The sequence below is a fragment of the Triticum aestivum genome, chromosome 4A (genome assembly GCF_018294505.1).
Source record: "Triticum aestivum cultivar Chinese Spring chromosome 4A, IWGSC CS RefSeq v2.1, whole genome shotgun sequence".
NCBI classification, from domain to species: domain Eukaryota; kingdom Viridiplantae; phylum Streptophyta; class Magnoliopsida; order Poales; family Poaceae; genus Triticum; species Triticum aestivum.
The window spans coordinates 442378584-442450672 of NC_057803.1; the positions used below are offsets into that span (position 1 = coordinate 442378584).

Here is a 72089-nt window from a genome sequence, read left to right on the forward strand (position 1 = left end):
CTTACCGCAACGCCGTCCTAAAAATGTCAGCTCGATTTGAAGGGCTGGAGTTTCACCATATAGCCCGAGAAAACAATCAAGCAGCGGGCGTCCTGGCACGCATCGGAGCAAGACGCGATGCAGTCCCCCCCAACATCTTTTTGGAAAGATTGTTCAAGCCATCCATAGCATGAGAGGGGGAACCCGCAAATAACAGCCCGGACCTAGCTGCACCACTCGACGCCGAATAATCTGACATAATTGGAGCCTCTGCCAATGAAATTACACCTTCAGCCCACGTAATAATGGCGGTCATCGCCCCGTGGACAGAACCATTCCTAGCCTACCTTACTAGGCAGGAACTCCCGGAGGACCAAAACGAGGCCCGCTGCATAGTGCGGCGATCTAAAGCCTATAGAGTCCATGAGGGAGAGCTTTATAAGAAAAGCACTACCAGAGTTCTTCAAAGGTGCATCTCCGAAGAGGAAGGGCGGAACCTTCTGGCTGAAATTCATGCCGGACTCGGTGGTCACCATGCCGCTGCTCGGTCCCTTGTTAGCAAGGCTTTCCGTACATGCTTTTATTGGCCGACGGCCCGGACAGACGCTCAATGATGCGCTGGTTGCCAACTTTTTGCCAACCAAAGCCATATGCCACCCACCGCACTCCAAACTATACCCATCACCTGGCCTTTTGCGGTCTGGGGGCTTGACATGGTCGGACCCCTTAAAGGTGGGACCGATAGGAAAAAATACTTACTGGTCATGATGGATAAATTCACCAAATGGATAGAAGCCAAGCCTGTTAAAACGGCCGAATCCGGACCTGTGATAGACTTTATATCCGGGGTTGTACACTGTTATGGCGTCCCCCATAGCATCATAACCGATAACGGTACAAACTTTACCGCCGACGAGGTAAAACTCTGGTGCAAAAACATGGGCATCAAGCTCGATTATGCTTCCGTCTATCACCCACAAACCAACGGCCAGGTCAAACGTGCAAATGGTCTTATCATGAGCGACATTAAACCCAGACTAGTGCGGTCCCTCAAGGAATCTAACACGCACTGGGTAGAGGAGCTCGACTCCGTGCTATGGGGGCTGCGGACCATGCCAAATCTCACCATCGGATACACACCATTTTTTATGGTGTACGGCACAGAGGAAGTTCTGCCCTGCGACATAATTCATGACTCACCTAGAGTGCGCATGTACGAAGAAAGAGAAGCCGAGCTCGATCGACAGGACAACTTGGACGCCCTGGAGGAGGAGCGTGACGTGGCAAAAGCCCGTTCCACATTTTATGAACAATAGGCCCGAAGATATCAAAGCAGAGAAGTACGGGCCAAAAATTACAATGTTGGCGAACTAGTTCTACGCCTGCCGGATAAGAAAAAGGACAAACTCAAGCCCAAGTGGGAAGGTCCATTCATAATCGACCAAGTCCTGACTGGCGGGGCATATCGCCTGCGAGATGCGTCGGATAACCGACTCGAGCCGAACCCGTGGAACACCACCCGTCTCCGAAGATTCTATGCCTAGCGCCGGACTCTGTGTTCGTCTCCTTCCTTTGTCCATTTTTTGCATTTTTCTGTCTTGCATTTCTCTCCTTCCCCTCTTTTCTTTCATAGCCCTTAAAGGCTCATCTAGTGATGCGCCACTCGTGCTCATTAAACCTGGGGGCTTCTTTAACAGAAGCTTATTTATACGGGCTTCACGCCCAACACATGCGTCAAACTTCCGCATGTACCTTTCTTTTCACCATTATATGCATCGATATGACTTAAGTTTTGGCCAAGCTGGATTGCCTGGCTCCTGTGCTTATCCCTACGTTCCCGATTGTTCGGCTAGGCGGTAAAGGGAGCACCTCTGTGATTGTTACTGCCGGGTCAGCCGGATGTGTACCTCAGACTGGGTGAAGCCGAAAGCTAGCGTTCTTAAGAGAATATTCGGTCGGTGAGATAAAAGATGATCTTTTTACTCATTCTATGCGCCCCCGGATGCTTTTTTCTGCGTCTTTTTACGCAGTCCGGACATGCACTTTAGGGCATGCCTCCCAGCGAAAGGAACCCCTAACGGAACTATTCTCTCTGGAAGATGTTTCTTACTAACCATGTAATATAACATAACTAGTTGGGCGCTTGTCTGATAAAGCACTAATGACCCCTACACCTGGTCTCCACGCATACCATGGTTCTTATATAACCGCTATGGTATTCGGACACACTCCGGACCGTCAGGTCCCGAGGTTGAAGCGAAAAGGTCGGCAACGACAAACGATCTACAATCCGGCTAGAAGGCATTACACATGTCAATTCAAAATTACATAGTCATTCTGACTGATTGTATTCCTCTTCTATACCATCTAACAGTCTGTCTAATTTACAGTCCTGCTGGAAATACTTCGCGGCCAACTCTACTTGGCCGTATACTAAGCTCACAGGGATCTCCTTCCCGTCAGGCCCCACTGGTCCGACCTCGTCCATGTGGTTTGGGTCAGACTTCGTAAAACGGGTCTTCACCATGGCCCAGGCTTCCCTAGCGCCTTGTCGGCAGGCCGATATCTTCCATAACCGGAAGCGCCCTGAGCTCCCTTCAGCTTCTCCGCAAGCTCTCCAAGGCCCTCGGGCATGGAGTGGGCAGGCCATAAGGCTTGGGCAACACCTCGCATCGCTTGCCGAATTCGCTTGTGCAGTTGCATGAGTTCGGGAAGAAGGTCACCCCTAGAACCGGGCATCTCCTCTACAGGACGACCTATGAGCATACCTACAGACATTACTCTGTTAGTCGACTTCCTCGTCAAACTCTTTTTTCAAAGTTCATTCAAGCACTTACTAAATATGCCGCGTCGAAGCCGCTGATTCTCCTTCGTGGAGTCCGACAGCTGGCCACGAACATCTTTAAGTTCGACGTCCAGCCTGGTGTTGGCATCCTGAAGATCATTCTTCTCTCGCCTCACCTTTGTCAACATACTCTCACCGGCCTTTAGCCGGTGTAAGAGTTGTTGCTTTTCCGTATCGAGTCCGGCGCCATCTGCAACATGATTTGTCATATTTGCACCCACACCGCACAATACTAATCTTTCGAAGTGTATCTTACCTGAGGGGGTCCCTTTGGGCTCCCCTGCTGCGGCTAGTGCGGCCTCTAGTTGGGCCTTGCACTTTTCCAGCTCCTGGGATAGTACAGTATTCTTCTCTGTAAGAACCTGCATATTAAATGATCCTTAAATCAGTTGCTCTAACTGTTTCAAGTCTCGGGGGCTACTGGTATATATATATATATATATATTTGACCAAATTTTTCTTACCCGTATGTCTTTTACATACTGCTCCGTGGCTCTGACTAAACCATTTTGAGCGGCATGGAGGTACACATCTCCCGAATTAAAGGCATCTAAAGCCTCTTGGGAGAAACAAGCGTCGCGTAGAACTGTCCGGCGACGCTTGTGGTTCATGGCACTCTTCACTTCAGAATTTATGGCAGACAGCCTGTCCGCATCCTCTGTCGGAGGAGCGTCCGGTGCGCGCCTTGTGCTCGCCTCCGCTTCCTGGCCAGATGTTGGAGCCTGGCTGGTGGAGGCGCGATTGGCAACCTCTCCGGATGTAGTCTGGCGAGGTCTCTTCGTTCTGAAGATAGCACGCACATTAATATGCCCTGACAGAATAACACCAGGGAAACAGAGGGTGCGCTATACCTTTGCGCCGGCATCTCAGTCCGGACTACATTCCTTTTTGCCCCACGGGGCCCTGCGGCCCCTCGTTGGCTAGCCGCCGTAGGTTCGGCCTCCTGCCTCGGAAATCTCCCCTGCAAAACACGGTTGTCGTCAGAAACACCGAAATACGTGAGAGTGGAATCTCTCTCAAGGGAATGAGACTCCGGTTTCTGTCACCTGGGAGGTCGGGATTAACCCTGGGTAATCAGCCGTGATGGCTACCAAGGTATCGTCCTTGCTTAGCTAATGGAACACCCCGTCGATAAGCTCCACCGATATGTCCGGATCCTCTTCGGAGTCCGGATCGAGGGACCGTTCTGGGTCCTCGGGTTGTGGAGGGCGGCTGTTTATATCCTTTACTACCTGTCGCAGTTCCTGCATTGAAGTCGTTAAACTACATATCTAACCGTGGGAGTATAAAACAAACGGACAAGCGCAGTTGTTCACTTACCCAACTTGGAGGATCGTACATAGTAAATCCAGCCTGCGGGTTGACGCGGAGGAATTCCTCCTTTTCTCCCTTGTACAAAGAGGATAAGATCTTTACTAGGGCGGCAGCTGAAGCAGGCCCCTTACGACCGTAACAGGTGGCATCATCCTCCCCGTTGAAATCCCACATGGGGTGGCCTCTATATTGAAGTGGCTGCACCCCCCGCATAATGCATGCGGCCATGACTCCAATCATGGTTAGTCCGGAATGAGCCAACAGTCTTATCCGGCCCATCAGGTAAAGGACGTCTCTGTCGCTTTCTCTCTGAGAGCTCCGCGGACGCCAGCTCAAGCGTTTCTTCAATGGAGCACTGTTGAACTCAGGGAGACCGACCCGGATAGGGTCCGGTAGCGGGACGTCATCTATATAAAACCATTTCGAAGGCCAGTCCTCGGACGCCTTCTTCGGGGTTCCAGATAGGTATCCGGTCCCGGCGATGCGCCATACTTCGGCTCCGCCCACTTGGTATATAGACCCCTCTTTAGAACGGGGCACCAGGCAGAATAACCTCTTCCACAACGCGAAATGAGCCTCAACGCCTAAAAATAGCTCGCAAAGGGCGACGAAACCCGCAATACGCAATACGGAGGCGGGCGTGAGGTTGTGCAGCTGGAGGCCGTAGAACTCCAGAAGCCCGCGGAGAAATGGGTGAATTGGAAATCCCAGTCCCCTTATTATATAGGGGACGAGGCACACCCGCTCTCCTTTAGAAGGATTGGGGGTGCTCTCCGCTTGTTTTCCGCCATTATAGGTGGCGAGACCGCCTCGGACCGGGACCATGTATGCCTGAGGGAGAAATCCCTTGGCCTGAAGTGATGCTAACTCGCTATCCGGGATGGTGCAACTCTCCCAGTCCCCGGGTTTGGGACCGGAGGGGCGAGGGGAGGAGCTGCGACGGCTGGTCATGTTGGAATGGACCTTTGCCGGAAGCGCTCTGATGATAACTCACGGAAAGGAGAAGATGTGGTTTGGACCTAAATCCCCATCCCGTTAAATAGGCGGCTCGTTTATACGGCTAGGGGTGTAAAAACACCCCGGCTTTTTGCATTCGTTTGACACATGGAAGACGGCCATTATTGGGCGTGGAAGCCAAGGAGCACTACATTACAAAAATCGGACATTATTCCTACAGGTACACAAGATTTGGAGAAGAACCCGCCTTGCAATGCCGAACAATCTGCGCGCCGGACTCGTCGTCATTGAAGCCTGGTTCGGGGGCTATTGAGGGAGTCCTGGATTAGGGGGTGTTCGAGTAGCCGGACTATACCTTCAGCCGGACTCCTGGACTATGAAGATACAAGATTGAAGACTTCGTCCCGTATCCGGATGGGACTTTCCTTGGCATGGAAGGCAAGCTTGGCGATGCGGATATTCAAGATCTCCTACCATCGTAACCGACTTTATGTAACCCTAACCCTATCCGGTGTCTATATAAACCGGAGGGTTGTAGTCCATAGGCAATCAACTCCATATACAACAATCATACCATAGGCTAGCTTCTAGGGTTTAGCCTCCTTGATCTCGTGGTAGATCTACTCTTGTACTACCCATATCATCAATATTAATCAAGCAGGAGTAGGGTATTACCTCCATCGAGAGGGCCCGAACCTGGGTAAAAAACATCGTGTCCCTTATCTCCTGTTACCATCCGGCCTTGACGCACAGTTCGGGACCCCCTACCCGAGATCCGCCGGTTTTGACACCGACACCCACCCCATCAGTTTAGTTTCGCGTCACCCTCTCACACAACGAAAAAAATCTGAACGGATCAAAACTTTCCATGTTTCACATCACCGCTTTAGTAATGCCTTTATGTGAAAGAATCAACCACGATCAATCTTTAAAGATCAAATATAAATTAATTAGACTTACCTTAAATCGCTCAATCACATTAACCTTCTCCATCTCCACTGCCTAAAAGAAACGCAACGTTCGGTTTCCCCTCTTACGTTTCGTCCACTCCCCTCGCTCCACTCGACGTACGCAGTACGCTCCCCATCTAGTTTCTCCATCACTAAGAGCCTGTTTGGGACTACTCTGCTTCTTAAAATTCAGCTCCGCTCCAGAAAACACAAGCCAAACGGGGTAGCTCCACGATATGCCGCTCCGCAAAAAAACTAGAATCGGGGTACAACTCACAGTTTTTTATGAAGCTCTTCAGGGGGAAGCTGGAGTTAGGTGGAAATTACCCAACACTGCCACCAGTAAGTGGATACCCCTTCGTCCCCCCCCCCCCAACCAATCAAATAGATCCTTTCCACCAAACTTCTCATTCTTGAAGCTGGAGCTAGATGGCAGCTAAACATTTTCTTTGGTAGTACTACAACTTCTAGATGAAATTGCTCTAGAGTGAATTTAGTGAAGCGAAACCGATTTTTATGAAGTGGAGTAATCCCAAACAGGCCCTAAAAAACACTTTGTCCATCGCCCAGCACATGGGCCAAGCCGAGCAATGTCCCGTGAGCCAGCCCACATCTCTCTCTCACCTCACGCACCACGTGCAATTCGCCCAGTTATCCCATCCCGACCTCGCGCTAGGGTTAGCGCGGGCGCTAGCCCCAGCCCGCCCCTTGGCTCCTCGGCCGCCGCTCGCCTTCCTCCGGCAGCACCTCGCCGCCGTGTTTGCCTCCTCTCGCAGCTGCTCCGCCTCCGCCATTTCAATTCCTCCCAGCACCACGCCAGCGCGTCCCGTCCGCCCTCGATGTGATCGACGCTGACGAGGTTCCGTCATCGTCTCATCGACATATATCCTGACAAGGTACGAGGTAGCCCATTGTGATCTTGGCATTTTCGCTCGATGTCGTTTGTTTCTCCTCGTCCGCTGAGACAGGCAGTTTCATTGCGACATCTAGGTGAGAGGAACGATCCCATCAGGTCGAACAGCAAGAGGAACGATTCCATCAGGCTGAACGGCGAGCAGCATCCATGCCTGACGCACACGGCATCGTGCCTGCTGAGCTATACTGTTGCTTCAACTCGGATGCAGCAGTACTACGTACTCTCCTCTTTCTGATCAGGTACGTGAGCACTCAGATCCCTGCTCATGGATGCATCAGTGGCTGCTTCAATCAATGGTATAAAGGACCTTGGATGATCACATTGTATGCATGCATTAGTATAGGTGACTTGTCATCTGGTGATCGATTCTATGAACTCCATACGCTTCTGTGTAATCGGCAATTTATTTTCTGTGTAATCATGCCACTGATGATTTTTATATAGATTTAAGTTCAAAGTAGGAAACAGTACTATGATTATTAAGATTTAACATAAAGGAAGGTTTGGTGATGCTGACTCCACGCGACAGGACGCTCCCATCCGATGGCCGTTGGGGCCGCCCCATTGAACGTCGCTGTTGTAGGACAAAATCCCCTGGATCATTCCTGGCGTGTAGAAATTGCCTACTCGCGACTGGATATTACCACGGCGCCCGGAGAACGCTCGCTTGTCAGTTTGTGACTGGACATGACATGCACCTGGACGATGATGTTGCCTCACACCTGAGCAGCTTAACTAAACGAACAAATCACATAGGACCGAGGCAAAACATTTGGTTCTTCAGGTACATCTTCAATTTTGTTGTCAGTCATGTGATCATGGGGAATCTCATCTCAATTTCCTTTTGGTTGTTCATCTCGTTCAGTACGACACGCATGAGCAAAGCTTTACTTAAGTGGCAGTGCAATATATTATGGTATGAATGATTGGCGAATGCATGCTGCATCTGTTCTTGTGCTGATTCAGGAATCCAATCAAGGCAGGTGCTCTAATAAAGTGAAATGTATATGATGGACTGCCCAATTGAACACTCCAAAAAATTAATCTTGCAGTTTTTCATTCAAGGATCAATCTCATTTGTTTCTTGTCACATATAAACTGACATGCTAGAAAATTGCCTTGTTGTTAAACTTTCGAACATGCTTTCTTTCTTCGCTAAATATACAATTCATATTGAACTAATATCATATTTAGATCATATGCAATTAATTAAGCTACAGATTCATGGTGACTAATGAAGAAGTTTTTTCAGGCCTATGACTACTAAGTACTAATAAGGAACACTTACTACAGAAATTAATCGGATGCTCTAATCAGAAGGTAAGCTTCAATGCATTCTTTGCCTTTTCAGTTCGAGGGCTTCCTCACATTTTTCTAGCAACACACTCATTTTAAGTGAGGAGGGTTAACTGAACTGAATCGTCATGCAATCCAGTTTCTCGACCGACCAATCGTGATTCATGGGAATTGACATTTACTTCGTAGTGAAGTACACAAATTGTATTTGATACAATTGAGCTCGTGGTACTAAAATTTTACGCCCCGTTGTATACGCCAAGGTACCCCGCAAGGGCACATGATTTGATGCACCACATCTGTTGAGCAATCCGGTGTGTTACAAACAGTGTTATAACTTTGCCTTTGATGATTTATTGCTATGCTTTCCTTTGTCGCAGAATTACCAGAAATATGAAAGGGAGGAGTCAAAGCTTGTGAAGAAATGGAGCACTTCCAAGTTTTTGGCCGATGATGATGATGAGACTGACAACCACAAGGTAAGCTCGCCGAGTGCATCCTCTTAAGGGTAGGAAGCGTTTTCGGAGGAAGACTGACGACCAAGAGGATGGGAATGATGATGGTGTGAGACAATGTAGCAGGTACCCATTATTAGTTTGTGCTGCTTTCATGTTGTGATTAAAATTGGTAATTTTGTGTTGCAGAAAACAATAGCACATATTTCCGAGAGGAGTACAAAGGAGAACAAAAAAAAATGGATGATGAAGACGTGTCGACACTCTTGATGTATGATATTCTTCCTAGGATCTAATTTTTTTTTTACATAAAAACGCATAGGTATGAAATGGTCAATCAAAATGTACAACATCGCTTGTCCAAAAAACGTTTTGATGTGTCTTATTTTAGGTCAACATCAAGTGCGGTTTTGTTAATTTAGATATTGATGCTTGGATTGGGGAGACGGAATAGTGAGTGCAGGAAGAAGACTGATGTAATGAAAAAGCTGACACTTGTTTGATGTGCATGTAGATATGATCAATGTTAAACCACTAGAATTAGGCGACCCCGGTGCAATGCACGGGCAATTACCTATTAGTAAACAAATGATTGATTTTAAGAAAATTAATGTGTCGCTGCTCTCTTGATCAAGCTCCTTCGCCTCGCTCCGTCCCACGTATCTTTATTCACGCAGGAAAACAGGAAACTTTTTATCACCTTCCTTTCCTATTTGTTCTCTACCAAATCAACGATAGAGCCTTCCCTAGAGAAAACAAACGCCCCACCCTTTTTATAACTCCCGAGCGAGGGTATCCAGCTCGCGCGCACGCCACTGCCGCCATCCTTCCGCCAGCCGAGACCTCCCTCCCCTATGGAGACCAACGTGCAGTTGTGCGTTGGGACCGGCACTATTGTCGCCAAGCAGGAGATCAAGAAGCTCCAGTCCAGCATCCAGGCGCGGGCGGGCCCCAAGATTGCAGGGTGCCGCGTGATCAAGGTGGAGGCGCACCAGATCCCGGAGCACCCACGCTCGTTGCCGCGTGGCCCTGGTCAGCGACGCGGCGGGGTACGTGACCCGGTGCTCTGGCAAGGGCATCTACTTCACGGCCAAGTCCGGGCAGCTTTGCGTGTAGGCGATGGGCGATGACCAAGGAACGGCGGCTGAAGAGCACGGTGACGGAGGCCGGGATCAGGCGCGGGTACCTGCGGCGATGGGACGATGAGTTCGTGCTGACGTTCAGAATCTTGGACGCGAGGCGTTAGTGGTCGGCTGGGGTGGACGTTCGAGTGCCACCTGCACAAGCGGATGGCGCCCGGCGAGCCGTGGGTCGACCTCCAGCTGGTGTGGCGCACCACATGCAGCATGGTTCGATACAACATCCTCGGCAAGGAGGTCCAGCGGCTCCAGCAGCTCAAGTTGCTGCGCGCTTAGAAAAATCCCTTCCATTCTCTTTCTGCAGGCAATGGGTACCATCGATACAGTACTGAATAATGAGGTGAACCACCAGTCCACAATTGAGCACCATTTGATCTGTGTAAGATAATAAATTTTGGGGAACCAGCACAACCCTCTAGGGGTGGCTTATCTCATTATATATAATGGTTGTGTTACAATATGTACCATATACGTACATAGGTACAGAAGCTATACATAGTCTAACACCCTCCCTCAATCTTAGCCACTTTCTAAAGAACTGAGAAGGGTAAGATTGCGCCTACAAGCCTCAAACTGTGGCAGCGGTAAAGGCTTAGTGAAGATGTCTGCAAGTTGATCCTTAGATGAGATAAACTTGATCTGGAGTTGCTTCTGTGATACACGTTCCGGTACAAAGTGATAGTCAACTTCAATGTGTTTCATTCGGGCATGAAATACTGGATTTGCAGAAAGGTATGTAGCACCGATGTTATCACACCAAAGAATAGGAGGCTGTGGTTGAGACAAACCCAACTCCTGAAGCAAAGACTGCACCCAAATAATCTCTGCAGTAGCATTAGCCACAGCCTTGTACTCAGCTTCAGTACTGCTACGTGACACAGTAGCCTGTTTCCGAGCACTCCAGGCGATCAAATTAGAGCCAAAGAATACTGCATAACCCCCCGTGGATCGCCTGTCATCTGGGCTACCAGCCCAATCTGCATCAGAGAAGGCCGAAAGGACCCGAGAGGAAGTCGGCCGAATATGCATACCAAATGTCAGGGTGAACTGAACATAACGAAGAATGCGTTTAACAGCAGCCCAATGAGTATCTCTGGGAGCCTGAAGATACTGACAAACCCTGTTAACAGCATAAGAGATATCTGGTCTCGTGATCGTCAAGTACTGAAGTCCACCAACAATGCTCCTGTACTCTGTGGCATCCGCAGGAGACAAAAGCTCACCATCAACAGCTGTTATCTTGTCGGTAGACGACATGGGTGTGGTGGTCGGTTTGCACTTCAGCATGCCAGCTCTCTGTAACAACTCCAAGGAGTACTTCTTCTGCGTAAGGACAAGACCAGTAGCACGAGAAGTGACCTCAACTCCAAGAAAGTAGTGAAGCTTCCCAAGATCTTTGACCGCAAAATCAGCACCAAGAGAGCAGACAAGAGCATCAGCAGCATACTGAGAAGAGCTGACAAGGATAATATCATCGACATATACCAAAAGATACATAGTGACTTCTGGCTTCTGTAGAAGAAATAACGAAGTGTCAGCAGTAGACGGCACAAACCCATGAGCACGAAGGGCAGAGGCAAGGCGGGCATGCCAGGCACGAGGAGCTTGCTTCAAACCATATAGTGCTTTGGAAAGACGACAGATATAGTCAGGACGATCAGGATCAGAGAAACCAGGCGGCTGTTTCATATAAACCTCTTCCTCCAAAAATCCATGTAGAAAAGCATTCTGCACATCAAGTTGACGAAGTGACCAACCACGAGAAACAGCAATGGAGAGAAGAAGCCGAATAGTGGTAGGCTTGACGACAGGACTGAAGGTGTCCTCATAGTCAAGACCATGACGCTGCCGAAAACCGCGAGCAACAAGTCGCGCTTTGTAACGCTCAATAGATCCATCCGAATGCTTCTTCACTTTGAATACCCATTTTGAGTCAATAACATTTACCCGTGGTGGTGGAGGAACGAGAGTCCATGTCTTGTTACGAAGAAGAGCATGAAACTCCTGCTCCATAGCCTCTCGCCAATGTGGAATGCGCAGGGCAGCCTGATATGAGCGAGGCTCAGAAGATGGATCCGCAACAGCAGCAGCCAAACAAGCAGCCAACCAAGCAACCGTACCATCCTTACGTTCCTTAGGTTTGAAAATGCCACTGCGACTGCGTGTATGTGGTCGGGACACAGGAACCACCGAGGTCGACGGAGCAGCCTGCAACGGGCTGGAGGACGGCGACGTTGACGAGTCAGCCGGTGACGAGGAGCCAGTCACGGTAGCCTCGGACTCGGTTGGCGAAGAAGGCCGACCCACCGGCGAAACCGGCAGAGCAGACGAAGCAGCTGGCGACTCCGGCATCACAGACCGGGCCGATGGCGAGCTCGGCATAGTGGGCCGTGGCGCGGCCGGTGTCGCGGGCCGATCCGCTGATGAAGGCGACGTGAGGACCCGAGCCGCGGGCGAAGACGGCGTGACGGGCCGAGCCGCAGGCGAAGACGGCGTGACGGGCCGAGCCGCGGGCGACTCGGCGGCCGCTGGCGAAACGGACCGAGCAGTGGAGATGCTCGGCGCGACGGGCTCGTCGGGTGACCATGCATGGGCACGCGAATCGATGCCATGCAACATAGGGCGATCGACGTGCCCACCAGAAGACGACGATGATGATGGTGAATCCTCCAACAGCTCCAAACGAGCTCCACGTCCGGTTCCTGCACCATGGTTAGGTAACAGCAAAGGAGAGTATGCAACATCATCAAATTGGTCAGAAGCAACAGAGGATGAATGCAGGGATGGTGGTTCGACAGTGGACACAGGAAGGTTGGCAAAGGGAAAAACATGCTCATCAAACACGACGTCCCGAGATATATAGACACGATTAGTGGGAACATGAAGACATTTGTAACCTTTATGAAGAGAGCTATAGCCAAGAAAAACACACTTCTTAGAACGAAACTCAAGCTTGCGCTTGTTATATGGACGAAGATGCGGCCAGCAAGCACACCCAAATACCTTGAGAAAGGTATAATCAGGTTGTTCATTAAGGAGAACCTCAATGGGAGTCTTCATGTTTAAAACACGAGTAGGAGTACGGTTGATGAGAAAGCATGCAGTGGTGAAAGCATCACTCCAAAACCGAAACGGAACAGATGCATGGGCCAAAAGAGTAAGACCAGCTTCAACAATATGACGATGCTTACGTTCGACTGAACCATTCTGCTGATGTGTATGTGGACATGCTAAACGATGAGCTATCCCAAGCGACTGAAAGAAAGAGTTGAGGTTGCGATACTCGCCCCCCCAGTCTGACTGGACATGAACAATTTTGTGCTTGAGAAGACGTTCAACATGTTTTTGAAACTGAACAAAAATATCAAACACATCAGATTTGCGTTTAATAAGGTAAAGCCAGGTAAAGCGACTATAAGCATCAACGAAACTGATATAGTAATTATGACCACTGACAGAAGTCTGAGCAGGACCCCATACATCTGAAAACACAAGTTCTAAAGGATGTTTCACCTCACGACTGGACTCCGAAAAAGGAAGTTGATGACTCTTCCCCTGCTGACAAGCATCACACACTGCTACATCTTTATGACTAGACAAACTAGGAAGCTCATGACGACGCAAAATATGACGGACAATAGGTGTGGCCGGGTGACCAAGACGAGCATGCCACTGTGACGGAGAGACCCGAACTCCACTGAAAACACGAGCGACACCAGGATGCTCCAGACGGTAGAGGCCCTGGCACAACCGCCCACTAAGAAGAATGTCCCTCGTGCCCCGATCCTTAATAAAAAGATCAAAAGGGTGAAATTCACAAAGCACATTATTATCACGTGTGAGTTTAGGAACTGAAAGAAGATTACGGGTCACAGATGGAACTCGAAGAACATTGCGAAGCTGAAGACTCCTATTGGCATGTCTAGTGAGAAGAGATGCTTGACCAATATGAGAGATGTGCATACCTGCTCCATTGGCGGTGTGGATCTTGTCGGAGCCATGATAGGGTTCACGAGTGTGAAGCTTCCCCATCTCGCTGGTTAGATGCTCTGTCGCCCCAGAGTCCATGTACCAGTGTGGATCGATGGAGTAGGACTGAGTGTGTCCCTGTTGCTTCTGCGGCGCGGGACGATCAGCCATGGCGACCTGACGGGCATTGTTGCGTGTATCTTTGCCGTCATTGCCAAGACCAAGGAAGCTTCGCTGGAAGCGCTTATGACACTTGGAGGCCCAGTGCCCATCGCGGCCACAAAGCTGACACACACGTGGACCGCCAGCCCCCGGTAAGGTCGCAGTAGGTGGGGGGGCCGAGGCGGGCGACGGTGGCAGCCCCAAGGGAGACCGGGGTGATGAAGAAGAGCGGCCACCCTTGGTGGCGGCGTTGGCCGAGAGGGAGCCAGTGCCCCTGGTGCGGCGAGTCTCGACCCGTTGCTCAGTGAGAAGGAGCCGAGAGAAAACCTCGTGTGCCAGCATGGGTGTCGAGTTGCCCCGCTCGTTGATGATCTCGACTAAGGCATCATACTCCTCATCAAGACCATTGACAATAAACGAGTTGAACTCGGAGTCGGTGAGGGGCTGTCCAATGGAGGCCAATGTGTCGGCGAGGCCCTTGACCTTGTTGTAGAACTCAGTGGCAGTGGAGTCAAGCTTCTGACACTCTCCAAGCTGACGACGGAGTGCAGAGACACGAGCCTGGGACTGCGCTGCAAAGGTGCGCTCAAGGATGGTCCAGGCCTCATGAGACGTCTTCGCGAAGACAACAAGGCCGGCAACTGCCGGCGAGAGCGACCCCTGGATGGAGGAGAGGTTCGCCTGGTCCTGCCCCGTCCAGACGCGATGGGCCGGATTGTAGACCGGACCGTGCACGCTGTCTACCAGCGCGGGTGGGCAGGGAAGCGATCCGTCGACGTAGCCTAGCAGGTAGTGACTCCCCAAGAGCGGGAGAACCTGCGCACGCCAGAAGATGTAGTTGTCGGCGGAGAGCTTGATGGTGATGAGATGACCGAAGTGAAACGGCGGCGGCGAAGACAATCCCATCGAGGAGGCTGCCTGGGGTGCAAACACCATGGAGGCAGCCGGAGGCACCGAAGCCGATGCGGGAGGAGGCGGGACCGCAGCCAGGGCGGGCGCCGCAAAGCTCGCGGCCGGTGCGGACGCCGCAAGGCCCGCGGCCGGGGCGGACGCCGCCAACCCCGCCAGCGGGGCAGTGTGATCCGCTTGCGGCAGGAGCGGCGGGACGACGCCTGCGGAGTCCGCAGCGGACGGCGGCGCCGCGGTGTGGACCACGAGGTCACGCCCAAGCGAGGGCACCGGCGGCGTGGAGAAGACGGAGCCGATGCTCCTTGTCCCGATCGGAGCCGGAACAGAGACGACATCGAGCGGGAGGTTGAGCAGAGCCGCAAGAGAGGCCGGGAGGAAGCCCGCAGCAGTGGAACCGGTGGTGGCGGCGCTCGACATGGCGGCGGCGCGATTGGTGGCGCGGCGGCGGCGGTGAAGGCGGCGGCGGCTGCGGCGGCGGTGCGGGTATTAGGGTTTAGAAGCGGAAACGATCGTAACCTAGCGTGATACCATGTAAGATAATAAATTTTGGGGAACCAGCACAACCCTCTAGGGGTGGCTTATCTCATTATATATAATGATTGTGTTACAATATGTACCATATACGTACATAGGTACAGAAACTATACATAGTCTAACAATCTGCGGCTGCTACTTTGCAATCTGTGCAACCAGTCTTCCCTGCGAAATGACCGACTTGCCACACAAGTTGTGCTCGTGCTGACATGGCGCTGCCACTAGTTAATTCCTTGTGTTGGAGAGGCCTAGAAGTTGGGAATCTACAGATGCTTGTCAGTCTGAACTCTGAAGGTAATGGTCTGATGTTTTCTAAAATACTATTGACTGATCACAACATATTCAATCATTGGAAACCTGCACTTCTCTTGTTTTCTTGAACTGGTGTTAACCATCATTCTTTGACGTGATTACTATGTTTTTCTTCTTTCAGAAAATAATATTATTTGAGAAAATCTTGCTATCTAAATGCCACTTGGGGGCACCTGATATTATACTAACTTGCTCGAGCCTAGAACTAAACTATTAAGGTCCATATGTACTTGTAGACATATCACGCTCTTCACATCCTTTGATGTCAAATTGTAGACATGGAGCTGTTTGTAGTTTATTTTTTCGAAGGAGGGTAAACCTACTTGCAAGGAAATTGCTTGTTATGTTTTCGAGTCAAACGATAGAAAAATTATTGCTAACTTTTTTTTACACATTTTGTGTAGCTAAGTTGTTGATCGAGGGATGTTGATGGTCATGCTGGAACATGTTTATTTTTTAGGAATGCATCCATGGTCAATGATGCGGAGCATCCTACGGTCTTTCCCATGGACCTACCATCGTCTCACGAAGTGCCAAGAGGACCCATGACTCGAGCTAGAGCTAGAGCTCTCGAGACCGAGGTGACTTCTCTCCTTAGTGAAATTACATATGATCCACTCGAGACATGGCTACTACCTAAGTCCGAGACGTTGTGCATGATTAGGTACCAAGAGGACCCTCCTGAAGATGCACGTGAAGACGGACAAGTCCCCAAGTCCACGAATGAAGAGAACCAACAGAATGAGACAAGAACACCTCCCAGGACCCGGACATCCGGCCCCTGGAGCATCGTCCACTACAGCTGCTCAACCACCAAGCGCCTACAGGCCCCGGACACCCCCGAACCCGAGAGCGACATGGCCAGCTTCACCAGCCCGGACATCCGGCCTCCACAGCCCGGACCTTCGGCCCTCCGCGAACACCCGGACATCCGGCCCGACGCCCGAACGTCCGGTCTCCCCTGTCTGCGCACAGTGTAAGGGCCGAGGCCCGTGTACCCCTTCGTCCACCTGGACTATATATACTCTGCTCCTACCTACGTTTTAGGGTTAGCATTGGTTTAGCTCATATTAGAGATAGAGCATTGCTCATCCACATCGGATCCACTCCACGAGAGAGACCGCGGCCCCTCTTCGGAGAAGATCCCTTTGGATTCAAGACCTCCTTGCGGAGAAGAACATCAAGACCTCCTCACGGAGAAGGCCGGCTACCTTTGTATCGTCCTTAGTTGTCAGTGGATCGTGTGATCTCTTATGTACTCGAGGATCTAGCATACGTGTGACTATTTCTTGTTGGTTTAGTGATTTTCTCGTGTTTCCACTCGTGTTTCCCCTCATGTCCTCCGTGTTCTTCGCGGGATCCGCTCCTTTCGTGAAAGATCGACCGATTAGGGTTCCACCCTACATCATCTTGGTAACAAAGCCACGTTGATCACGATTTCGGAGCCTCCTCGTTGTTGTGTTTCTAGCCTTGTTTTTGTTGATTTTATCCCTAATTCAAAAATTTCCCCACAAAAATAGCCCCCAATTTTTTTTTGTGATTTGTTGGTGTGATGAAGTTTTGTTGGATTTGATCCGCGGATTTCGTGTGTTGCAGGTAGATCTAGCCTTCCATCCACTTTTCCTCAATTTCCATCTACAAGTTCCTCCGAATTTTGCCCGGATTTGCCACCCTCCACGTGGAGTTCGTCCGGATCCAGAGCCCGGACATCTGGCCCGATGGCCCGGACATCCGGCCATCAAGCCCGGACATCCGACCCCTGGCAGCAACATCTCCATCCACCGCCCCGTTTTCCGTCCATATTTCGCCAAGTTTGTTTCGGGGCCCACATATACTTCCGCATACCACCACCACTTCCGCATAGCACCACCATATACCACATACACAACCACCTCTTACCACTACCAACTCCGACAATTTTGTCACGTTTTGCCTTGAGAATTTGAGTTGTGGTTCCGTGTCCTATTTTGTTTCGGCTATTTAGGTACGGTTCGACATCAACATAACCGCCGCTCATCTTCGCCACGGACGCGTCATCAACAACGACCACCTCGACTACATCTTGGTATTCGTGCCACCATTTTGACACCATACCGTATGCAAGACGCGGTAACCTCACCTTGGTATTGGACATATCATTCTTGCCATTACATTTATAGCCATCATAGCCTTACTCCTTTGCGTCGCTTACCCATCGAGACTAGCTTTTGAGTATTGCTGGCAACGAGACTTGTGCACATTAGTGATCATACTTCCCATAGCATACATACATAATTGTTGCATATCTTGGTATCATCTCTTGTGTCACAAGGTTGTCATCGCATACACAATTGATATCTTGGTTCGTCAAGCATTGCATGAGAAAAGAGCTCAAACAACAAAGAGCCAAACAAGCTTTTAAGCAAAAGGGAAAGATAAGCAAAGAGCTTTTAAGCAAGAACCATAGCATCATACAACATTAAGATTGTCATACTAGATCATCTTGGATCATTTCATCGAAACACCATACATAGAGCATACTTGGGATAAGAGTCGTTGCATTTTTGCTTAGTAGGTTGTGCACAAGTCTTCGTCTCCGCCTATTGTGCAATCGTGCTAGCGTCTCTCTAGTGTTGTGCAACAAGAGCATTTTTTGTGGATTCCACATTTTGGCTCATCCTTGGTTGCCCAACCCCACTTATATCTTTGCGTGTGTGTTTCTGTGTACCTTATATTGCTTGGTCTACTTGTTGCATTGCAAACTTGCGAATTTTTTCCAACATTATTGAAACTCACTTACAATTGCATCAAATTTTGTGCCACCATCCTAACTAAGCTCCACCATAAGCTTTTACTTGTGTAGGTGTGAGAAACCGACAAGAATTAGTACCAATTGTGCTATTTCCTTGTCCACATTGGAGTGATCATTGATCCACCTTCAACTTCGGTCAAGGTACATTTGGTATACGTTCTTCTCTTTCTACCACTCACATTTTTATCTTGGAATGATGGATAGGCCAAGTACTTCTACCAACCCACTCTTCATTGAGCATGACGACGACATGAACTCCTACATCACCGAGAGCCACCTCTTTGGTGCACAACGTGCTTTGCATCAAGAGCAACAAGCAATGAGTGAACGCATCGACAACCTCGCCACCGACTTGCGACTCTCCGAGCAACGTACAAGGGACTACTTCAAGCACAAGCTCGACGATCACAAGCAAGAGAATGACGCAAGAATGGACGAGATTCATGCTTTGTTGCTCAACCACTCTTCTTCCACTTCGTCCTCATCAAGACGGAGCCATTCAAGTCGACACTCCAACTTCACCCTCTCTGGCTCAAGTACACCGACATCGAACACTCTTCGACGTGCCGCGCGAAACGATCGTCAAGCAAGCCTCAATCCTCTACGCGACACCGACTCTCAAGAGCACCGACAACGTCAAACCCAAGCGGCTTTTGCGCTAGCACGAGAATGGCAACGATAACGCCAACATGAAGAGGAAGAGCGAGCGCGTCTCCACCAAGATGCACAAGATGCCAAGGCACAACACCAAGAACAACAACTCCGTGAAGCTCAAGCACTTGAGGCGCAACAAGCCCTCCAAGATTCAAGTCGAGCCGTAGCCAACCGAGGCCGACAAGCTCATGAACATGAAGAAACACTTCGCGAAGAAGCTCACGAACGAAGATTTCAAGCTCGCGTGCATCGTCAAGTTCCTCCTTGAGCTCGACAAGCCCCTCCACAAGCTCCTCAAGAACATCAAGTTCACCAAGAGCATGACGACAATGGGAATCATCCATGACAAGAGCAACATGAGATTGACAACCCTCCTCACCGAGAGCAACACGAGTTTGACAATCATCATTAAACACGGACATCATCATCCCCAACCCCAACATAATGAAGAACAACGCTACGGCAAGCTAAAGTTCACCATGCCCAAGTTCAGTGGAAGCAATGATCCCGAAGAGTACCTTTCATGGGCATTGAAGGTCGACAAAATCTTCCGCTTGCACAACTATGAAGAAGAGAAGAAGATCGCGATGGCATCCCTTGAGTTCCAAGACCATGTCCTCATTTCGTGGGAACAAGTCATCGAGCGCTGCGAGGCAAGAGGAGAACCACCCATCACTACGTGGGTGCAAATGAAGGATGCCATGCGAGCACACTTTGTGCCTACCTACTGTTGGGGAACGTAGTAATTTCAAATTTTTCCCTACGCACACACAGGATCATGGTGATGCATAGCAACGAGAGGGGAGAGTGTGTCCACGTACCCTCGTAGACCGAATGCGGAAGCGTTAGCACAACGCGGTTGATGTAGTCGTACGTCTCACGATCCGACCGATCTAAGTACCGAATGCACGACACCTCCGAGTTCTGCACACGTTCAACTCGATGACGTCCCGCAAGCTCCGATCCAGCAAAGCTTCACATGAGAGTTTCGTCAGCATGACGGCGTGGTGACGGTGATGATGATGCTACCGATGCAGGGCTTCGCCTAAGCACCTATACGATATGATCGAGGAGGATTATGGTGGAGGGGGCACCGGACACGGCTAAGAGATCAATGATCAATTGTTGTGTCTCCAAGGGGTGCCCCCTCCCCGTATATAAATGAGTGGAGGAGGGGGAGGGCCGGCCCTCTCTATGGAGCGCCCTAGGTGAGTCCTACTCCCAACGAGAGTAGGATTCCCCCTTTCCTAGTAGAACTAGGAGCCCTTCCAAGTAGTAGGAGTAGGAGAGAAGGAAAGGGAAAGAGAAGAGAAGGAAGGAGGGGGCGCCGCCCCCCTAGTCCAATTTGGACTAAGCATTGGGGGGGGGGCACAGCCTCTCCTCTCTCTTTCGCCTAAAGCCCAATAAGGCCCATATACTCCCCGGCGAATTCCCGCAACTCTCCGCTACTCCAAAAAATACCTGAATCACTCGGAACCTTTCCGATGTCCGAATATAGTCGTCCAATATATCGATCTTTACGTCTCGACCATTTCGAGACTCCTCGTCATGTCCCCGATCTCATCCGGGACCCGAACTACCTTCGGCACATCAAAACACATAAACTCATAATACAAATCGTCATCAAACATTAAGCATGCGGACCCTACGGGTTCGAGAACTATGTAGACATGACCTAGACATGTCTCCGGTCAATAACCAATAGCGGAACCTGGATGCTCATATTGGATCCTACATATTCTACAAAGATCTTTATCGGTCAAACCGCATAACAACATATGTTGTTCCCTTTGTCATCGGTATGTTACTTGCCCGAGATTCGATCGTCGGTATCTCAATACCTAGTTCAATCTCGTTACCGACAAGTCTCTTTACTCGGTCCGTAATACATCATCTCACAACTATCTCATTAGTTATAATGCTTGCAAGGCTTATAGTGATGTGCATTATCGAGTGGGCCCAGAGATACCTCTCCGACGATTGGAGTGACAAATCCTAATCTCGAAATATGCCAACTCAACAAGTACCTTTGGAGACACCTGTAGAGCACCTTTATAATCACCCAGTTACATTGTGACGTTTGGTAGCACACAAAGTGTTCCTCCGTTAAACGGGAGTTGCATAATCTCATAGTCATAGGAACATGCATAAGTCATGAAGAAAGCAATAGCAACATACTAAACGATCAAGTCCTAAGCTAAAGGATGCTACCTCTTGAGCACTGCGTTGGATTTCCCCGAAGAGGAGAGGGTGATGCAGCAAAGTAGCGTAAGTATTTCCCTCAGTTTTTGAGAACCAAGGTATCAATCCAGTAGGAGGCTACGCGCGAGTCCCTCGTACCTACACAAAAACAATAGCTCAGCGCAACCAACGCGCTTAGGGGTTGTCAATCCCTTCACGGTCACTTACGAAAGTGAGATCTGATAAATAATATTTTTGGTATTTTTGGTATAGAGATGCAAAGTAAAAAGTAAAAGCAAAGTAAAAGCAAAGCAATAATAAAGTGATGGAGATTGATATGATGAGAAAGAGACCCGGGGGCCATATGTTTCACTAGTGGCTTCTCTCAAGAGCATAAGTATTCTATGGTGGGTGAACAAATTACTACTGTTGAGCAATTGATAGAATTGAGCATAGTTATGAGAATATCTAGGTATGATCATGTATATAGGCATCACGTCCGAGATGAGTAGACCGACTCCTGCCTGCATCTACTAATATTACTCCACTCATCGACCGCCTTCCAGCATGCATCTAGAGTATTAAGTTAAAAACAGAGTAACACCTTAAGCAAGATGACATGATGTAGAGGGATAGTTTCATGCAATATGATAAAAAAACCATCTTGTTATCCTTGATGCCAATGATACAATACGTGCCTTGCTGCCCCTTCTGTCACTGGGAAAGGACACCGCAAGATCGAACCCAAAGCTAAGCACTTCTCCCATGGCAAGAAAAACCAATCTAGTAGGCCAAACCAAACTGATAATTCGAAGAGACTTGCAAAGATAACCAATCATACATAAAAGAATTCAGAGAAGATTCAAATATTATTCATAGATAGACTTGATCATAAACCCACAATTTATCACTCTCAACAAACACACCGCAAAAAGATGATTACATCGAATAGATCTCCACAAGAGAGGGGGAGAACATTGTATTGAGATCCAAAAAGAGAGAAGAAGCCATCTAGCTACTAACAATGGACCCATAGGTCTGAAGTAAACTACTCACACTTCATCGGAGGGGCTTGGATGATGATGTAGAAGCCCTCTGTGATTGATGCCCCCTTCGGCGGAGCTCCGGAATAGGCCCCAAGATGGGATCTCGTGGATACAAAAAGTTGCGGCGGTGGAATTAAGTTTTTGGCTCGGTCCCCTACCGTTTGGGGGTATGTAGGTATATATAGGAGGAAGAAGTACGTCGGTGGAGCTTCGAGGGGCCCACGAGGTAGGGGGGCGCGCCCTCCACCCTCGTGACCGCCTCGTGGCTTTCTTGACGGAGGGTCCAAGTCTCCTAGATCTTATATTATGAGAAAATCACGTTTCCGAAGGTTTCATTCCGTTTGGACTCCGTTTGATATTCTGTTTCTCCGAAACACTAAAATAGGCAAAAAAACAGCAACTCTGGGCTGGGCCTCCGGTTAAAAGGTTAGTCCCAAAATAATATAAAAGTGGAAAATAAAGCCCAATATAGTCCAAAACAGTAGATAATATAGCATGGAGCAATCAAAAATTATAGATACGTTGGAGACGTATCAAGCACCCCCAAGCTTAATTCCTGCTCGTCCTCGAGTAGGTAAATGATAAAAACAGAATTTTTGATGCGGCATGCTACTTGGCATAATTTTAATGTAATTCTTCTTAATTGTGGTATGAATATTCAGACCCGAAAGATTCAAGAAAAAAGTTCATATTGACATAAAAATGATAATACTTCAAGCATACTAACTAAGCAATTATGTCTTCTCAAAATAACATGGCCAAAGAAAGTTCATTCCTACAAAATCATATAGTTTAGTCATGTTTCATTTTCATCACACAAGAATGCTCTCATCATGCACAACCCCGATGACAAGCCAAGCAATTGTTCCATACTTTAGTAATCTCGAACCTATACACTTTCACGCAATATATGAGCGCGAGCCATGGACATAGCACTATGGGTGGAATAGAATATAATGAGGGGGGTTATGTGGAGAAGACAAAAAAGGAGAGAGTCTCACATCAACGAGGCTAATCAATGGGCTATGGAGATGCTCACCGATTGATGTTAATGCAAGGAGTAGGGATTGCCATGCAACGGATGCACTAGAGCTATAAATGTATGGAAGCTCAACAAAAGAAACTAGTGGGTGTGCATCCAACTTCCTTGCTCACGAAGACCTAGGGCACTTGAGGAGGCCCATTGTTGGAATATACAAGCCAAGTTCTATAATGAAAAATTCCCACTAGTATATGAAAGTGATAACATGAGAGACTCTCTACTATGAAGATCATGGTGCTACTTTGAAGCACAAGTGTGGTAAAAGGATAGTAACATTGTCCCTTCTCTCTTTTTCTCTCATTTTTGGGCCTTTTTTATGGCCTTTCTACTTTTTTGGGCCTTCTCTTTTTTATGGCCTTTCTCTTTTTTTATTTTATTCCTCACCTGGGACAATGCTCTAATAATGATGATCATCACACTTCTACTTATTTACAACTCAATAATTACAACTCGATACTAGAACAAAGATGACTCTATATGAATGCCTCCGGCGGTGTACCGGGATATGCAATGAACCAAGAGTGACATGTATGAAAGAATTATGAATGGTGGCTTTGCCACAAATAGTATGTCCACTACATGATCATGCTAAGCAATATGACAATGATGAATGTGTCGTGATGAACAGAATGATGGAAAGTTGCATGGCAATATATCTCGGAATGGCTATGGAAATGCCATAATAGGTAGGTATGGTGGCTGTTTTGAGGAAGATATAAGGAGGTTTATGTGTGAAAGAGCGTATCATATCACGGGGTTTGGATGCACCGGCGAAGTTTGCGCCAACTCTCAATGTGAGAAAGGGCAATCTACGGTACCGAAGAGGCTAGCAAGGATGGAAGGGTGAGAGTGCGTATAATCCATGGACTTAACATTAGTCATAAAGAACTCACATACTTATTGCAAAGGTCTACAAGTCATCAAAAACCTCGGTACTACGCGCATGCTCCTAGGGGGATAGATTGGTAGGAAAAGACCATCGCTCGTCCCCGACCGCCACTCATAAGGAAGACAATCAAATAACACCTCATGTTTCAAATTTGTTGCATAACGTTTACTATACGTTCATGCTACAGGACTTGCAAACTTCAACACAAGTATTTATCAATTTCACAACTACTCAACTAGCATGACTTTGATATTATTACCTCCATATCTCAAAACAATCATCAAGCATCAAACTTTTCTTAGTATTCAACACACTCATAAGAAAGTTTTATTATTAATCTTGCATACCAAGCATATTAGGATTTTAAGCAAATTACAATGCTATTAAGACTCTCAAAATAATCTAAGTGAGGCATGAGAGATCAATAGTTTCTATAAAACAAATCCATCACCGTGCTCTAAAAGATATAAGTGAAGCACTAGAGCAAAACTATAAAGCTCAAAAGATATAAGTGAAGCACATAGAGTATTCTATCAAATTTCAAATCATGTATGGCTCTCTCAAAAGGTGTGTACAGTAAGGATGATTGTGGTAGACTAACAAGAAAAGACTCGAATCATAAAAGACGCTCCAAGCAAAACACATATCATGTGGTGAATAAAAATATAGCTCCAAGTAAAGTTACCGATAGAAGTAGACGAAAGAGGGGATGCCTTCCGGGGCATCCCCAAGCTTTGGCTTTTAGGTGTCCTTAGATTATCTTGGAGGTGACATGGGCATCCCCAAGCTTAGGCTCTTGCCACTCCTTGTTCCATAATCCATCAAATCTATACCCAAAACTTGAAAACTTTACAACACAAAACTTAAAGTGGAAAATCTCGTGAGCTCCGTTAGCGAAAGAAAACAAAAGACCACTTCAAGGTAATGTAATGAACTCATTATTTATTTATATTGGTATTAGACCTACTGTATTCCAAATTCTCTATGGATTATAAACAACTTTACTAGCCATAGATTCATCAAAATAAGCAAACAACATACGAAAAACAGAATCTGTCAAAAACAGAACAGTCTGTAGTAATCTGTAGCTAGCGCAAGATCTGGAACTCCAAAAATTCTAAAATAAATTTCTGGACGTGAGGAATTTATCAATTAATCATCTTCAAAAACAATTAACTAAATATCACTTTACAAATAAAAATTACAGCAGTTCTCATGAGCGCTAAAGTTTCTGTTTTTTACAGCAAGTTCAACAAGACTTTCCCCAAGTCTTCCCAACGGTTCTACTTCGCACAAACACTAATTAAACACAAAAAACACAACCAAAACAGAGTCTAAATAATTTATTTGTTACTAAACAGGAGCAAAAAGTAAGGAATAAAAATAAAATTGGGTTGCCTCCCAACAAGCGCTATCGTTTAACGTCCCTAGCTAGGCATAACAAGCAAGAATAGATCTAGGTATTGCCATCTTGGTAGGAAATTCTTCAATGGGGCATCTATCTCCCTTAGGAATTTATTTCTTTCTAGTGATTATCAAACTATTAGGCACAAGATCAAAAAATTCATTTGTAGTAATTGGTTCCTTAATGAGAGCAAAAAGATTGGGGAATACTTATAGATTTAAGATCCGCAGTTTACTTACTAGATGATTCACCCTTATTTTTAGGAACATACATAAGCTTGGCAATTTTAGTAGGAGGACTTGGAGTATTCTTTACGGAAGAAAAAGCGGTTCCCAAGTTCGTAATGATACCCTCAAGTTTATCGATTCTAGTAGAATCTAAGTTTATTTTCTCATTAACTATGGGTTCCTTTTCCTTAATATTTTTCAAAGTCATTCCTACCTTAGATCCATAGTGGGTAATTTGATTGTGGATCTTTTTATCTAGATTTTCAATTAATTCAATAGTAGCAACTTTATTTTCAATAATTTCAAGTCTTTGCATAACATGCTCCAAAGTTAACATAGTTCCATTAACCAAAAGAGGTGGTGAGCCAAATAAATCTAACATAGCATTATAAGAATCAAAAGTATGGCTACCCAAGAAATTCCCTCCGGTAATGGTATCAAGGATATATCTATACCAAGGACTAGTACCTACATAAAAATTGCGGAGAATAACTGAAGTAGATTGCTTCCTGGTAGATCTATTTTGAGCATTGCAAATTCTATACCAAGCATCTTTTAGATTTTCTCCCTCCCTTTGTTTAACATTTAGAACTTCATTCTTGGGAGACAATGGAGAAGATATGAGACTAGCCATAACGACAAGCAATCAAACTAACACACAAGCAAACAAAAAGCAAACAGGCAAAAAGAGGCAAATAGAGAGAGAGAGAGAGGGAGGATAGAGAGAGAGAGGGCGAATAAAACGACAAGGGTGAAGTGGGGGAGAGGAAAACGAGAGGCAAATGGCAAATAATGTAATGCGGGAGATAGGGATTGTGATGGGTACTTGGTATGTTGACTTTTGCGCAGACTCCAGGGCAACGGCGCCAGAAATTCTTCTTGCTACCTCTTGAGCACTGCGTTGGATTTCCCCGAAGTGGAGAGGGTGATGCAGCAAAGTAGCGTAAGTATTTCCCTCAGTTTTTGAGAACCAAGGTATCAATCCAGTAGGAGGCTACGCGCGAGTCCCTCGTACCTACACAAAAACAATAGCTCAACGCAACCAACACGCTTAGGGGGTTGTCAATCCCTTCACGATCACTTAGGAAAGTGAGATCTGATAAATAATATTTTTGGTATTTTTGGTATAGAGATGCAAAGTAAAAAGTAAAGGCAAAGTAAAAGCAAAGCAATAATAAAGTGATGGAGATTGATATGATGAGAAAGAGACCCGGGGGCCATAGGTTTCACTAGTGGCTTCTCTAAAGAGCATAAGTATTCTACGGTGGGTGAACAAATTACTGTTGAGCAATTGACAGAATTGAGCATAGTTATGAGAATATCTAGGTATGATCATGTATATAGGCATCACGTCCGAGACAAGTAGACCGACTCCTGCCTGCATCTACTACTATTACTCCACTCATCGACCGCTATCCAGCATGCATCTAGAGTATTAAGTTAAAAACAAAGTAACGCCTTAAGCAAGATGACATGATGTAGAGGGATAGTTTCATGCAATATGATAAAAACCCCATCTTGTTATCCTCGATGCCAACGATAGAATATGTGCCTTGCTGCCCCTTCTGTCACTGGGAAAGGACACCGCAAGATCAAACCCAAAGCTAAGCACTTCTCCCATGGCAAGAAAAACCAATCTAGTAGGCCAAACCAAACTGATAATTCGAAGAGACTTGCAAAGATAACCAATCATACATAAAAGAATTTAGAGAAGATTCAAATATTATTCATAGATAGACTTGATCATAAACCCACAATTCATCGATCTCAACAAACACACCGCAAAAAGAAGATTACATCGAATAGATCTCCACAAGAGAGGGGGGGAACATTGTATTGAGATCCAAAACGAGAGAAGAAGCCATCTAGCTACTAACTATGGACCCGTAGGTCTGAAGTAAACTACTCACACTTCATCGGAGGGGCTTGGATGATGATGTAGAAGCCCTCTGTGATCGATGCCCCCTTCGGTGGAGCTCCGGAACAGGCCCCAAGATGGGATCTCGTGGATACCGAAAGTTGCGGTGGTGTAATTAGGTTTTTGGCTCCGTCCCCGATCGTTTGGGGGTACGTAGGTATATATAGAAGGAAGAAGTACGTCGGTGGAGCTTCGAGGGGCCCACGAGGCAGGGGGTGTGCCCTAGGGGGCGCCCTCCACCCTCGTGACTGCCTCATGGCTTTCGTGATGGAGGGTCCAAGTCTCCTGGATCTTATTTGATGAGAAATTCACGTTTCTGAAGGTTTCATTCCGTTTGGACTCTGTTCGATATTATGTTTCTCCGAAACACTGAAATAGGCAAAAAACAACAATTCTAGGCTGGGCCTCCGGTTAATAGGTTAGTCCCAAAAATAATATAAAAGTGGAAAATAAAGCCCACTATAGTCCAAAACAGTAGATAATATAGCATGGAGCAATCAAAAATTATAGATACGTTGGAGACGTATCAACGGAATAGGTCAAGTCAATCACATCATTCTCCTAATGACGTGATCATGTTAATCAAATGACAACTCATGTCTATGGTTAGGAAACTTAACCATCTTTGATTAACAAGCTAGTCAAGTAGAGGCATACCAGTGACACTATGTTTGTCTATGTATTCACACATGTATTATGTTTCCGGTTAATACAATTCTAGCATGAATAATAAACATTTATCATGAAATAAGGAAATAAATAATAACTTTATTATTGCCTCTAGGGCAAATTTCCTTCAGTCTCCCACTTGCACTAGAGTCAATAATCTAGTTCACATCGCCATGTGATTTAACACCAATAGTTCACATCACCATGTGATGAACACCCATAGTTCACATCGTCATGTGACCAACACCCAAAGGGTTTACTAGAGTCAATAATCTAGTTCACGTCGCTATGTGATTAACACTCAAAGAGTACTAAGGTGTGATCATGTTTTGCTTGTGAAAGAAGTTTAGTCTACGGGTCTGCCACATTCAGTCCGTATGTATTTTGCAAATTTCTATGCCAATAATGCTCTGCACGGAGCTACTCTAGCTAATTGCTCCTACTTTCAAAATGTATCCAGATTAAGACTTAGAGTCATCTGGATCACTGTCAAAATTTGCATCGACGTAACCCTTTACGACGAACCTTTTGTCACCTCCATAATCGAGAAACATATCGTTATTCCACTAAGGATAATTTTGACGCTATCGAGTGATCTACTCATAGATCACTATTGTACTCCCTTGCTAAACTCAGTGCAGGGTATACAATAGATCTGGTACACAGCATGGCATACTTTATGGAAACTATGGCTGAGGCATAGGGAATGACTTCCATTCTCTTTCTATCTTCTGCCGTGGTCAGGCTTTGAGTCTTACTCAATTTCACACCTTGTAACATAGGTAAGAACTCTTTCTTTGACTGTTCCATTTTGAACTACTTCAAAATCTTGTCAAGGTATGTACTCATTGAAAAAACTTATCAAGCGTCTTGATCTATCTCTATAGATCTTAATGCTCAATATGTAAGTAGCTTCACCGAGGTCTTTATTTGAAAATCTCCTTTAAAATACTCCTTTATGCTTTCTAGAAAATTCTACATTATTTCCAATCAACAATTTGTCATTCACATATATTTATCAGTTGTAGTGCTCCCACTCACTTTCTTGTAAATACAGGCTTCACCACAAGTCTGTATTAAACTATATGCTTTGATCAACTCATCAAAGCGTACATTCCAACTCTGAGATGTTTGCACCAGTCCATAGATGGATCGCTGGAGCTTGCACATTTTGTTAGCACCTTTAGGATCGACAAAACCTTCTGGTTGCATCATATACAACTCTTCTTTAAGAAATCCATTAAGGAATGTAGTTTTGACATCCATTTGCTAGATTTCATAAAATGTGGCATTTTGCTAACATGATTCGGACAGACTTAAGCATCGCTATGAGTGAGAAAATCTCATCGTAGTCAACACCTTGAATGTTGTCAAAACCTTTTTTAACAAATCTAGCTTTGTAGATAGTAACACTACTATCAGCGCCCGTCTTCCTCTTGAAGATCCATTTATTTTCTATGGCTTGCCGATCATCAGGCAAGTCAACCAAAGTCCACACTTTGTTCTCATACATGGATCCCATCTCAGATTTCATGGCCTCAAGCCATTTCGCGGAGTCTGGGCTCATCATCGCTTCCTCATAGTTCATAGGTTCGTCATGGTCAATTAACATGACTTCCAGAACAAGATTACCATACCACTCTGGTGTGGATCTCACTCTGGTTGACCTACGAGGTTCGATAGTAACTTGATCTGAAGTTACATGATCATCATCATTAGCTTCCTCACTAATTGGTGTAGGAGTCACAGAAACAGATTTCTGTGATGAACTACTTTCCAATAAGGGAGCAGGTACAGTTACCTCATCAAGTTCTACTTTCCTCCCACTCACTTCTTTCGAGAGAAACTCCTTCTCTAGAAAGGATCCATTCTCAGAAACAAATATCTTGCCTTCGGATCTGTGATAGAAGGTGTACCCAACTGTTACTTTTGGGTATCCTATGAAGACACACTTCTCCGACTTGGGTTTGATCTTATCAAGATGAAATTTTTTCACATAAGCATTGCAACCCCAAACTTTAAGAAACGACAGCTTAGGTTTCTTGCTAAACCACAGTTCATACGGTATCGTCTCAACGGATTTAGATGGTGCCCTTTTTAATGTGAATGCAGCTGTCTCTAATGCATAACCCCAAAACGATAGTGGTAAATCGGTAAGAGACAACATATATTGCACTATGTCAAATAAAGTATCATTATGACGTTCGGACACACCATTACGCTGTGGTGTTCCAGGTGGCATGAGTTTGTGAAACTATTCCACAATGTTTTAATTGAAGGCCAAACTTGTAACTCAAATATTCGCCTTTGCGATCAGATCGTAGAAACTTTATTTTCTTGTTACAATGATTTTCCACTTCACTCTGAAATTCTTTGAACTTTTCAAATGTTTCAGACTTATGTTTCTTCAAGTAGATATACCCATATCTGCTCAAATCATTTGTGAAGGTCGGAAAATAACGATACCCGCCGCGAGCCTCAACACTCATCGGACCTCATACATCGGTATGTATTATATCCAATAAGTCAGTTGCTTGCTCCATTGTTCTAGAGAACGGAGTCTTAGTCATCTTTGCCCATGAGGCATGGTTCGCAAGCATTAACTAATTCATAATCAAGTGATTCCAAAAGCCCATCAACATGGATTTTCTTCATGCGCTTTACACCAATATGACCTAAACGGCAGTGCCACAAATAAGTTGCACTATCATTATTAACTTTGAATCTTTTGGCTTCAATATTATGAATATGTGTATCACTACGATCGAGATTCAACAAACCATTTTCATTGGGTGTATAACCATAGAAGGTTTTATTCATGTAAACAGAATAACAATTATTCTCTAACTTAAATGAATAACCATATTGCAATAAACATGATCAAATCATATTCATGCTCAACGCAAACACCAAATAACACTTATTTAGATTCAACACTAATCCCGAAAGTATAGGGAGTGTGCGATGATGATCATATCATTCTTGGAACTACTTCCAACACACATCGTTACTTCACCCTTAACTAGTCTTTGTTCATTCTGCAACTCCCGTTTCAAGTTACTACTCTTAGCAACTGAACTAGTATCAAATACCGAGGGGTTGCTATAAACACTAGTAAAGTACACATCAATAACATGTATATCCAATATACCTTTGTTCACCTTGCCATCCTTCTTATCCGCCAAATACTTGGGACAGTTCCGCCTCAAGTGACCAGTCCCTTTGCAGTAGAAGCACTCAGTCTCAGGCTTAGGTCCAGACTTGGGTTTCTTCACTTGAGCAGCAACTTGCTTGCCGTTCTTCTTGAAGTTCCCCTTCTATCCCTTTTCCCTTTTCTTGAAACTAGTGGTCTTGTTAACCATCAACACTTGACGCTCTTTCTTGATTTCTACCTTCGTTGATTTTAGCATCACGAAGAGCTTGGGGATCGTTTTCCATTATCCCTTGCATATTATAGTTCATCACGAAGTTCTAGTAACTTGGTGATAGTGACTAGATAACTCTGTCAATCACTATCTTATCTGGAAGATTAACTCCCACTTGATTCAAGCGATTGTAGTACTCAGACATTCTGAACACATGCTCACTAGTTGAGCTATTCTCCTTCATCTTGTAGGCAAAGTACTTGTCAAAGGCCTTAATCCTTTCAACATGGGCATGAGTCTGAAATACTAATTTCAACTCTTGGAACATCTCATATGCTCCGTGGCGTTTCAAAAACGTCTTTGAAGCCCCGATTCTAAGCCGTAAAGCATGGTGCACTAAACTATCAAGTAGTCATCATATCGAGCTTGCCAAACGTTCATAACGTCTGCTTTTGCTCCTGCAATCGGTCTGACATCTAGCGGTGCATCAAGGACATAATTCTTCTATGCAGCAATGAGGATAAACCTCATATTATGGAGCTAGTCTGCATCATCGCTACTAACATTTTCAACATAGTTTTTCTCTAGGAACATATCAAACTAAACGGGGAGCAACATCTCGAGCTATTGATCTACAACATAGTTATGCAAATACTATCAGGACTAAGTTCATGATAAATTAAAGTTCAATTAATCATATTACTTAAGAACTCTCACTTAGACATCCCTCTAGTCATCTAAATGATCACGTGATCCAAATCAACTAAACCATGTCCGATCATCACGTGAGATGGAGTAGTTTTCAATGGTGAACATCACTATGTTGATCATATCTACTATATGATTCACGCTCAACCTTTTCGGTCTCCAGTGTTCCGAGGCCATATCTACATATACTAGGCTCGTCAAGTTTAACCCGACTATTTCTGCGTGTGCAAAACTGTCTTACACCCGTTGTAGATGAACGTTGAGCTTATCACACCCGATCATCACGTGGTGTCTCGGCACGACGAACTTTGACAACAGTGCATACTCAGGGAGAACACTTTTACCTTGAAATTTAGTGAGAGATCATCTTATAATGCTACCGCCAAACTAAGCAAAAATAAGATGTATAAAAGATAAACATCACATGCAATCCAAATATGTGACATGATATGGCCATCATCATCTTGTGCTTTTGATCTCCATCTCCAAAGTACCGTCATGATCTCCATTGTTACCGGCATGACACCATGATCTCCATCATCTTGATCTTTTATCAATGTGTTGTCACATGGTCGTCTCACCGGCTATTGCTTTTGCAACTATTGCTATCGCATAGCGATAAAGTAAAGCAATTACATGGCACTTGCATCTTATGCAATAAAGAGACAACCATAGGGCTTCTGCTAGTTGCCGATAACTTCAACAAAACATGATCATCTCATACAACAACTTATATCTCATCACGTATTGACCATATCACATCACAACAAGCCCTGCAAAAACAAGTTAGACGTCCTCTACTTTGTTGTTACAAGTTTTACGTGGCTGCTATGGGCTGAGCAAGAACCGTTCTTACATACGCATCAAAACCACAATGATGGTTCGTCAAGTTAGTGTTGTTTTAACCTTCTCAAGGACCAGACGTAGCCACACTCGGTTCAACTAAAGTTGGAGAAACTGACACCCGCTAGCCACCTATGTGCAAAGCACGTCGGTAGAACCAGCCTCGCATAAGCGTATGCGTAATGTCGGTCTGGGCCGCTTCATCCAACAATACTGATGTCTACTACACAACCTTCTTCTTGTAGACATTGTTGGGCCTCCACGTGCAGAGGTTTGTAGGACAGTAGCAAATTTCCCTCAAGTGGATGACCTAAGGTTTATCAATTCGTAGGAGGCGTAGGATGAAGATGGTCTCTCTCAAGCAACCCTGCAACCAAATAACAAAGAGTCTCTTGTGTCCCCAACACACCCAATGCAATAGTAAATTGTATAGGTGCACTAGTTCGGCGAAGATATGGTGATACAAGTGGTATATGGATAGTAGATATGGGTATTTGTAATCTGAAAATATAAAAACAGCAAGGTAACTAATGATAAAAGTGAGCGTAAACGGTATTGCAATGCGTTGAAACAAGGCCTAGGGTTCATACTTTCGCTAGTGCAAGTTCCCTCAATAATAATAACATAATTGGATCATATAACTATCCCTCAACATGCAACAAAGAGTCACTCCAAAGTCACTAATAGCGGAGAACGGACGAAGAGATTATGGTAGGGTACGAAACCACCTCAAAGCTATTCTTTCCAATCAATCCGTTGGGCTATTCCTATAAGTGTCACAAACAGCCCTAGAGTTCGTACTAGAATAACACCTTAAGACACAAATCAACCAAAACCCTAATGTCACCTAGATACTCCAATGTCACCTCAAGTATCCGTGGGTATGATTATACGATATGCGTCACACAATCTCAGATTCATCTATTCAACCAACACATAGAACCTCAAAGAGTGCCCCAAAGTTCTACCGGATAATCACGACGAAACGTGTGCCAACCCCTATGCATAGGTTCATGGGCGGAACCCGCAAGTTGATCACCAAAACATACATCAAGTGAATCACGTGGTATCCCATTGTCACCACAGATACGTATGGCAAGACATACATCAAGTGTTCTCAAATCTTTAAAGACTCAATCCGATAAGATAACTTCAAAGGGGAAACTCAATCCATTACAAGAGAGTAGAGGGGGGAAGAAACATCATAGGATCCAAATATAATAGCAAAGCTCGCGATACATCAAGATCGTATCACCTGAAGAACACGAGAGAGAGAGAGAGAGATCAAACACATAGCTACTTGTACATACCCTCAGCCCCGAGGGAGAACTACTCCCTCCTCGTCATGGAGAGCACCGGGATGATGAGGATGGCCACCGGAGAGGGATTCCCCCTCCGGCAGGGTGCCGGAACGGGTCTAGATTGGTTTTCGGTGGCTACGGAGGCTTCTGGCGGTGGAACTCCCGATCTATTGTGCTCCCGGATGTTTTTAGGGTATATGGAGATATATAGGCGGAAGAAGTATGTTAGGGGGGCAACAAGGGGCCCACGAGGGTGGGCGCGCCCCCCTACCTCGTGGCCTCCTTGAAGCCTCCCTTACATGGACTCCAAGTCTCCCGGGTTGCTTTCCTTCCAAAAATAAGTTCCGTGAAGTTTCAGGTCAATTGGACTCTGTTTGATTTTCCTTTTCTGCGATACTCTAAAACAAGGAAAAAACAGAAACTGGCACTGGGCTCTGGGTTAATAGGCTAGTCCCAAAAATCATATAAAATAGCATATAAATGCATATAAAACATCCAAGGTTGATAATATAATAGCATGAAACAATCAAAAATTATAGATACGTTGGAGACGTATCAAATACCACCGAACCAAAGTATGACATGCTAGTAAGCAGTATAACTTGTATCGCCCACAACTCACTTGTGTTCTACTCGTGTATATAACATCTACGCATAAACCTAGCTCTGATGCCACAGTTGGGGAACGTAGTAATTTCAAAATTTTCCCTGCGCACACACACGATCATGGTGATGCATAGCAATGAGAGGGGAGGGTGTGTCCACGTACCCTCGTAGACCGAATGCGGAAGCGTTGGCACAGTGCGGTTGATATAGTCGTACATCTTCACGATCCGACCGATCCAAGTACCGAACGCACAGCACCTCCGAGTTCTGCACACGTTCAACTCGATGACGTCCCACGAGCTCCGATCCATCAAAGCTTCACAGGAGATTTTTGTCAGCACGACGGCGTGGTGACGGTGATGATGATGCTACCGACGCAGGGCTTCGCTTAAGCACCGCTATGATATGATCGAGGTGGATTATGGTGGAGGGGCGCACCGCACACGACTAAGCGATCAATGATCAATTGGTGTGTCTCCAACGGGTGCCCCCTCCCCGTATATAAAGGAGTGGAGGAGGGAGAGGGCCGGCCCTCTCTATGGCGTGCCCTAGGGGAGTCCTACTCCCACCGGGAGTAGGATTCCCCCTTTCCTAGTAGAACTAGGAGCCCTTCCAAGTAGTAGGAGTAGGAGAGAAGGAAGGAGGGGGCGCCACCCTCCCCCTAGTCCAATTCGGACTAAGCATTGGGGGGGACACAACCTCTCCTCTCTGTTTCGCCTAAATCCCAATAAGGCCCATATACTCCCCGGCGAATTCCCGTAACTCTCTGGTACTCCGAAAAATACCCGAATCACTCGGAACCTTTCTGATGTCCGAATATAGTCGTCCAATATATCGATCTTTATGTCTCGACCATTTCGAGACTCCTCGTCATGTCCCTGATCTCATCCGGGACTCCGAACTACCTTCGGTACATCAAAACACATAAACTCATAATACAAATCGTCACCGAACATTAAGCGTGCGGACCCTATGGGTTCGAGAACTATGTAGACATGACCGAGACACGTCTCCGGTCAATGACCAATAGCGGAACCTGGATGCTCATATTGGCTCCTACATATTCTACGAAGATCTTTGTCGGTCAAACTGCATAACAACATACGTTGTTCCCTTTGTCATGGGTATGTTACTTGCCCGAGATTCGATCGTCGGTATCTCAATACCTAGTTCAATCTCATTACCGGCAAGTCTCTTTACTCGTTACGTAATACATCATCTCGCAACTAACTCATTAGTTATAATGCTTGCAAGGCTTATAGTGATGTGCATTACCGAATGGGCCCAGAGATAACTCTCCGACGATCCGAGTGACAAATCCTAATCTCGAAATACGTCAACTCAACAAGTACCTTCAGGGACACCTGTAGATCACCTTTATAATCACCTAGTTTCGTTGTGACATTTGGTATCACACAAAGTGTTCCTCCGGTAAACGGGAGTTGCATAATCTCATAGTCATAGGAACATGTATAAGTCATGAAGAAAGCAATAGCAACATACTAAACGATCAAGTGCTAAGCTAACGGAATAGGTCAAGTCAATCACATCATTCTCCTAATGATGTGATCCCGTTAATCAAATGACAACTCATGTCTATGGTTAGGAAACTTAACCATCTTTGATTAACGACCTAGTCAAGTAGAGGCATACTAGTGACACTATGTTTGTCTATGTATTCACACATGTATTATGTTTCCGATTAATACAATTCTAGCATGAATAATAAACATTTATCATGAAATAAGGAAATAAATAATAACTTTATTATTGCCTCTAGGGCATATTTCCTTCACCTACTACAACCACGACCTCTTCAAGAAACTCCAACTACTCAAGCAAGGAACCAAGAGCGTTGAAGAGTACTACAAGGAGATGGAGATTGCCATGATAAGAGCCAATGTCATGGAAGATGATGAGAAAACAATGGCGCGTTTCTTGAATTGACTCAACCATCCTATCAAGAAGATCGCCGACTTCCAACCATACTCGAACCTCATCGAGCTAGTGCATCAAACTACCAAAGCGGAACGTCAAGTGCAAGACGATTATAAGCATGCCAAGTTCTCATCCAAGTCATACGGCTTATCCTACACACAAGCTTCTACGACTCCAACACCATCTACCAAGCCTTCTACAACCAACGTCGACAAGTCGAGTTCCAAGAAAACTTTGACTACTCCAAGTCATCCTACTACAAGCAACTTCAAGCCAAGAGCTTCATCATCATCAACCCCCACCGATGAGACCATTAAGACAAGTTCCTTCAAATGCTTCACATGCGGAGGCCGAGTCCACAAGTCCTACGAGTGCACGAACAAGCGAAACATGATCCTCAACGACGACGATACGTATGACTCAATGAGTGAAGGAGAAATGGAAGCCCTTGAGCAAGTGGCCATACACCGGCAAGTGAACGAAGAAGACACGGAACAAGTCTTTTGTAATGAAGATTCAAGTCCCGCTCTCGTTGTCTCCAAGGTATTGACTCTTCAACATCACCAAGAAGAATACCAACGATGCCACATCTTTCATACCAAGGCCGACATCAATGGATGATCCGTCAAGGTCATCATCGATGGATGGAGTTGTCATAACCTCGCAAGTGAAGAACTTTGCTCCAAGCTCCAATTGCCCAAGACGAAGCACCCACATCCCTAAAAAGTGCAATGGCTTAGCGACTCCGGCACTATCCAAGTCGAGCGTAGAGTACAAGTCTCCTTCAAAATTGGTGCCTACGAAGACACTTTGGAGTGCGAGGTCGTTCCAATGACCGTTTGCCACCTTCTTCTTGGACGCCCATGGAAATTTGATAGAGGTGTCATCCACAACGGCCGAACGAACCACTATATCTTCAAGATGAAGGAAAAGGAGTACGTACTTCGCCCCATGTCTCCAAGCCAAGTGATCGCCGACAAGCAGGCCACCCATCGTGGAGAAAATAGTGAGAGAGCAAGCCACCAAAAAGAGAGTGAGCGCCACAAGCCAAAATTAAGCGCCTCCACGATGAGAGAAAAGAAGAACTTAGTCCTATTTGCCACCAAAAGTGAGATGAGAGGAGTGTGTGAGAACCCATCTAGTGTCCTACACTATGTCCTTTTGTGCAAGGACTATGCACCAAACGCTAACACCTCTCACGCTCTACCTTTAGTGTTGTCTTCTCTTTTGTAGGAATTTCAAGATGTTTTCCCCGACGAGCTACCTCCGGGACTACCTCCACTACGAGGCATCGAGCACCGCATCGACCTCATCCTCAGAGCACCTCTTCCGAACAAAGCTCCCTACCGCGTCAACCCCAAAGAAACCAAAGAAATACAAAGGCAAGTAAAACCTCTCATAGACCATGGACATGTGCGTGAAAGTTTGAGTCCTTGTGCCGTTCCGGTCACTACTAGGAAAAGGGCTATAGATGATATGGCCACTAATGGCGCACCAGACATGTGGTGCGCCATTAGTATATACTAATGGCGCACCATGTTTAGGTGCGCCATTAGTGTCCAAATACTAATGGCTCACCACATCCACGGTGCGCCATTAGTAACAAATTTTTTTTCATTTTTTTTTCAAAACTAGTAATGGCGCACCAGTGGATAGTGCGCCATTACTAGTTAAACTAGTAATGGCGCACCACATCCACGGTGCGCCACTAGTAAATTTTTTTCAAATTTTTTTATTTATTTTTTCAAAACTAGTAATGGCGCACCAGTGGATAGTGCGCCATTACTAGTTAAAACTAGTAATGGCGCACTGTCAACTGGTGCGCCATTACTAAGTTTTTTTCAAAAAAAATTCAGAATTTGTTTTATTTTTTTTCAAAACTAGTAATGGCGCACCGTGGGTGTGGTGTGCCATTACTAGTTTAACTAGTAATGGCGCACCACTCCCACGGTGCGCCATTACTAACTTGGCCCAAAACTTCCACCGAATGCACCCCCCTGGACTGCCTTTTCAGTTAAAAAAATAAAAAAATTGATGGAAATGTCAAAAAATAAAAGAAAATAAGTTTCCCATGTGATATGTGGTCTAGTTGTTGGGAAAATTTACAAATATGAATTTCGACTTTATTTGCAAAATCTCTCTGGAATTTGTAAAATGGGCATAACTTTTGCATACGAACTCGGATTAAAAAGTTTTCTATATGAAAAATCATCTACTCAAAAAGTTACATCCAAAACTAACAGAAAAAAAGTTACAGGGCTTTTAAGATCTGGAGGCAAAAAAATTCAAAAAATTTCAAACTTACTAGTGGCGCACCTTATGCTAGGTGCGCCACTAGTAACAAAAAAAATTGAATTATTTTTCAAAATATGATACGTAATATGACCGGGAAGTTTGAAATATTTTTTCAAAATTTCATCATACTCATGAACTAAGTCCTAGACATTAGCAAGGTTTAATAGGATTGATATGATAAATATATCAACAAGTGCCTGTGAAGTGAGGTGGTGCTGGGGTTGGATAGAACTACGAAGTTAAGTATGCTCGGGCTAGAGTAGTGTGAGGATGGGTGACCATCCGGGAAGTTTGACCACAGAGTGTGATTTGACCTGAGATATAAGCATATTGACCCGAGATTAAGCCATAGTGACCCGAGATTAAGAAAAAAATAAAAAAAATTGAATTTTTTTTGAAATAAATTTGAAAAAAAAAGTTTAAAAAAAATTGAAAAAAATTGCTACTAATGGCGCACTCCTGCGTGGTGCGCCATTAGTATACCAGATACTAATGGCGCACCGTGGGCTATACTAATGGCGCACCTGTGGTGCGCCATTAGTATACCAGATACTAATGGCGCACCGGTGGTGTGCCATTAGTAAAAAATTTAATGGCGTGGTGCTAGTGGCGCACCTGTAGTGCGCCATTAGTAGCGAAAACAGGTGCGCCACTAGCTGCCCTTTTTGTAGTAGTGGGTCATTCTTGTGCCAAAACGAGACGGTAGCTTTCGCATGTGCTCCGATTGTAGACCTATCAATGCTATCACCGTTCGCTATAGGTATCCCATTCCACGCCTTGATGATATGCTTGATGAACTTAGTGGTGCCACTATATTCTCCAAAATTGATCTTAAAAGTGGTTACTATCAAATCCACATACACGAGGGTGCTGAATGGAAAACCGCTTTCAAAACCAAGTTTGGGTTATATGAGTGGTTAGCTATGCCTATGGGTCTATCGGAAGCACCGGGTACTTTTATGTGTCTTCCGAATCATGTCTTTCGCCCTTACATTGGTGTGTTTGTTGTGGTCTACTTCGATGATATCCTTGTTTATAGAAAATCTCTTCAAGATCATGTCACCCATGTTCGAACCATTTTGCAAACTCTTCGAAACGAGCATCTCTTTGCTAACATGGAAAAGTGCATTTTCGGCGTTGATAAGCTCGTTTTCTTGGGTTTTGTTGTATCTTCTAAGGGTGTTTATGTAGATAAGTCCAAGATCAATGCTATTAAGACTTGGCCCCAACCAACCAACTTGCAACAAGTGCAAAGTTTTCTTGGCCTTGCGGGTTTCTATCGTCGCTTTGTGAAAGATTTTAGCACCATTGCTTCGCCTTTGCATGCTTTGAGCAAGAAAAATGCGCCTTTTGTTTGGGTACCATCCCAAGATACCGCTTTCAATGAGCTTAAGAATTTGCTTACTCATGCTCTTGTGCTTGCTTTACCAAACTTTGACAAATCCTTTGAGATTCATTGTGATGCTAGTGGTAATGGCATAGGAGGTGTGTTAACGCAAGAGAAGCGCCCCATAGCTTACTTTAGTGATAAACTATCCGGAGCGCAACTCAATTACCCCATCTATGACAAAGAGCTATATGCTTTAGTGCGAGTTTTGCATGAATGGGAACACTATCTTCGCCCTCATGAATTCATCATTCACACCGATCATGAAACGCTCAAGTACCTTAAAGGTCAAACCAAGTTGAACAAGCGTCATGCTAAATGGAGTGAATTTATTGAGTCTTTTCCTTATGTCATCAAGTACATTAAAGGTAAGGAAAATATTGTGGCGGACACTCTTTCCCGCATATGCATGCTTGTTACTCAACTTGAATTGGATGTCATTGGCTTTGAGCATATAAAAGACTTGTATGAGCATGATCCTACTTTTTCTATTCCTCATGCCAAATGTTTGAAGCATACCTTTTGGGGAAGATATTACATCAAAGATGGATATCTTATGAGAGCTAACAAACTTTGCATCCCCGAGTCTTCTCTTCATTTGTTGCTTTTGCAGGAATCCCATGGAGGAGGACTAATGGGACAATTTGGACGCGACAAGACTTTTGCTACGCTCTCCAAGAACTACCATTGGCCTAAGATGTTTGGCGACGTCAACCGCTTCACCAACCGATACTCTACATGTCGCAAAGCTAAGTCTAAAGCCCAATCCCATGGCCTTTACATGCCTCTCCCTATTCCTTATCAACCTTGGGAAGACATTAGCATGAATTTTGTACTTGGCTTGCCTACAACTAGAAATGGAAAGGATTCGGTATTTGTCGTTGTGGACTGTTTCCCTAAGATGGCACATTTCATTCCTTGCAACAAGATAGACGATGCTTCACATGTTGCGAATCTCTTTTGTAGGGACATATTACGTCTACACGGAGTGACAAAGACGATCGTTTCGGACCGCGACGTCAAGTTCCTAAGCTACTTTTGGAAGACCCTATGCGCCAAGCTCGGAATCAAGCTACTCTTCTCCACGGCTTACCATCCTCAAACCAATGGCCAAACGGAGGTGACCAACCGCACACTCTCCACTCTACTTCGCGTGCTCATCAATAAGAACATCAAGGAGTGGGAGGAGTGTCTACCTATCGCCGAGTTCGCCTACAACCGAGCAAGACACTCAACAAACCGGCAAGTCCCCCTTCGAGGTCGTCTACGGATTCAACCCATTGTCCCCATTGGACATTCTCCCTCTACTACTACAAGAGAGCATCAATATGGACGCAAGTGCACGTGTGAACCATCTCAAGAAGGTGCATGACAATACAAGGCACACCATTGAGCGCCAAGTACAACGACTTGCGACCAAGCGCAACATCAACAAGCACCCCATGGTATTCAACATTGGAGATCTTGTGTGGCTACACCTTTGCAAGGACTGCTTCCCCCACGAACACAAGTCCAAACTTCGACCACGAGCGGATGGACCCTTCAAGGTGCTTGAATGCTACAACAACAGTGCCTACAAGATCGACCTCCCGCGCGACAAATACTCCGTGAGCAACATCTTCAACGTCAAGGATCTCTCGCCCTACCATGGTGATGAGTATTTCGAACCGAGGTCGGATCTTCCCCAAGGGAGGCGAGATGATGTGGAGCATCCTACGGTCATCCCCATGGACCTACCATCGTCTCACGAAGAGCCAAGAGGACCCATGACTCGAGCTAGAGCTATAGCTCTCGAGACCGAGGTGACTTCTCTCCTTAGTGATATTACATATGATCCTCTCGAGACATGGCTACTACCTAAGTCCGAGACATTGTGCATGATTAGGTACCAAGAGGACCCTCCTGAAGATGCACGTGAAGACGGACAAGTCCCCAAGTCCATGGATGAAGAGAACCAACGGAAAGAGACAAGAACACCTCCCAGGCCCCGGACATCCAGCCGTGACCTCGGACATCCGGCCGTGACCCCGGACATCCGGCCCCTGGAGCGTCGTCCACTACAGTTGCTCAACCACCAAGCGCCTATAGGCCCCGGACATCCGGCCCCGCCAGCCCAGACATCCGGCCCTTCCCGAGCTCCTGGATATCCGGCCTCCAGCCCAGAAATCCGGACACCCCAACTCGAGAGCGACATGGCCAGCTTCACCAGCCCGGACATCCGGCCTCCACAGCCTGGACATCCGGCCATCCGCGAACGCCCAGACATCTGGCCCGACGCCCGGATGTCCGGTCTCCCCTATCTGCGCATAGTGTAAGGGCCGAGGCCCGTGTACCCCTTCGCCCACCTAGACTATATATACTCTGCTCCTACCTATGTTTTAGGGTTAGCATTGGTTTAGCTCATATTAGAGATAGAGCATTGCTCATCCACATCGGATCTACTCCACTAGAGAGACCGCGGCCCCTCTTCGGAGAAGATCCCCTTGGATTCAAGACCTCCTTGCGGAGAAGAACATCAAGACCTCCTCACGGAGAAGACCGGCTACCTTTGTATCATCCTTAGTTGTCCGTGGATCGTGTGATCTCTTATGTACTTGAGAATCTAGCATATGTGTGACTATTCTTGTTGGTTTAGTGATTTTCTTGTGTTTCCACTCGTGTTTCCCCTCGTGTCCCCCGTGTTCTTCGCGGCATCCGCTCCTTTCGTGAAAGATCAGCCAATTAGGGCTCCACCCTACATCAGTCAAGTTTCCATAGACTTGCTAAATTTAAAGGAAAATTTCCAAACGATGGTGAACTTCAAATAATGTTGTTTTTTCGCCTCTGAACTTATCAAGTTTCGGTGTATGTTTTTCTGCTATTTTGCTTGACCTTAACATAAAATATCTTTCAATAGGGTAAAGGTGACTCCTAATTGTTGTATTTTCTCACTCGTCACGAAGGTGGTCCATGTTTGTTGTTGTTGTTGTTGTTGTTGTTGTGCTAGGCGTTATGGAAGGTGATGTTGAGACACACTTGTCGAGCTGGACTAGGAGGAAATGATGGTAGCAAGCTAGGGGATACGAATGATAGACACAGATGGAGATGATGCGACAAGCGAAAGAGAAAGGTGGGGGATGTGGAAGGAGGGAGGGAGGCGATGAAGCTGAGAGAAAGGATGTAGACACCAAAGGAGTTGGCATAGGATGAAAGCAAAATTGCGCCCCAAGGTTAGATCGCCATCAGTTGTGACTGTTCCCTTTCCATCAATGCTCATGTTCATTGTATTTTTTTAAAAGTCCGCAACTATGGCAGCTCCACACAATTGTTGTCGAGGAAGATGGTAAACTCATTTAGGATGATTGTTGGGGTTATTGTGAAGCTCAATGTTTGGTGTAGTCTGGTGACAAAGAGGACAAGCCACTAGACATGAGTAACTGATAAATTTGTACAATCACTTCCATTTTTTAGGAACATAGGTTGTAATTGATTTGGTAAAGAAAATGATAGAAGAGACTGTGCTTCATGTGGACCTTCAGGTGAAGGACAAATTACATCATTGTGACATCAAATAATTGTTCATTGATTAGTCACTTATGATGATAAATTTGCAACATGAAGTATGTATCTGAAAGTGTCGTTATTTGATTTATTTATTTTTGCGAAATCTCACAAGCCTATTTTTTTTGCGTTAGTCACTTTTTGCTTTGCACGAGGCCGGAGATGGGGACGGCGATGCTGAGCCATGTACGAGTGGGAGCCGTCGAGAGCAAGTCCGGAACTTAATAGGAGGGGGGGGGTGGGGAGGCAAGACGACAATGGGGGAGGTCGATGCGAGGGCAGGGCAGCGATAGCAGGCGGCCGCGGAGGGTGGATGCAGGCGGTTAGGCCTGCATAGGCCACGGGAAATGAGGAGGAGCCGTCATGGGAGAGGAGGAAGATGGTGTGAGAGGAAGATGAACATTTGGTGGCATGCTCCTAAACGTTGGATATTGATGTGATGTCAAAAATAAAAGTGGTGGGCACAACAATTTTTTTAGATATAGTTGCCCCTTAATTTATTTACCATCATTTGCCCATAGCAACGCACGAACATTCTACTAGTAGATATATATTCTCTATTTTCCATCCCCTCCCGGCTTTCAGCAAACCAATCTATGGTAACTCAATAAACCAGATCAATCTACAATATACTCCCTATGTTACTTTATATAAGGTGTATTTGTTTTTCTCAAAAAATTCACAATATAAGATGTATTTTTTTTCTTTTTAGTTTTTCGTGCATGCCCTTCCACCATCCATTACATGCCTTAGATAAAGAGTACTAAGGATGTGTTTGGTTTCCGTTACCAACTAGAATGGCACGGGCCGGACCTGTTCCGAGGCCTCGTTCCTGCGTTTGGGACGTAAGCGGACCAGGAACCAACTCGTTCCCACGAAGGGAATATTCGGCCCATATCCGGAACGCGCCGAGACCTCCAAATCGGAGGAATCACACGGAACCGGCCCTGGGTCTCGCTCTAGCCCGCCACTCCCGACAAATCCTCGCCTCTCCATCTTTCGTCTCCTCTCCCTCCCTCGTCCCTCCATCTCTCGATCTGAAGAGGCGGCGGCCGATGGCCTGCTCTGCGGTGGCGGCGGCGTTCCTAGGACCCGTTCCGGCAGCGGCCTGATCTGCTGGGGCGCAGCACCGGCGACCTGATCTGCTGGTGCGCACCGGCCTGATCTGCGCCGGGGGGAGGAGGCGGTGGCACCGGCGGCCTAGTCTGCTGGGGGCTGCGGCGACCAGGCCTGTTGGGGGCTGCCGTAGTGCTGCCGTAGCATCTTCTCTGTAGATTGCTTTTTCTCGAGTTAGCGATGATATGCATCTTCTTTTTCTTGTTGGAGGCACATGAGCGGTAGCAGATCATAGCTTCCATATATTCTTAGTTCTTCTGTGTAAATTGCTTCTTTTTGTTTGTAGAAATGTATTCGTATGATATGTTTGATTTCATGTATCTCAGTATCTGCCATGCTTGTGTATAAATGTTATCAAAATGACCAAATTCGTTTTATTGCGTCTCACCAAACACTCAAATGTAACCATTCCATTCCATCTATTGCCTCAACCAAACATAAGAACGGAACCGACCCATTCTAGTGGAATAGAATGTCATGGAACCATGACATTTCATTCCATTTCGTTTCACGATCAAACACACTCTAAATAGTTTTCAATAGGAAGGTAGTACAAAAAGAATCTCTATCCTTGATTGCATGCACTCACATTTCTCCTTCTCCAATCCCATCGTTTGATTTTATTCTGGTGCAATAAGATTTAGTTGTTTTTTATTACACCATTGATTATTTAGTTGCTGCTAACTACCTAATTCTTCAAGGGCATTTTCGTCCAAAATCCTCCTTAATTCTGTGCCTTGGTCACCACGCCCCAAAAAATACAACTTATATAAAGAAACGAAGAGAGTATAACAATAAATTTACAGTCCATAAATGAATTATTTGTTATGATATCGGTTAGACCTCTTTCATAACTAAATAAATAAAAATAAATCCCCTGTCTAAATAAGAAAACAATTGCATTTTGTATAATCAAAATATGCTTTATTTATTTTGCATCAAGATTTATCCCGTATGATTGTCTTATATTATGTTATAAATATTTTTTTCGTGACAACGCACGGGCGTGAAAAAGATTCTGTTCTCTCTGTACGCGTGCCTACGCCGATTAGATATGCTCTGCGCCGTTTAGTCGTCTCGTCTCGTCTCCGTCTGCGTTCAGTCTTTTCCACCAGCACTACGCACGCTTTCCTTTCCTCTCCAGTTTTTGCTCCCCTTGAGACTCCAAAAGCACCCAAAGGCTGGGAACAAGAGGAAAAAAAACGGTGAAGGTTTGAAGAACCCTAGAGGCCATTGCCATCTCCATCGCCGTCTCCTGCGGATACGGCTCCACGCTTCCAGAAGCTCGGAGTGCGCCCATTCGAGCTACGAGGGAGAGGCATGTGCTCCAGATCTTTGCTCAATGTTCTCGCCAAGAACTTCGATGTTCTTGCAGGGTCAGTGTTTTCTCCTTTCCATGCGCCATTTTCTGCATTTATTTTGGGCTCTTATTACACCCTTCTTTTCTTTGTTCCTGAAATGGCGCTGGCACCAATGCCCTGTTGGACTTGGTAATCGTGAGATGTCTTGGTGATATTTTTTTCGTCTTGCTGAGTTCGTTAGGACTCGAGGGTGTTACTCATCCTTTTCACTTTTGGGGCTGAAGTCTTACCCGATATCATCCATGTAAGAGGAACATCTCTGATGATATAATCCGAACATTTTTGTGGATGTTAATGCCTGCCAGAACCAAAAGCTCCTCTATGATGCATGCGTTGGCGTCTTGGCCTTACCTTAATTCAGATCGCTAAGCCTTTAGTCTGAATGTGCAAGTAAGCTGTAGAGTCTTGTTACTTTGTGTGGGATCCTCACATTTTCCAGTCCTTTACATAAGGTTTTGCTTTTGGATTTGTGTGTAGTTTTGCTAGTGCGTGCGATTGTAGGTTGGTCGGTCCATTCTCATTGTGAAGATTAGTTTTAAGTTGTCTGGTCTGGTCCATCTTTTTTGTCAGCTGTTTCACATTCCGGATCCCTTTATATGTGGCTAGGTCACATGTTGAATGATGGCTCGGTACATTTCCCTGGTGTTTTTGTACTCCCTCTGTCCCGAATTAGTTGACTCAGATTTGTGAGGTATCTAGACACGTTTGAGTGTTAGATACATCCGTATCTAGAGAAATCTAAGACAACTATTTTGGGACGGAGGTAATATGATTTACTAGATCGTGATTCATCATATTAGAAAATAAATTATGGGAGTGCTCTACTAGGGAGTGTTTTTTAGCAGGACACTGTAATTTGTTAACGCAAGGAGACATTACTGGCTTGCGCGCACATCCAACTTGACCCAAGTAGACTGGAAATACTGGTTGTTAAATTACTACTCCTATATGTTTGTTCTGATTGTATAGTTCATCCAACTTGAATCATCCTTTTTATGTCTTTACCTTGCTTGTATGCCTATTATTGCTCTTAGTACAGTCTTTATTTTAATTTGCGTTCAAATTAATCCTTTATTACCTTTGTCTTGCAGGCCTTTGGTTGCACTAGCTTATCCTTTGTAAGTTGCCTGTCCTTTTTAGTTTGTTGCAACAAGTCCATTTCATATTTGTGTTATAAGTGCAAATGTAATTTAGGGCTATTACAGGTATGCTTCAGTTAAGGCAATTGAAACCAAATCCTCTGTGGATGATCAGCAATGGCTCACATATTGGGTGTTATATTCATTAATAACACTCTTCGAGCTGACATTCACATCAATTATTGAATGGTAAGGGGTACTGCAATTTTGATGTTCTTTTGTAATGTCAAGCATCTTGGGCAGTAAATGTTAGGGCTCTTTGGTTTAGTAAAGGTATGTGTCAGCATCATGTTTATTCACAATATGAAGTATTCAAATTAACATGTAGAAATTTTAGTGCCTTTTTAGTTTATAAGATAAGCATTTCGCTTCAAGGCTGAGAAATTGTGTGCCCACCATAAATCAGGGCTTCACATCTTGATGATTAATTGGCTACAAAAATTTAAAACTAATTGTGATAACAGAAACTATAATTCAAATCTATATTGCATAGGACTGGCTAATGATCTACTTTCACTTTGGAAGTGCTTTCCATAGAAAAAAGAGAGACTTTCAAGTGTTTCACAGTTTTATAGTTATTGCTGTCCAAAAGGTTTAGTACCTCTGTTCTAAATAGCATGGTTCAGAATTATTACACGTCTTGCGGCATAGTGGTTCTCCAACATAATATTAAGCATAAAGTGCCATTTTTTCATCTTAACTGAACCTACTAACTCATTCTTACTCGAAATCCCTTTTTTTAGCTCGCACAAGTTTATTATCAGTAATCATGGTATACTGACCCTGAAATCCCCATGGCTTGCCATATTTGAGTTTTGCAGGCTTCCCTTTTGGTCCTCCATGAAGTTGATCTTCATTTCCTGGCTGGTCTTGCCCTACTTCAGTGGTGCAGCCTATGTGTACCAAAATTATGTGAGGCCTGTGTTTGTTAGGAATCATATGATTAGCATTTGGTATGTCCCTCAGAAAAAGGGTCTTCTCTGTAATTCAGACGACTTCCTCACAGCACTTGATAAGTACATTGAAGAAAATGGACCTGAAGCACTGAAGAAATTGGCAGACAAGGTACATCAACCTACACATAGTTCTGTATACCCTGGTTTCATGCACTAATCGATCATGTAAATTACTACTTTGAATTTCATGCTGCTCACATGCAATTCATGTCATTGGTTTCCAGTTTTGTACTTGGGGTCAATGGTAAGGCCAATTACAGACTCCTTTTGAAAAAAAATTAGAATCTGAATTTTGCTGCGTATTCAGATGTCGTGATATCTAATGTACTGCCTGGTTTAAATTTCATTGGGGTTTACAACTGACTGCCACTGGTTCTTGATTGATATCTGAGTATGCTTTGTTTTAAGGCTAAACCTTGATGGTTTTGTTTCGTATGCTCTTAGCTAAACAGTGCACTAGTTGCTGTTTCAAAATGGCAAGTGGGCTATTGTTCTGATGTCTTGTATCGTGTACTGTAGGCTGGCAAGTCATCTAGACAGTCTGGAAAATTGTGGAAAGGGTTGAAAGAATTAAAATCGCTGAAGGAGTTTAAAAAAGCAAAGGCATGAAAAGATACAAAAGCCTCGAAGGCGTCAAAGGATTCAAAAGAGCAGAAGAAGGCGCCGAAATGCTCCGAAGAACCAAAAAAGGCACTGAAAGATTCAAAAGAACTAAAGCGGTCATTGGAAGACTGGAAAGAGCTGAAGAAATCACTGAAAGATCGAAAAGAGCCGGAGGCGAAAGATTCAAATGAACGTCAACCGAAGATGAGCGACAAACGTGTGACATTCGCGGAGGTGGAGGCTGAGAAAGAATTCAAGGCCTCCAACAGTAACTGGCATCCAACCTCCGATTATGGCAGCGCATACCCTGAGCACTACTCATGGAACCGCAGCTTTATAATCTTCGACGATGAACATAGTTACCGGAACTAGATAGGTGAACCCTGAACTTTTCTGGAAACCTTAGATTACACATGTGTGCTCGCTGTTGTGTTTCTTGAACAGACCAGATGCACCTGGCGTTGATTTGGAAGGGGCGAAAGGCCCATTTCGGCATCAACCACGGGAATGGAGATCACCTGCTGCGTCTTTTGTGTGTTGATCGTTAGTTCTGACCTGTCGCGTCGTGTAACATATTCTATTAGTCCAGTGGTCGTTTGCAGGTACTAACTGTAGGTGTGTAGATGTTGGTGGTGTTTTTGGAGCAGAAAACCTTGTTATTATTAGCTGGAAGAGTCGAGGTGATATTAAATCCGTTGTCAGGACTTGCATTTTTTCTCTCTGTGCTTTATCTGAATTCCTAAAAACTCTAAGCTCCCACTGTCGGAGGGATTGGTAGTCACCCAATAGTATTTCAAGACATCGGGGCTAGCTGCGGCCGTCACACCTTCCGGTCGAACGGCCGACTCCTTGGGCTGGCTGCTAGAAGACGGCATGCCCTCAGCAGGCGGCTTCAAGGAGCGGGCATCCAGCAGGTGGCCCCACGCCCCCTTAAAGTTTGCACCCATTTACTACAATGAGACGGGGCGTGGCAACAGTGCAACCTGCCACCCTCGAATCCAGAATGAATGTGGCTACAGTGCGGATGTACCAGGCGGACATCCCTCGCCCGGCGTGACATTGTTGCCACGCGGTCCATGACGCGACCTACATCAGCAGGAGCCATGCTCCCACGACGGGCGGTCGGTACGGCCCGCAGGTGGCGGACCCTACCTGTCTGCGAGCATCTAGAAGACGACGCATCCCAAGCAGGCGGCCTTGAGGGCGGGCCGACCTCCAGCAGTCGGTCCTCCCTCCCCTTGGAATCTGCACACCATTAATCTGATGAGATGGAGCGTGGCTACAGTAAGCGCTCGCCAGACGGTGGGACTGTAGCCATGCGCCCCTCGACGAAGCCTCCGTCACCAAGGGCGGGGCTACAGTAGAAAGCAGTCAGCATGGCCCATAGGCGGCGGGCCTACCTGTCGGCCGAGTTCATGACAGCCGGTGGGGCCCACCAAGCGGCGGGCCCCAGCAGCCGGCGGAGAAGCCGGCACCCAGAGACACTGACATCCAGGTCCTATACCCGGCCGAATTACCATTGTACCCCTAGGGGGTAGGCCTATATAAACCCCCCAGATTCACCCAAGCAAAGGGTTCAGAACCCTAGCCAACATACACCCACGTAGCTAGAGAGGAGATAGAGCTAGCATTGCCCTTCTTCCTCCTCTAGCCGAACAGCTCAAGGAGCAACCTTGTAGCCACCTTATTGACAATAGTCATCATGCAGAGACCCCGCAGAGCAGGACTAGGGGTGTTATCTCCATGAAGAGCCCCGAACCTGGGTAAGACTCGTAGGTGTCCGAGATCTCGCTCACTCCCGCTTCCAGGGCCCGACGACGTACTCCTGTCCCCATCCATGATAAGCCACCCCCTGGCATATGTCGCTATATATCCCCGACATTTGGCGCCCACTGTGGGGGCTAAGTGCACCGTCGTCCGGAAACACGTTCTGGAAGGGAACCCGCTTCCTTCCTGACAAGCGCAGCCAGCCCGGCACGCCTGATGGCGTGTGCGTCGACGTGCTTCGCGGCGTGGAAGCCGCTTGCGTCGCGAGCTGCCTCGCTGATCTCATCGGCGGGATCAGCCTCTCCGACGAGCCCGCGCCCAATGTGGGAGCGGCCAGCTCCGAGAGCTGCCTCGTCGACCTCCTCGGCAAGCTCTGCATCGCCAACGAGCCCGCCTCCGACCTGGAGTCCATCGGCTCCACTGAACTGCCCATCGATATGCTCATCGACTCCGACGTGGCGTCCATCGACGTTTTCCCTAGCAACGTGGTGATCATCAACGCCCCGCTCCCTCCTGCGGTCAGTAGTGCCAGCACTAGCACCATTACGGACGTGCTGGTCACTGGCCACAGTGGAGCCTCCGACGGAGCCGGCCAGGACCCGCTGCAGGCAACCATGCGGGGTCTGGCCACGCCCGTAGCTGCAAACACCGATGGAGCGACGCTGGAAACCTTCCGCGTTTCGCTCATCGACAGCGCCAACAAGTTGGCAGCCATGAGGCGCCTCACCAAAGCCTACCAGTGCGAGATCGACCACGCTGTGGGTGGCACACCGGCTGTTGGGGAACGCAGTAATTTAAAAAAAAATCCTACGCACACGCAAGATCCATCTAGGTGATGCATAGCAACGAGAGGGGAGAGTGTTGTCCACGTACCCTCATAGACCGTAAGCGGAAGCGTTATGACAACACGATTGATATAGTCGTACGTCTTCACGATCCGACCGATCCTAGTACCGAAAGTACGACACCTCCGTGATCTGCACACGTTCGGCTCGGTGACGTCCCATGAACTCTTGATCCAACTGAGTGTCGAGGGAGAGCTTCGTCAGCACGACGGCGTGATGACGGTGATGATGATGCTACCGTCGCAGGGCTTCGCCTAAGCACTACGATGATATGACCGAGGTGGATTATGGTGGAGGGGGGCACCGCACACGGCTAAGGGATCAATGATCAACTTGTGTGTTCTAGGGTGCCCCCTGCCCCCGTATATAAAGGAGCAAGGGGGGAGGCCGGCCGGCCCTAGGGCGCGCCAAGGAGGGGAGGAATCCTCCTCCTAGTAGGAGTAGGATTCCTCCTTTCCTAGTCCTACTAGGAGGGGGAAGGAAGGAGTGGAAGAGAGGAAGGAAAGGGGGGCGCCACCCCCCTCCTAGTCCAATTCAGACCCAAGGGAGAGGGGCGCGCGGCCTACCCTGGCAGCCCCTCTCTCTCTCCACTAAGGCCCATCCGGTAACCCTTCGACACTCCGGTTTTCTCCGAAATCACCCGGAACACTTCCGGTGTCATAATATAGCCGTCCAATATATTAATCTTTATGTCTCGACCATTTCGAGACTCCTCGTCATTTCCGTGATTATATCCGGGACTCTGAACTATCTTCGGTACATCAAAACACATGAACTCATAATACCGATCGTCACCGAACGTTAAGCGTGTGGACCCTACGTGTTCGAGAACTATGTAGACATGACCGAGACTCATCTCCGGTCAATAACCAATAGAGGAACCTGGATGCTCATATTGGTTCCTACATATTCTATGAAGATCTTTATCGGTCAAACCGCATAACAACATACGTTGTTCCCTTTGTCGTCGGTATGTTACTTGCCCGAGATTCGATCGCCGGAATCTCAATACCTAGTTCAATCTCGTTGTCGGCAAGTCTCTTTACTCGTTCCATAATGCAACATCCCATAAATAAATCATTAGTCACATTGCTTGCAAGGCTTATATTGATGTGCATTACCCAGAGGGCCCAGAGATACCTCTTCGATACACGGAGTGACAAATCCTAATCTCGATCTATGCCAACTCAACAAACACCATCGGAGACACCTTTAGAGCATCTTTATAGTAACCCATTTACATTGTGACGTTTGATAGCACACTAAGTGTTCCTCCGGTATTCGGGAGTTGCATGATCTCATAGTCATAGGAACATGTATAAGTTATGGAGAAAGCAATAGCAACAAACTAAATGATCATCGTGCTAAGCTAACGGATGGGTCAAGTCAATCACATCATTCTCTAATGATGTGATCCCGTTAATCAAATGACAACTCATGTCTATGGTTAGGAAACATAACCATCATTGATTGAACGAGCTAGTCAAGTAGAGGCATACTAGTGACATTCTGTTTGTTTATGTATTCACACATGCACTAAGTTTCCGGTTAATACAATTCTAGCATGAACAATAAACATTTATCATGATATAAGGAAATATAAATGACAACTTTATTATTGCCTCTAGGGCATATTTCCTTCAGTATCTTACTTGCACTAGAGTCAATAATCTAGTTCACATCGTCATGTGATTTAACACCAATAGTTCACATCTTTATGTGATTAGTTCACATCTCCATGTGACTAATACCCAAATGGTTTACTAGAGTCAATAATCTAGTTCACATCATTACGTGATTAACACCCAAAGAGTGATCATGTTTTGCTTGTGAGAGAAGTTTAGTCTACGGGTCTGCAACATTCAGATCCGTATGTATTTTGCAAATTTCTATGTCTACAATACTCTACACGGAGCTACTCTAGCTAATTGCTCCCACTTTCAATATGTATCTAGATTGAGACTTAGAGTCATCTAGATCAGTGTCAAAATCTTGCATCGACGTAACTCTTTACGACGAACTCTTTTATCACCTCCATAACCGAGAAATATTTCCTTAGTCCTCTAAGGATAATTTTGACCGCTGTCTAGTGATCTACTCCTAGATCACTATTGTACTCCCTTGCCAAAATCTTGCTAAGTTATACAATAGGTCTGGTACACAACATAACATACTTTATAGAACCTATGGCTGAGGCATAGGGAATGACTTATTCATTCTCTTTTTATTTTCTGCTGTGGTCGAGTTTTGAGTCTTTACTCAACTTCACACCTTGCAACACAGTCAAGAACTCCATCTTTGACTGTTCCATTTTGAACTACTTCAAAAATTTGTCAAGGTATGTACTCATTGAAAAATTTGTCAAGCGTCTTGATCTATCTCTATAGATCTTGATGCCCAATATGCAAGCAGCTTTACCGAGGTCTTTCTTTGAAAAATTCTTATTCAAGTATCCTTTTATGCTATCCAGAAATGCAGTATCATTTCCGATCAACAATATGTCATCCACATATAATATCGGAAATTCTATAGAGCTCCCACTCACTTTTTTGTAAATACATGCTTCTCCGAAAGTCTGTATAAAACCATATGCTTTGATCACACTATCAAAGCATATACTCCAACTCCGAGAGGCTTGCACCAGTCCATAAATGGATTGCTGGAGCTTGCACACTTTGTTAGCACCTTTTGGATCGACAAAACCTTCTGGTTGCATCATATACAACTCTTATTTAAGATATCCATTAAGGAATGCAACTTTGACATCCATTTACCAAATTTCATAATCATAAAATGCGGCAAATTGCTAACATGATTCGGACGGACTTAAGCATCGCTACGGGTGAGAAGGTCTCATCGTAGTCAACTCCTTGAACTTGTCGAAAACCTTTTGCAACAAGTCGAGCTTTGTAGATAGTAAAATTACCGTCAGCGTTAGTCTTCTTCTTGAAGATCCATTTATTCTCTATGGCCTGCCGATCAACGGGCAAGTTAACCAAAGTCCACACTTTGTTCTCATACATGGATCCCATCTCAGATTTCATGGCCTCAAGCCATTTTGCGGAATCTGGGCTCATCATCGCTTCCTCATAGTTCGTAGGTTCGTCATGGTCAAGTAACATGACCTCCAGAACAGGATTACCGTACCACTCTGGTGCGGATTTTACTCTGGTTGACCTACGAGGTTTAGTAGTAACTTGATTAGAAGTTTCATGATCATCATAATTAGCTTCCTCACTTACTGGTGTAGGAATCACTGGAAACTGATTTCAATGATGAACTAATTTCCAATAAGGGAGCAGGTACAATTACCTCATAAAGTTCTACTTTCCTCCCACTCACTTCTTTTGAGAGAAACTCCTTTAGAAAGGATCCATTCTTAGCAACGAATATCTTGCCTTCGGATCTGTGATAGAAGGTGTACCCAACAGTCTCCTTTGGGTATCCTATGAAGACACATTTATCTGATTTGGGTTCGAGCTTATCAGGTTGAAGCTTTTTCACATAAGCATCGCAACCCCAAACTTTAAGAAACGACAACTTGGGTTTCTTGCCAAACTACAGTTCATAAGGTGTCGTCTCAACGGATTTTAGACGGTGCCCTATTTAACGTGAATGTAGCTGTCTCTAATGCATAACCCCAAAACAATAGTGGTAATTCATTAAGAGACACCATAGATTGCACCATATCTAATAAAGTACGATTATGATGTTCGGACACACCATTACATTGTGGTGTTCCAGGTGGCGTGAGTTGCGAAACTACTCCACACTGTTTCAAATGAAGACCAAACTCATAACTCAAATATTTGTTTCCATGATCAGTTTGTAGAAACTTTATTTTCTTGTTACGATAATTTTCCACTTCACTCTGAAATTCTTTGAACTTTTCAAATGTTTTAGACTTATGTTTCATCAAGTAGATATACCCATATCTGCTCAAATCATCTGTGAAGGTCAGAAAATAACGATACCCGCCGCGAGCCTCAACACTCATTGGACCGCACACATCAGTATGTATTATTTCCAACAAGTCTGTTGCTCGCTCCTTTGTTTCGAAGAACGGAGTTTTAGTCATCTTGCCCATGAGGCATGGTTCGCAAGTACCAAGTGATTCACAATCAAGTGATTCCAGAAGTCCATCAGAATGGAGTTTCTTCATGCGCTTTACACCAATATGACCCAAACGGCAGTGCCACAATTAAGTTGCACTATCACTACAAAAAAAAGACACATCCGTGACATTTTGGGCCGAACGATTTTTTTCCTGTCATACTTATGACACTTCTATGACGATAATTGTGACAAAACCCGGTATCATCATAGATGTGGTGGGCTCCTACTTCTATGACAAAGAATCATGACAGAAAATGGGCTTTTCATCCTGGGCGGGCCGGAGTCGCAGCTGCATGACATTCTTTGGGCCGTCCATGACGGAAAAAACCATGGTAGAAGCGAGGGCGAGGAAAATTTCGGGGAGTTCCCGGTTACGGTGGGTGGTTGGGGGCCGAGCGATGCGCGTTTCTCTCGTACACATACGCGCGTGTGTGCGAGGCATTGGGCTCTAACTAGACCTGAGCGAGGCGTTGGGCTCTAACTGAACCCGAGCGATTGCACTAGCTACATTATTGAACCCGACTGATTCCTTCGCTACTGCTGCTAACTGAAGCTGATCGATGCTGGCTCTGGATGAACAGTGAGCGTTGCTGGGGGGGGGGGGGTTGGATGAACAGTTCCCGGTGGGGTTGGATGAACAGGACCTCGTGGTGTTGCCTCTGGATGAACAGGACCCCGATCGAGCGAGCCGGTTGGGGCTGGATGAACAGGACCCCGTGGAGGGCTGGATGAACAGGACCATCATGTGGAGGGCTGGATGAATAGTAGCCCGTGGAGGGGTGGTTGAACAGCAGCCCGTGGAGAAAGATGGTTGAACAGTAGCCGACAGAGTAGCATGCGGTGGAGGCTGGATGAACAGGAGCCCGTGGATGAACAGTCGCAGGTGGAGGCTGGAGGAGGTCGACGGTGGATGAACAGTAGCCCGTGAAGGCTAGAGGGGGTCGACGGTGGAGATGAACAGTATTCCGTGGAGTCCCGTTTTGCGGTACGCCACACCCCTCCCGATGAACAGGATCCCCGTTTCGACCGTAGCGCTCCAGCACAAGTCTGTTTCCTCCGTTTTGCGGTACACCACACCCCTCCCGATGAACAGGACCCCCGTTTCGATCGTAGGAGGTCTATTTCCTCCGCTTTGCGGTACGCCAGACCCCTCCCGATGAACAGGATCCCGTTTCGACCGCGGCCGGTCGAACACAAGGCCGTTTCCTTCGTTGTGCAAGGCGTCATTTCCATCGGCTGTTCCGTCCAAGCCCTCCCGATGAACACGATGATGCATTCCATTCCGACCCAGCCGCTTGGCTCCCCATGAACACGACGACGACGCTATTTCTCCGTTCCGACCCAGCCATGTACACGAGCCGTGGCCGTACGTATGCACGAGTAGGCGTTCGAGACCCTGCCCATATGTACGTACGTGGCCGTTTTTTCTTTCTTGCACACTGGTTCGCTGCAGTGTGAGGCTGCCGTCGCCGCAGAATAATAGAGGGTGTGGGCGAGTAGAGGGATGGCCTAGCCAATGGTGGGAGTAGTAGGGGCGGTGAGGCCTCCGCGCATCGCAGCCGGCCACGGGAGGCAGGAGCACGAGGCACGACCGGTGCTGGTTCGGGCGGCTGGAGCAAGAAGACCAGAGGTTGAAGAAGCACTACGGCCGTTGGATGGACATCATACGGTCACTGGAGCTAGAATCGTGCATATTGACTAAGTTGGCAAAGCCCTCCGTCCCCGTCAACTTAGTAGGCCCACAAGTCAGCCTCCCATTATACTGGGTCCCAGCTAGCAGGGGGAGTATTCATTTTTTTGTGCATAATAAGGAGGCACTTCCTTGCATGCAAAGATATAGCTGGTGGGTCCGAGCTGTCAGCGGCGGTAACGTTTTTTTCGTGAAATACAGAGGCCCTTCCGATGGGTCCCAGATGTCAGGTGGAGGAATCATTATTTTGCGCGTAATGAGGAGGCATTTCCTTGCGTGCAGCCGTGGACCCAGCTGTCAGCCTCTCCACGTACAGTCCACTTCAAATGCATGTCGGTCGTTAACCACATTGACCAGGCCACGCCGAGAGCACCAGGGCGGTGGACGACGATGAGGCCTAGGAAGGGAATGACACAGAGCTAGGGAAGACTCGGTAGTTGTTTCCCACACGGAGGGGAGTACGACTATACGAGGGTTTACTGGTTCGTCTGTCGTCGCCGGAGAATAACAACATGTGTGGGTGAGTAGAGGGATGGCTAGGCCAGCGATGGAAGTACAGTGGGGCGGTGAGGCCTGCACGGCAGCACAGCCAGCCACAGGAGGCGGGAGCAGGCGGTCACGCCGGCGCTGGATTTGGTGGCTGGAGCAAGAAGATCAGAGATTGAAGAAACATGACGGCCGTTGGATTGACATCCAACGGTTACGTCTACTAGAATCATTTGTTGACGTATATAATAACTAAAAAAATCTTGCATACGCGTCAACTTAATAGGCCCACAAGTCAAACCATTCCCTCTTTTTGATATAATTTATATATAGCTCATTGCGACTTCTTATGCAATTTATCGCAGTCCGTTTTTTGGTTGGCCAGGGCCAATTCACATATTTTTGTGGGTTCCAAACTATTTTTAATACCGAAATGTCGAGCCAGATTTAAAGTACTTTGAAGATATATTTAAGTTAGGTTAATGCCCAGTGAAATAGGAATCTGAAAATGTGAAAAAATTCAGAAATTATAAAGTAATTGCCAATTTGTCATCTGTTTTTATATTTACAACCCATTTCATATTACTTTCAAGATTTGCAGGCGTCTTGAAAGAGTTGCAGCCCATCAGGGCATAGAAAAATAAGTAGGCCTGGATTGGGTATTCTTCAGAGAAAATAAACTGGGCTCATTTTCACAAAGAAATAATAGCTGAGCTGGTCACATGGTGAACATAAAATATAAGCCTGGGCTAGACGGGCCACAGCCCAATTCAAACCCTACTCCGTCTCAACAATAACAAAAAAAATACTACTCGAGCAGCTACGTCCCTGGTGCCAGCCGACCATGTGTTGTTCTCTTGTCTATTAACTATATACACTCACAATGTCGTGGGTCGCAGGACCAGGAAAACACTAGCAGGAAGCATTTTATTTTTCCATACGCTGACATGGTGGGCCCCTACTGTCATCCTCTCCACGTACTTCTGCCGATTCCTGTTGTTTGTTGACCATGTTGACAATGCGAGAGGGCGGCGCTGCGGCGAGTGCACCAAAGCACGCGGAGGACGACGGCGAGGCCTCGGACGTCGGCGTTAACGATTTAGAAGACGGTGGGGCGGCGATGCGTGCGCTGAGGCGCAGCCAGCCGTGGGAGGCGGAAGCAGGCGGCCCCACCGGCGCTAGTTTGGTTTTGGCGGCTGGAGGAAAACAGGACTGAAGAAACACGACAGACTGTAAAAGCAGCAGGAGTACTTAACAACCTTAATTGAAACCAGCAGGGGCACTAACAACCATAGCTAAAAGCAGTATGAGTACTTATACAGGTTCAACCATACAAAGCACGCCTCGAACAGTGCTACTTTGCCTACACTTAACCAAGGGTGAGGCCGCCAACCCCAGGACAAGGCCCAGGCGCCACCCCGCGCATCCACAACCTTCTGAAAGCGGCTTCATCTCACAATGTGGTCAATAAACAGGATATTCGCTTTAGAGCCATGGAAAAGCAGGAACATAATCTTCTGTCCTATTCTCCAAGATGGACGGACCTTCATTATTTGAGACCACCCATGAATAAGTATATTTTCACCTCCAAGGGGAATGGAGTAGGTCGACATAAACATCAGGTTGTGACCAAGCGCAAGTCTGACCCGACCATGGTCAGCATCTGTATAGGAACAATAGAACTGGGCAGTTTCTGTTTCAAGAAGATCACAGTTGTAAAATTGTGTATAAGCAATAGTTTATGAACAACATACATAACAGAAAACAACTCGTACCATAAGGTTTTCGACATAGTTGGACTTGTTCAACGAGTGCAGCAGTGGCACACATATCCCACATGGCCTTCCACCATTGAAACGCCCCACAAGGACCTCAAGACGATCAATAAAGTGTAGGAACTTGTGGATGTCGTCCCAGTCAACTTCAGTGCCATCAGTAACAGCCGAGTTGTTACAAAATAACAAACGATCAGCCTGCTTAACTCTGAAAAAACCTACACGTGCCACCAATTATAAGAAAATATTAGTTAGAAGTAGCATCTTCGTGAGATATTCGTTGCTACTTGTAAAGTTAAATTGTGATTAGTAAGACAAAATAGGTGGATTAAGAAGTAATCGAGGCAACAAGCAAGAACCAGATACAAAACTAACATGGATGAACAATTGGAACGACGTCGGGGTGGAAGATCGCAGTGAAGATGAGACCAGGTTCTGCTATTTCCATCAACATTCGTGCGCCAACTTTCAGTCCGTAACACTTGAGAAAGTTTATCCAAATTTGGCCATAAAAAAGCAGCGATCTTCTTGGTTCATGAACCCAACTCAGAACTTATGTCCATGGCTTGTCTTCACTGTGACCATTAAACCGGCATATTCAGTTAAGGCCAAGCATCTTGAGTACATGTGTTCTGGCAGAGCAAATAATGCACTGCAGGAAAAATAATATGATAACACAATGTATTCCATATCCAAATCTAGAAATAACTTCCTCCTTCACGTCAGTGTTGACCATCGTACTGGTAGTACCTTTTATCCAAATATAGCAATCCAAATTTCCAAAATAATCGACAGCATGTTCAAAAAAAACCCACCCTTCCGGATAGAAAAGAGGATTCTAGGAACATACTTTGCGCATTTTAAAATCCTCTATTAGCATGAGAAGGAACAAGTGTGGCGTCTCGCCGAGGGCACAGAAACCTGTAGGGTCCTCGCACTTCGGGCACTGCAAATGAAACACACTAGATTCAGTAGGAAGAAAAATGCATCAACGGTGGCGGCTGCCATCCTAGGATTACCCGCGACCAAGGGACTTGGATTTATCGGGGATGGATGAAGAATTCGTACCTGGTTCTCCACGAGAAAACCCTATGCAATCGCCGAGAGGGGGTTTTCTATGAACAAGCAGGCAAGGGAGAAGGGGATTCAGGCCCAATGAAATATTGCCGCTTCGTCCGTTCAGCTTACTGCTAAAGCTGGAAAGGGGGGGGGGTTGTGATTTGATGACTCATTGGGCATTACTGCAGTGCTACGACCGGGGTGTGTCTACCATGCAGTTGTGCACTCTAATTTGTGCATATGGCACGTGGACCCCATTGCCGGATGCCCCACATATCAGCGAAAGGAAGTAGAAAGACAGGAGTAACTAGTCACACATAAATATTTTTTTGACAGAGAGATACTCCCTCTATAAAGAAATATACAAATCTTTTATATCACAGCTTTATACATAAGAAAAATCAAGGGGAATATATATAACATATATAATTATAAAAACAGAGTTGTTTTTAACACAGTATAGACGAGTTGGTGATGATGATGCGCCTGCCATCCTGCAATATAGGCCGTCCGATTTATATCTGACGGATAGGAAGGGAACTATGGTAATTTTGCAAAAAGGTACCCACACACCTCTCCACATTTGCAAATAAGGCCTTCCCTCGTTCATCCTTTTCTCTCACAAGATAAAATACTCATACAAATGCATCTTGATGTTACGTGCAACACACGGGCATTATGGGGGTTTAGCTGAGAATATAATACTCAGACAGGCTCACGGTTCTGGACTTTGGGCCGCAGGCCCACCCTGCATATTTGGGGGCCCATGTGTTCTACCTCAGCCCTTTTCATATTGCAAGCGATCGGTACGGCGCTGGTTTTAGATGCTGTCACAAGGCGAATACACAAAATTGAATAAAGCACGACAACTATTGGAATGAAATCGAACGACAGTTCCTAACCAACAATGAGAGTTGCAATTCTATCAATGATATACCATGTGATAAATAATACTATTGTATTACTTCTACACACAGGACACCTGTTTCACCATGCCAGATTATTACATCAAAATCTCTCGGAGGATAGATCAGTTTGGCAGTTGCGTGCTGCTACTGAAGAATTTCAAAGTTGATTTGGACCAGCTCTCCTTGCCGAGAAAGTTCGATTTTGAGATCATCCCCTACCGCAAGATATGATTTGGGTTTGAACCTTGACCATCCTTTAGCATCAATCCTCATGCGACCATCCTTTGTACTTATGGTATATTGAGCAGGTTCATTCACACCAAGGATGCGCATGGTAAGACAAACTTGGCCGCTGTCGACCGGATTGTTGAACGACTCCCCCGTTGCTCTAGGAATTCTCTGTTTGCAAACAAGAAGACATACCCAAATAGTTAGATCAACACAGTGAATCATGCGAAACAACATGGAAAGAAAAAAGAACGAAGAACTTGGGCGGCCAATGCTTACCAAGAAGGTGGACATGTCAGTTTTTGTAAGCACTTTGGTATATGAAGTGCGAACTGCAGCCCAGCCTGTTGCCGGTGCAACTGCTCGTTCGGTTGCCGCTGCACGGGCCGAAGCAGATGCAAGTGCAAGTGTTGGTGCAGGTGCCGAAGCCGCTGCTGCTGCCGGAGATGGTGCGCCTTGTAGAGCTGGTGCCGGTGTCGGAGCAGGTGCCGGTGTCGATGCCCGATCCTCTGGTAGATCAGCCTGATCCGCTGACACGGTCGGTGCCCAATCCTCAGCTGGATCAGACTGAGCTGCTGCCACTGTTAGTGCTAGAGCAACTGCCGGTGCTCGATCCGTTGCTGAAGGTGGTACCGATGTGCGAGACAGCGGCGATCATGTCTGGTCTGCTATGATCAGCTTTCTAACTTGATTAGGCTCCGTGACCGTGATCCAGTTTTTTCTTCATTTCTTTTAAACGCGAGGACTAATTGTGGCATTTCTGTTAAACCAAACGGCAGTTCATCATAGGGATTCAGCTTGTACTCAGACAACAGACTGATCCAATTTTTTCCAGTAATATAAGTGATGGACAGTGCCTTCATTACTGACACGACATAAGAAGTGAAACCTGCAAAAATAGCCATCGTAGAGCAAACCAAACGGTTTATTCTGTGATGAATGTCACATGGCAAAACCTGCATCGTAAAATTGCAGGAAAAGAAAGAAAATATGACATTAAATCAATAAGATTTAGACAGTAAATCAATAAGATTTACTTGATGTGACACGAGTGAATCCTTACCAGGAAATCACTATGTTGAAGTACTAAACAGAAGATTGATCGTCCAACTACGGGTGGCATGCAATGGCCCCGCCTACTCCCACAAGCAGGACAGTCCAAAGGTCGTGCCAAATCGTATGGACCGAACATCCATGGGACTGGAAATCCTGGTGGGTGCGATAAACCCTACAATGCATACATATATTGGAGTGTAATCATAATTGATAAACCATCCTCACAAAAAAGATGATCTGGATACTTCAAAACATACAGATTGAATTGAGTGGACAGACATTAACATAGACCGTTCTCAGGACTGACCACACACCAAAAGTAGTAGTACTAATAAACAATACATGGTTCACAAACACAAATCAAGTACTGAACAATAGTACTTACTACAGACAAGCAAAGTTGCATTAATTAAACTCTGCAGACTATTTCTTGCCACCGACCTATGGGATGAACCCTGCATAACTGACTAGGCCATGGACTTCATGAGAGATGTCTACATGCACCATCACCATCTCGTCAACCTTGGAGAACCTAGCAGAGTGGTCTTTCCACTCATAAACATGATGATGAAGACAGGTCGCATCAGATTTGTTGGGAAGCTTTACAAGAACCACACCCTTCATAATCGAAGGCACAACCAGGAAATTGTTGTGGTCAAGTACAGCCTCGAGAACATGCCTGACAACAATGCTACAGGAAAACACTAGTTCAGGACATGTGGCGACAAGGACACAAGAGCTGGATAGTTTAGCAGTAGAACTCATCCTCAGGTCTTCCAGTTCACACGGCATGACTTTGAGAACTTCATCTCCACCGCTGACCTGGTTCTAATTCAAACAAAAACCATATTTTGTCACTATCTCCGTTCAGAAATATAAGATGATTTTCGATATTATACTCCATATATGACTACATATACGCACAAAAATGAGTGAACAAAGACACTAGAACATGTTTTCAAAGGCATGAGAGCAGAGGGATTACTTGCAATATTCATAACACAAGTTACTGAGGCAAATATACCCTCTTCAAAGGTAGCATTGATGTTCATAAAGTACTCCAGTTGAAAGTAATCTATACGAAATCAGTGTCAACCTCTTGCATGTTTTGGTCAAAAGAGGAATTTAGAACCGTCATTTGGCACACAAAATCACATGCATGATCACCCAGAAAGTTCTACTACTAGTACTAGTACTGCGTGTTAGATGAAAAACACGACCAAGATCGAGAAAAAGATCATCAGGAAGAGATATTACTTTGACTTGCTTAATGAGGGATCCCGGAGAGGGGGGCTTGGACAGGGCGATGGCTTTGAGCTTGTCTGCGGTAGTCTCGGTGGGGTGCTTGCGCTTCTTCGTACCATGAGCCTCGACGGTTTTGGCCAGAGCCATAGACATCACTTCGGCCGGTGCTCCAGCGTCCATCAAGAAACTGTCAAATAGAAATAAAAGAAAAGAAACCATAATCACAAACCCAAAAGAAGAACAGAGAGGGAGTTATAGGATCAGTCTCGGGGTTGCAAGACCAGGCCTTGGCCAGAATCAACACCATTGATGCGCTCACCTTTCCTTCTTTGGGAGAGAAGAACAATGGCAGAAGCAGGTCGGGATTTTCTTGAAGAAATGAGGAACAAGATGAGGGAGAAGCGAGTTGGGTTGTGACGCCCCGATTCAATCGTACACTAATCATGCACGCAAATGTGTACGATCAAGATCAGGGACTCACGGGAAGATATCACAACACAACTCTAAAACATAAATAAGTCATACAAGCATCATATTACAAGACAGGGGCCTCGAAGGCTCGAATACAAGAGCTTGATCATAGACGAGTCAGCTGAAGAAACAATATCTGAGTACAGACATAAGTTAAACAAGTTTGCCTTAAGAAGGCTAGCACAAACTGAGATACAGATCGAAAGAGGCGCATGCCTCCTGCCTGGGATCCTCCTAAACTACTCCTGGTCGCTGTCATCGGGCTGCACGTAGTAGTAGGCACCTCCCGAGTAGTAGTAGTCGTTGTTGACGGTGGCGTCTGGCTCCTGGGCTCCAATGTCTGGTCGCAGCAATCGGGTATAGGAATGGGGAAAAGGGGGAGAAAAGCAGCCGTGAGTACTCATCCAAAGTACTCGCAAGAAGGAGCTACACTACAATTGTATGCATTGGTATCAAATGGAAAAGGGGGTATCATATGTGGACTGAACTGTAGAATGCCATAATAAGAGGGGAATAGCTAGTCCTGTCGAAGACTATGCTTCTAGTAACCTCCATCTTGCAGCAGGAGAAGAGAATAGACTGAAGTCCTCCAAGTAGCATCGCATAGCATAATCCTACCCGGCTATCCTCTCCTCGTCGCCCTGTGAGAGAGCGATCACCGGTTGTATCTGGCACTTGGAAGGGTGTGTTTTATTAAGTATCCGGTTCTAGTTGTCATAAGGTCAAGGTACAACTCCAAGTCGTCCTGTTACCAAAGATCATGGCTATTCGAATAAATTAACTTCCCTGCAGGGGTGCACCACATAACCCAACACGCTCGATCCCATTTGGCCGGACACACTTTCCTGGGTCATGCCCGGCCTCAGAAGATCAACACGTCGTAGCCCTACCTAGGCACAACAGAGAGGTCAGCACGCCGGTCTAAATCCCATGGCGCAGGGGTCTGGGCCCATCGCCCATTGCACACCTACATGTTGCGAACGCGGCCGGAAGCAGACCTAGCCTAGCATGCGTTCCAGTCCAATCCGGCGCGCGCTGCTCAGTTGTTGACGTCACGAAGGCTTCGGCTGATACCATGACGTCGAGTGCCCATAACTGTCCCCGCGTAGATGGTTAGTGCGTATAGGCCAGTAGCCAGACTCAGATCAAATACCAAGATCTCGTTAAATGTGTTATCTTGAAATAACCGTGATCGCCGACCAGGGCCAGGCTGACCTCTCTCCTAGGTGGTCTTAACCTGCCCTGTCGCTCTGCCTCAAAGTAACAGTCGGGGGCCGTCGGGAAGTCAGGCCCACCACTACCTGGATGGAGCCACCTTCCCCTTCAGCCCCCAACTCCAAATAGTATCACCAGTAATATAACAGTGTAAAGCATATAGTATATGCCCGTGATCACCTCCTGAAGTGATCATGGCCCAGTAGTATAGCATGGCAGACGGATAAGAGTGTAGGGCCACTGATGATAATCTAGCATCCTATACTAAGCATTTAGGATTGTAGGTAAGGTATCAACAGTTGTAGCAGCAATGACAGGCTATGCATCAGAATAGGATTAACAGAAAGCAGTAACATGCTACACTACTCTAATGCAAGCAGTATAGAGAAGAGTAGGCTATATCTGGTGATCAAGGGGGGGGGGCTTGCCTGGTTGCTCTGGCAAGGAGGGGTCGTCAGCACCGTAGTCGAACTAGGGGTCGCCGGCAGCGGCGTCAGTCTCGTAGTCTACCGGAGAGAAGAGGGGGGAGAAACAGTAAATATATAGCAAGCAAGTGCATAACTTGAAAACAGGCAGAGCTAAACGTGTTCTAACGCGAGATGAGGTGATACCGGTGAAGGGGGGAAACATCCGGGAAAATATCCTCGGTGTTTCGCGTTTTCAGACAGATGAATCAGAGGGGGAAAGTTGCATGTTCGATAGGTTAGGGATGTGTGGCGGACGAACGGGCTTCCTATCCAGATTCGTCTCGTCGTTCTGAGCAACTTTCATGTACAAAGTATTTTCATCTTACTTACGGATTATTTTATATGATTTTTCAAAGTTTTAATGATATTCTAAAATTATTATTAATTTGAAATTAATTGAATAAATGCTATGTGTACCCAGCACAGGGTACACAGAAGTGTACCCAGGGGATGACAAGTGGGCCAAGGGGGACCCAGTTGACCAGTCAAGGTTTGACTGGTCAACAGGGGGTAGGGCCCCCTGTCATTGACTAACTAGTAAACTAACAATTTTAGTTAGACTAATTAAGCAGTTAACAGGTTAATTAACAGGATTAATTAGGTTAATTAATTCATTTGGTTAATTAATTAACTAACTATTTTAATTATTATATCTTTTCATTTATTTATTTTTCGTTTTCGGGTGGACCCCGCGTGTCATTGGCCAGGGGCCTTAGCGGGCGCCTGGAGCGTAACCCGAACGGGCGACGGGCGTGCGGCGCCAGGCGCCATGGGGCGGACCCGGGCACGCTGGCTGAAAGAACATGCGGTGCCCCCATGTTTGGTTTTGGTAATTGATGGCAATCTCTATGGACTAATGGTTGCCTTGAGTTATATCTGAAGGTTTTGTCCATAGGCTTTTCTTGAAGTCCATGTGTTGGTTTCAAGGAGTTTATGAGTTGACCAAGGTGTTATTAAGGAATTATCCAAAGATTGGTCTGTGAGTGTTGAGCTTATTGCAAGCATGTCTTGAAGAATAAGATTGTGTGATCATTCATTTCCACCTTCAAGACATCATCCAAATGAAGAGAGTTGGAAAGATTCAACACACAAAGCGCACAAGATGTACCGAGGGATCAAGTGATCCCATGGTGTGGTAAGCATTGTCCATTACGCTTTGTGTGCTAACCCATGGTCTTCGTGAGAGTTCTTTGTGGGGTTAGGTTAGGTGTGCAAGTTCAAGTGATGTATCACGAAGAGATCAAGTGCTTGAAGCTTGCCGTCCATTGTGGTGACAATGGACTTGTGAAGATGAGCGGAAGAGTGGCTCATCCATAGTGGAGTATGGGGGAGCAATCAACTAGTCTTCATCGAGCCAACGCAATCAAGAAAGGTGGTCCATCTTGAGGAGGAGTAGATCGTCATCATCTAGCTCAAGTGGATTTTGTGCAAGGCAAAGGTTTGCCCTTGATAGGTTTTCTATTTTACCGGTCTCATGGTAGTTGTGGGAGACCGATTTATAGGATCGATTGCCGTACTATCAAAGGGGGCTCTCGATGAGTTGCTTGATCGTATCGTTCGTAGAGAGCTCAAACCATTGCATCCTTGCATCATCTTTATTGGTTCTTGTTTGGTTCTTCTCCTTGTGAGATTTGGAGCTTTTGGTCATCTTGATGACAAGCTTGAGTTCATCGAAAACGGAGTTTGCATACGTCTTCTATGATGTTTTCGGTGTTGGAGGTTTTACCGGTCTTATCCGAGGAAGGGTTCTCACCATTTTCTTTTGGGCCTTTTCTCATTTGCTTATTCTTGATATTTCTATCAAGATTGTGTTGGCCCTTGTCGTTAGCTTTCCAACAAACTTGGTTTCGTCGAATTCGGAGTCCGGATGCAAAAGTTGTGGTTGTTTTGGTAAAGGCTGCAGCGGTACTACCGCGACTAGAGCGGATGTAATTTTTTACTACCGCTCCAGAGCGGTACTACCGCGGCTCCTGAGCGGTAGTACCGCACCAGAGCAGTACTACCGCGGCTCCTAAGCGGTAGTACCGCTCCGGACCAAAATCTCGTGTTTTGCTCAGCGGAAGTAGGCACAGAAGTATTTTTTTAGTACCGCTCGCAAGCAGTAGTACCGCTACCATTTGCGGTAGTACCGTGAGGTCGAGCGGTAGTACCGTGAGGTCGAGCGGTACTACCGCTCCGAAGGTTCTTTTGGCCTTTTTGCCTCCTCGCTGTTGTGTTTCGAAGGGGTTCTACCGCCCCTAGCGGTAGTACCGCTCCTTGGAGCGGTAGTACCGCTCTGTGCGGGCTGTGAGCATAACGGTTGGATTCGGGAGCTCCTATAAAAGGGGGTCTTCTTCCCCATTGAACCTTATCCTTTGAGCTCGTGTTCTTCCCCCATTGTTGACCTTCTTCGAGCTTGCTAACTCTCAATCCCTCCATGATTCTTGCTAGTTCTTGAGGGAAAAGAGAGAGGAGATCTAGATCCACGTTTCCACCAATCACTTTCTCCTCTAAGTGAGGGGAACCCCTTGGATCTAGATCTTGGAGTTCTTCGTGTTCTTCTTTTGTTCTTCCTCTCATTTTCCTCCCTAGCATTAGTTGCTTTGGTGGGATTTGGGAGAGAAGGACTTGGGCACTCCGTGTGCCCTTGCCATTGCATTTGGTGCATCGGTTTGAGTTCTCCACGGTGATACGTGGAAGTGAAGTTTGAGAAGCTTATTACTCTTGGGTGTTTGGGCACCCTAGAGCTTGTTCCTCTTGGGTGCCTTGGCGCCCTAGACGGTTGGTGGTGTTCGGAGCTCAATCATTGTGGTGTAAAGCTCCGGGCAAGCGTCGGGGTCTCCAATTAGGTTGTGGAGATCGCCCCGAGCAATTTGACAGGTACCGGTGACCGCCCCCAAGGGTTGCCAAAGTGTACGGGTTCGGTGACCGCCCCCAAGGGTTGCCATTTGTACGGGTTCGGTGACCGCCCTCAAGGGTCCCTTAGTGGAATCACGGCATCTTGCATTGTGCGAGGGCGTGAGGAGATTACGGTGGCCCTAGTGGCTTCTTGGGGAGCATTGTGCCTCCACACCGCTCCAAACGGAGATTAGCATCCGCAAGGGTGTGAACTTCGGGATACATCGTCGTCTCCGCGTGCCTCGGTTATCTCTTACCCGAGCCCTTTACTTATGCACTTTACTTTGTGATAGCCATATTGTTCTTTGTCATATATCTTGCTATCACCTAGTTGCTTTATCTTGCTTAGCATAAGTTGTTGGTGCACATAGGTGAGCCTAGTTGTTGTAGGTTTTGTGCTTGACAAATTAACCGCTAGGTTTATTCCGCATTTGTTCAAGCCTCAACCGTAATTATTTTAAAGCGCCTATTCACCCCCCCCTCTAGGCGACATCCACGATCTTTCAATTGGTATCAGAGCCTCGTCTCTCTTTGTTGGGCTTAACCGCCTAGAGAGTAAAGATGTCGACTAGAGGATTAGGATTCTCTGACACTCTTAGTTTCGATGGCACAAATTTTGATGTTTGGGTAATTCGCATGCTTAATCTCTTTAGGGTCATGGACCCAAATTTAGAGCGAATTGTAGATATGGGTTTTTCTCCTCCAAAGGATCCCCAAAGATTATCTTTAGAGGATGAGAAAAACTCTTATCTCAATGCTCAAGCTTCTAATGTGCTTTTCGATGCTTTGAGCAATGTAGTTATATTTCAACTCATGCCGTTCCGGGATGCTCATGAGTTGTGGACAAAGCTTCAAGATAAATATGGTGTGTCCAAGATTTGTGGGGATGGTTGTTCTCCCTCCACCTCCGGTCATATAGTCTTCTCAACTTCTTCTACTTCACCTACATGTGGTTTGCCACAAGGTAATGATATGGTGAGTAGTGTTGGTCATTGCAATGATGATAGTATGCTTATTGTGGATGATCCTTCATCACTATATTATTGCAATGCTCCCTCTTTGGGCTTTAACACTTCGAGCACTCCAAATGTTTCACATGCTTGTGTTGATAGTCCTTGCATATCATGTAGAAATTGCTTGACTAAATCTCATGATGATATGCTTGCTATGTCTTGTTGCCATGATAAAAATGCATCTATTTCCTCGAATTGTTGTGCTAACAATGTAGAGGAAACCGAACACTCCATGGAACAAGATGTGGTGTTTAATGGTGCCTCAAGGGATCCTACATCATCATCTATTGCTTTTTGCCTTATGGCTAAGGCGTCAAAGGTATCTCCTACTTTGTACCCCAATATGTCTCTTGATGATGATGTTGATGCTAATGATGATGAGGATAATGATGAAGAGAATGATAATGTTGCCTCCTTAAAAACTAAGGGGGAAATGATTTTTAAAGCTCTTCATAAAAATAAAATTGCTCGTTCCAACTTCATGGAAATTATGTCCATTGCCATTGAGGGCAAGAAATATATTGAGGAGTTGGAATCTCATCTCGAGGAGCATGAGGTCACCATTGAGAAAATGGAAGCTCATGGGCGTGATTACGCAAATGAGATTGCGGACCTCTCTCAAGCTCTTGAACTTGAACAAACCACCAAGGAATCTCTTGAGGAGACTTTTGCTCTAGAATTGTCTAGAGTGAAGGAATCTACTGATAGAGCTCTTGAGGTGGCCAATGTTTTTGAAACTAAAAATGCTAAGCTTGAAGTTGCTCATGCTAGACTCCTTGAGGATTTTGAGCACCTCGAAAATGGCTCAAGGGTCATCAAGGGTGAGCTCATCAAACTCACCGAGTCTCATGCTCAACTTGAAGCTTCTTATTTAAAAGAGCTTGCCAAGTTGCCTTCTCCTCTTGTTGTTAATGATGATGCTTGTGCTACTAATTCTATTACTTGTGAAGCATCCATTTTGAAGGAGAATGTTGAGCTACGGGCTCAACTTGAGTTGCTATCTAGCAATTATGGGAAATTGGAAGAAAGTCCATGAAAAGCTCTCAAGCTCTCATGATGATCTTCTAGTATCCCATAATGTGCTAAAGATAGCTCATGAGGCCATGATTGCTAAGGTAACATCTAGTGAGCCTCATGTGGATACTAGCACCACT

The 72089-nt window shown here is 45.9% G+C and overlaps 1 long non-coding RNA gene and 1 pseudogene across 2 annotated transcripts; both read left to right on the forward strand.

Moving 5' to 3' along the window:
• The first annotated feature begins 6697 nt into the window (after positions 1 to 6697).
• Positions 6698 to 9449, forward strand: LOC123082054 (uncharacterized). Of its 2 annotated transcripts, XR_006438929.1 has the most exons (7): positions 6698 to 6941; positions 7036 to 7200; positions 7491 to 7745; positions 8214 to 8281; positions 8397 to 8520; positions 8638 to 8838; positions 8902 to 9449. It is a non-coding gene; the product is annotated as an uncharacterized lncRNA (long non-coding RNA). The 2 variants fall into 2 exon arrangements; XR_006438928.1 differs by lacking the exon at positions 8397 to 8520 and having other exon boundaries at positions 8902 to 9448.
• A 35999-nt stretch (positions 9450 to 45448) lies between these two features.
• Positions 45449 to 50418, forward strand: LOC123086254 (HVA22-like protein a; annotated as a pseudogene).
• The last annotated feature ends 21671 nt before the right edge of the window (positions 50419 to 72089 follow it).